This window comes from Schistocerca nitens, chromosome 2 (genome assembly GCF_023898315.1).
Source record: "Schistocerca nitens isolate TAMUIC-IGC-003100 chromosome 2, iqSchNite1.1, whole genome shotgun sequence".
In the NCBI taxonomy this organism is placed as follows: domain Eukaryota; kingdom Metazoa; phylum Arthropoda; class Insecta; order Orthoptera; family Acrididae; genus Schistocerca; species Schistocerca nitens.
This window is the reverse complement of record NC_064615.1, coordinates 1,199,373,774-1,199,445,862: the sequence shown is the minus strand read 5'-3', so window position 1 is coordinate 1,199,445,862 and position 72,089 is coordinate 1,199,373,774.

The following is a 72,089-nucleotide window of genomic DNA, read 5'->3' as shown; positions in this document are numbered from 1 at the left end:
CCATTGACGAAAAAACACAGAAATTGCATCGGAATTAAATATATGACACAATGCCGACTTAAGTTCAGGAAGACTGAGTATTCCTACTGTCTATGTTTTGATCGTTTCGTGTGTCACCAGTTTTACATTCCGATGCACCTCTGCAGGTATACTGTTTCCCTTCGACTTTCCCATTGACGATGAAACACAAAAATTGAATCGGAATTATATATAAGAGACACAATGCCTACTTAAGTACAGGAAGACAGAGTCTACCTACTGTCTATGTTTTGAGCGTTTCCTGTGTCATCAGTTTTACTTTCCGATGCACCTCTGCGGGTTTACTGTATCCATTGGACCTTCCCATTGACGATGAAACACAGAAATGGCATCGGAATTAAATATAAGCGACACAATGCCGACTTAAGGACAGGAAGGCTGAGTCTTCCTACTGTCTATGATTTGAGCGTTTCCTGTGTCACCAGTTTTACATTCCGATGCACATCTGCAGGATTAATGTATCCCTTGGATCTTCCCATTGACGATGAAATACAGAAATTTTATCGGAATTAAATATAAGAGACACAAAGCCGACTTAAGTACAGGAATATTGAGTCTTCCTCTTGTCTATGCTTTGAGCGTTTCGGGTGTCACCAGTTTTACATTCCGATGCACCTCTGCAGGTTTACTGTATCCATTGGACCTTTCCATTGACGATGAAACACAGAAATGACATCGGAATTAAATATAAGAGGCACAGCGCCAGACTTACGTACAAGAAAACTGAGTCTTCTTACGGTCTATGTTTTGAGCGTTTCCAGTGTCACCAGTGTTACATTCCGATGCACCTCTGCAGGTTTACTGTGTCCCTTGGACCTTCCCATTGGCGATGAAACACAGAAATTGACCCGCAATTAAATATAAGAGACACAATGACGTCTTAAGTAGAGGAAGACTGAGTCATCCTACTGTCTATGTTTTGAGCGTTTCCTGTGTCTCTAGTTTTACATTCCGATACACCTCTGCAGGTTTACTGTATCCCTTGGACCTTCACAGTGACGAAGAGACACAGAAATTGCGTCGGAATTAAATATAAGAGACAAAATGCCGACTTAAGTACAGGAAGACTGAGTCTTCCTACTGTCTATGTTGTGAGCGTCTCCTGTGTCACCAGTTTTACATTCCGGTGCACCTCTGCAGGGTTACTGTATCCCTTGGACCTTCCCATTGACGATGAAACACAGAAATTGCATCGGAATTAAATATAAGAGACACAATGCCGACTTAAGTACAGAAGGACTGAGTCTTCCTACTGTCTATGTTTTGAGCGTTTCCTGTGTCACCAGTTTTACATTCCGATGCATCTATGCAGGTCTATAGTATCCCTTGGACCTTCATAGTGACGATGAAACACAGAAATTGCATCGGAATTAAATATAAGAGACACAATGTCGACTTAAGTACAGAAAGACTGAGTCTTCCTACTCTCTATGTTTTGAGCGCTTCCTGTGTCACCAGTTTTACATTCCAATGCACCTCTGCTGGATTGCTGTATCCCTTGCACCTTCCCATTGACAATGAAACACAGAAATTGCATCGGATTTAAATATAAGATACACAAGGTCGACTTAAGTACAGGAAGAGTGTGTCTTTCTATTGTCTATGTTTCGAGCGTTTCGTGTGTCACCAGTTTTACATTCCGATGCACCTCTGCAGGTATACTGTTTCCCTTCGACTTTCCCATTGACGATGAAACACAGAAATTGAATCGGAATTATATATAAGAGACACAATGCCGACTTAAGTACAGGAAGACTGAGTCTTCCTACTGTCTATGTTTTGAGCGTTTCCTGTGTCATCAGTTTTGCATTCCGATGCACCTCTGCAGGTTTACTGTATCCATTGGACCTTCCCATTGACGATGAAACACAGAAATTGCATCGGAATTAAATAAAAAAGACACAATGCCGACTTAAGAACAGGAAGACTGAGTCTTCCTACTGTCTATGTTTTGAGCGTTTCCTGTGTCCCAAGTTTTACATTCCGATGCACCTCTGCAGGTTTACTGTATCCATTGGACCTTCACAGTGACGATGAAACACAGAAATTGCATCGGAATTAAATATAAGAGACACAATGTCGACATAAGTACAGGAAGACTGAGTCTTCCTACTGTCTATGTTTGAGCGTTTCCTGTGTCACCAGTTTTACATTCTGATGCCCTTCTGCAGGTTTACTGTATCCATTCTACCTTCCCATTGACGATGAAACACAAAAAATGCATAGTAATTAAATATAAGAGACACAATGCCGACTTAAGTACAGGAAAAATGAGTCTTCCTACTGACTATGTTTTGAGCGATTCCTCTGTCACCAGTTTTACATTCTGATCCACCTCTGCAGGTTTACTGTATCCATTGGACCTTCCCATTGACGATGAAACGCAACAATTGCATCGCAATTAAATATAAGAGACACAACGCCGACTTCAGTACAAGAAAACCGAGTCTTCATACGGTCTATGGTTTGAGCGTTTCCTGTGTCACCAGTTTTACATTCCAATGCCCCTCTGCAGGTTTACTGTATACCTTGACGAAAAAACACAGAAATTGCATCGGAATTAAGTATAAGAGTCACAATGCCGACTTAGGAACAGGAAGACTGAGTCTTCCTACTGTCTATGTTTTGAGCGTTTCCTGTGTCATCAGTTTTACATTTTGATGCACCTCTGCAAGTTTACTGTATCACTTGGACCTTCACAGTAACGATGAAACACAGAAATTGCATCTAAATTAAATATAAGAGACACAATGCCGACTTCAGTACAAGAAAACTGAGTCTTCTTAGCGTCTATGATTTGACCGCGTCTAGTGTCAGCAGTTTTACATTCCGATGCACCTCTGCAGGTTTACTGTATCCCTTGGACCTTCCCATTGACAACGAAACACAGAAATTGCATCGGATTTAAATATAAGAGACACAATGCCGACTTAAGTACAGGAAGACTGAGTATTCCTACTGTCTATGTTTTTTATCGTTTCCTGTGTCCGAGTTTTACATTCCGATGCACCTCTGCAGTTTTACTGTATCCATTGGACCTTCCCATTGACGATGAAACACAGAAATAGCATCGGAATTAAAAATAAGAGACACAATGCCGACTTAAGAACAGGAAGGCTGAATCTTCCTACTGTCTATGATTTGAGCGTTTCCTGTGTCCCCAGGTTTACATTCCGATTCACCTCTGCAGGTTTACTGTATCCCATGGATCTTCCCATTGACGATGAAACACAGAAATTGCATCGGAATTAATAATAAGAGTCACAATGCCGACTTAAGTACAGGAAGGTTTAGTCTTCCTACTGTCTATGCTTTGAGCGTTTCCTGTGTCACCAGTTTTACATTCCGATGCACCTCTGCAGGTATACTGTGTCCCTTGGACCTTCCCATTGCCGATGAAACACAGAAATTGCATCGGAATTAAATATAAGAGACACAACGCCGATTTAAATACATTAAATCTGAGTCTTCTTACTGTCTATGATTTGAGCGTTTCCTGTGTCACCAGTTTTACATTCCAATGCACCTCTGCACGTTTACTGTATCCCTTGGACCTTCCCATTGACGAAAAAACACAGAAATTGCATCGGAATTAAATATATGACACAATGCCGACTTAAGTTCAGGAAGACTGAGTATTCCTACTGTCTATGTTTTGATCGTTTCATGTGCCACCAGTTTTACATTCCGATTCACCTCTGCAGGTTTACTGTAGCCCATGGATCTTCCCATTGACGATGAAACACAGAAATTGGATCGGAATTAAATATAAGACACACAATGCCGACTTAAGTACAGGAAGGTTGAATCTTCCTACTGTCTATGTTTTGAGCGTTTCCAGTGTCACCAGTGTTACATTCCGATGCACCACTGCAGGTTTACTGTGTCCCTTGGACCTTCCCATTGGCGATGAAACACAGAAACTGCATCGGAATTAAATATAAGAAACACAAAGCCGACTTAAGTACACAAGGACTGAGTCTTCCTACTGTCTATGTTTTGAGCGTTTCCTGTGTCACCAGTTTTACATTCCGATGCACCTCTGAAGGATTGCTGTATACCTTGCACCTTCCTATTGACAATGAAACACAGAAATTGCATCGGATTTAAATATAAGAGACACAATGTCGACTTAAGTACAGGAAGAGTGTGTCTTTCTATTGTCTATGTTTTGAGCGTTTCGTGTGTCACCAGTTTTACATTCCGATGAACCTCTGCAGGTATACAGTTTCCCTTCGACTTTCCCATTGACGATGAAACACAAAAATTGAATCGGAATTATATATAAGAGACACAATGCCTACTTAAGTACAGGAAGACAGAGTCTACCTACTGTCTATGTTTTGAGCGTTTCCTGTGTCATCAGTTTTACATTCCGATGCACCTCTGCGGGTTTACTGTATCCATTGGACCTTCCCATTGACGATGAAACACAGAAATGGCATCGGAATTAAATATAAGCGACACAATGCCGACTTAAGGACAGGAAGGCTGAGTCTTCCTACTGTCTATGATTTGAGCGTTTCCTGTGTCACCAGTTTTACATTCCGATGCACATCTGCAGGATTAATGTATCCCTTGGATCTTCCCATTGACGATGAAATACAGAAATTTTATCGGAATTAAATATAAGAGACACAAAGCTGACTTAAGTACAGGAATATTGAGTCTTCCTATTGTCTATGTTTTGAGCGTTTCGGGTGTCACCAGTTTTACATTCCGATGCACCTCTGCAGGTTTACTGTATCCATTGGACCTTTCCATTGACGATGAAACACAGAAATGACATCGGAATTAAATATAAGAGGCACAGCGCCGACTTACGTACAAGAAAACTGAGTCTTCTTACGGTCTATGTTTTGAGCGTTTCCAGTGTCACCAGTGTTACATTCCGATGCACCTCTGCAGGTTTACTGTGTCCCTTGGACCTTCCCATTGGCGATGAAACACAGAAATTGACCCGCAATTAAATATAAGAGACACAATGACGTCTTAAGTAGAGGAAGACTGAGTCATCCTAGTGTCTATGTTTTGAGCGTTTCCTGTGTCTCTAGTTTTACATTCCGATACACCTCTGCAGGTTTACTGTATCCCTTGGACCTTCACAGTGACGAAGAGACACAGAAATTGCGTCGGAATTAAATATAAGAGACAAAATGCCGACTTAAGTACAGGAAGACTGAGTCTTCCTACTGTCTATGTTGTGAGCGTCTCCTGTGTCACCAGTTTTACATTCCGGTGCACCTCTGCAGGGTTACTGTATCCCTTGGACCTTCCCATTGACGATGAAACACAGAAATTGCATCGGAATTAAATATAAGAGACACAATGCCGACTTAAGTACAGAAGGACTGAGTCTTCCTACTGTCTATGTTTTGAGCGTTTCCTGTGTCACCAGTTTGACATTCCGATGCATCTATGCAGGTCCATAGTATCCCTTGGACCTTCATAGTGACGATGAAACACAGAAATTGCATCGGAATTAAATATAAGAGACACAATGTCGACTTAAGTACAGAAAGACTGAGTCTTCCTACTCTCTATGTTTTGAGCGTTTCCTGTGTCACCAGTTTTACATTCCAATGCACCTCTGCTGGATTGCTGTATCCCTTGCACCTTCCCATTGACAATGAAACACAGAAATTGCATCGGATTTAAATATAAGATACACAAGGTCGACTTAAGTACAGGAAGAGTGTGTCTTTCTGTTGTCTATGTTTTGAGCGTTTCGTGTGTCACCAGTTATACATTCCGATGCACCTCTGCAGGTATACTGTTTCCCTTCGACTTTCCCATTGACGATGAAACACAGAAATTGAATCGGAATTATATATAAGAGACACAATGCCGACTTAAGTACAGGAAGACTGAGTCTTCCTACTGTCTATGTTTTGAGCGTTTCCTGTGTCATCAGTTTTACATTCCGATGCACCTCTGCAGGTTTACTGTATCCATTGGACCTTCCCATTGACGATGAAACACAGAAATTGCATCGGAATTAAATAAAAAAGACACAATGCCGACTTAAGAACAGGAAGACTGAGTCTTCCTACTGTCTACGTTTTGAGCGTTTCCTGTGTCCCAAGTTTTACATTCCGATGCACCTCTGCAGGTTTACTGTATCCATTGGACCTTCACAGTGACGATGAAACACAGAAATTGCATCGGAATTAAATATAAGAGACACAATGTCGACATAAGTACAGGAAGACTGAGTCTTCCTACTGTCTATGTTTGAGCGTTTCCTGTGTCACCAGGTTTACATTCTGATGCCCTTCTGCAGGTTTACTGTATCCATTCTACCTTCCCATTGACGATGAAACACAAAAAATGCATAGGAATTAAATATAAGAGACACAATGCCGACTTAAGTACAGGAAAAATGAGTCTTCCTACTGTCTATGTTTTGAGCGATTCCTCTGTCACCAGTTTTACATTCTGATCCACCTCTGCAGGTTTACTGTATCCATTGGACCTTCCCATTGACGATGAAACGCAACAATTGCATCGCAATTAAATATAAGAGACACAACGCCGACTTCAGTACATGAAAACCGAGTGTTCATACGGTCTATGGTTTGAGCGTTTTCTGTGTCACCAGTTTTACATTCCAATGCCCCTCTGCAGGTTTACTGTATACCTTGACGAAAAAACACAGAAATTGCATCGGAATTAAGTATAAGAGTCACAATGCCGACTTAGGAACAGGAAGACTGAGTCTTCCTACTGTCTATGTTTTGAGCGTTTCCTGCGTCATCAGTTTTACATTTTGATGCACCTCTGCATGTTTACTGTATCACTTGGACCTTCACAGTAACGATGAAACAGAGAAATTGCATCTAAATTAAATATAAGAGACAAAATGCCGACTTCAGTACAAGAAAACTGAGTCTTCTTATCATCTATGTTTTGACCGCTTCTAGTGTCAGCAGTTTTACATTCCGATGCACCTCTGCAGGTTTACTGTATCCCTTGGACCTTCCCATTGACAACGAAACACAGAAATTGCATCGGATTTAAATATAAGAGACACAATGCCGACTTAAGTACAGGAAGACTGAGTATTCCTACTGTCTATGTTTTTTATCGTTTCCTGTGTCCGAGTTTTACATTCCGATGCACCTCTGCAGTTTTACTGTATCCATTGGACCTTCCCATTGACGATGAAACACAGAAATAGCATCGGAATTAAAAATAAGAGACACAATGCCGACTTAAGAACAGGAAGGCTGAATCTTCCTACTGTCTATGATTTGAGCGTTTCCTGTGTCCCCAGGTTTACATTCCGATTCACCTCTGCAGGTTTACTGTATCCCATGGATATTCCCATTGACGATGAAACACAGAAATTGCATCGGAATTAATAATAAGAGTCACAATGCCGACTTAAGTACAGGAAGGTTGAGTCTTCCTACTGTCTATGTTTTGAGCGTTTCCTGTGTCACCAGTTTTACATTCCGATGCACCTCTGCAGGTATACTGTTTCCCTTCGACTTTCCCATTGACGATGAAACACAAAAATTGAATCGGAATTATATATAAGAGACACAATGCCTACTTAAGTACAGGAAGACAGAGTCTTCCTACTGTCTATGTTTTGAGCGTTTCCTGTGTCATCAGTTTTACATTCCGATGCACCTCTGCGGGTTTACTGTATCCATTGGACCTTCCCATTAACGATGAAACACAGAAATTGCATCGGAATTAAATAAAAAAGACACAATGCCGACTTAAGAACAGGAAGACTGAGTCTTCCTACTGTCTATGTTTTGAGCGTTCCCTGTGTCCCAAGTTCTACATTCCGATGCACCTCTGCAGGTTTACTGTATCCATTGGACCTTCAGAGTGACGATGAAACACAGAAATTGCATCGGAATTAAATATAAGAGACACAATGCCGACTTAAGTACAGGAAAAATGAGTCTTCCTACTGTCTATGCTTTGAGCGATTCCTCTGTCACCAGTTTTACATTCCGATCCACCTCTGCAGGTTTACTGTATCCATTGGACCTTCCCATTGACGATGAAACGCAGAAATTGCATCGGAATTAAATATATGAGACACAACGCCGACTGAAGTACAAGAAAACCGAGTCTTCTTACGGTCTATGGTTTGAGCGTTTCCTGTGTCACCAGTTTTACATTCCAATGCCCCTCTGCAGGTTTACTGTATACCTTGACGAAAAAACACAGAAATTGAATCGGAATTAAGTATAAGAGTCACAATGCCGACTTAGGAACAGGAAGACTGAGTCATCCTACTGTCTATGTTTTGAGCGTTTCCTGTCTCATCAGTTTTACATTTTGATGCACCTCTGCAGGTTTACTGTATCACTTGGACCTTCACAGTAACGATGAAACAAAGAAATAGCATCGGAATTAAAAATAAGAGACACAATGCCGACTTAAGAACTGGAAGGCCGAATCTTCCTACTGTCTATGATTTGAGCGTTTCCTGTGTCACCAGGTTTACATTCCGATTCACCTCTGCAGGTTTACTGTATCCCATGGATCTTCCCATTGACGATGAAACACAGAAATTGCATCGGAATTAATAATAAGAATCACAATGCCGACTTAAGTACAGGAAGGTTGAGTCTTCCTACTGTCTATGTTTTAAGCGTTTCCTGTGTCACCAGTTTTACATTCCGATGCACTTCTGCAGGTATACTGTGTCCCTTGGACCTTCCCATTGGCGATGAAACACAGAAATTGCATCGGAATTAAATATAAGAGTCACAACGCCGACTTAAGTACATTAAAACTGAGTCTTCTTACTGTCTATGATTTGAGCGTTTCCTGTGTCACCAGTTTTACATTCCAATGCACCTCTGCAGGTTTACTTTATCCCTTGGACCTTCCCATTGACGACGAGACACAGAAATTGCAACGGATTTAAATATAAGAGACACAATGCCGACTTAAGTTCAGGAAGACTGAGTATTCCTACTGACTATGTTTTGATCGTTTCATGTGCCACCAGTTTTACATTCCGATTCACCTCTGCAGGTTTACTGTAGCCCATGGATCTTCCCATTGACGATGAAACACAGAAAGTGCATCGGAATTAAATATAAGACACACAATGCCGACTTAAGTACAAGAAGGTTGAGTCTTCCTACTGTCTATGTTTTGAGCGTTTCCTGTGTCATCAGTTTTACATTCCGATGCACCTATGCAGGTCTACAGTATCCCTTGGACCTTCATAGTGACGTTGAAACACAGAAATTGCATCGGAATTAAATATAAGAGACACAATGTCGACTTAAGTACAAGAAGAGTGTGTCTTTCTATTGTCTATGTTTTGAGCGTTTCGTGTGTCACCAGTTTTACATTCCGATGCACCTCTGCAGGTATACTGTCTTTCTTCGACTTTCCCATTGACGATGAAACACAAAAATTGAATCGGAATTATATATAAGAGACACAATGCCGACTTCAGTACAGGTAGACTGAGTCTTCCTACTGTCTATGCTTTGAGCGTTTCCTGTGTCATCAGTTTTACATTCCGATGCATCTCTGCAGGTTTACTGTATCCATTGGACCTTCCCATTGACGATGAAACACAGAAATTGCATCGGAATTAAATAAAAAAGACACAATGCCGACTCAAGAACAGGATGACTGAGTCTTCCTACTGTCTATGTTTTGAGCGTTTCCTGTGTCCCAAGTTTTACATTCCGATGCACCTCTGCAGGTTTACTGTATCCATTGGACCTTCACAGTGACGATGAAACACAGAAATTGCATCGGAATTAAATATAAGAGACACAATGTCGACTGAAGTACAGGAAGACTGAGTCTTCCTACTGTCTATGTTTGAGCGTTTCCTGTGTCACCTGTTTTACATTCTGATGCACCTCTGCAGGTTTACTGTATCCATTCTACCTTCCCATTGACGATGAAACACAGAATATGCGTAGGAGTTAAATATAAGAGACACAATGCCGATTCAAGTACAGGAAAAATGAGTCTTCCTACTGTCTATGTTTTGAGCGTTTCCTGTGTCTCCAGTTTTACATTCCGATCCACCTCTGCAGGTTTACTGTATCCATTGGACCTTCCCATTGACGATGAAACGCAGAAATTACATCGGAATTAAATATAAGAGACACAACACCGACTTAAGTACTAGAAAACCGAGTCTTCTTACGGTCTATGGTTTGAGCGTTTCCTGTGTCACCAGTTTTACATTCCAATGCACCTCTGCAGCTTTACTGTATACCTTGACGAAAAAACATAGAAATTGCATCGGAATTAAGTATAAGACTCACAATGCCGACTTAGGTACAGGAAGACTGAGTCTTGCTACTGTCTATGTTTTGAGCGTTTCCTGTGTCATCAGTTTTACATTTTGATGCACCTCTGCAAGTTTACTGTATCACTTGGACCTTCAAAGTGACGATGAAACACAGAAATTGCATCGGAATTAAATATAAGAGACACAATGCCGACTTAAGTACAGGAAGACTGAGTCTTCCTACTGTCTATGTTTTGAGCGTTACCTGTGTCACCAGTTTTACATTCCGATGCAGCTCTGCAGGTATACTGTTTCCCTTCGACTTTCCTATTGACGATGAAACACAGAAATTGCATCGGAATTAAATATAGGAGACACAATATCGACCTAAGTACAGGAAGACTGAGTCTTCCTACTGTCTATGTTTTGAGCGCCTCCTGTGTCATCGGTTCTACATTCCGATGCACCTCTGCAGGTTTACTGTATCTCTTGGACCCCCCCATTGACGATGAAACACAGAAATTGCATCGGAATTAATTATAAGAGACACAATGCCGACTTAAGTACAGGAAGACTGAGTCTTCCTATGTCTATGTTTTGAGCGTTTCCTGTGTCACCAGTTTTACATTCCGATGCAGCTCTGCAGAAATACTGTTTCCCTTCGACTTTCCTATTGACGATGAAACACAGAAATTGCATCGGAATGAAATAAAAGAGACACAATGTCGACTTAAGTACAGGAAGAGTGTTTCTTTCTATTGTCTATGCTTTGAGCGTTTCCTGTGTCGCCAGTTTTCCATTCCGATGCACCTCTGCAGGTTTACTGTATCCATTGGACCTTCCCACTGACGATGAAACACAGAAAATGCATCGGAATTATATATAAGAGACACAATGCCGACCTAAGTACAGGAAGACTGAGACTTCCTACTGTCTATGTTTTGAGCGTTTCCTGTGTCACCAGTTTTACATTCCGATCCACCTCTGCAGGTTTACTGTATCCATTGGACCTTCCCTTTGACGACGAAGCACAGACATTGCATCGGAATTAAATATAAGGGACACAATGCCGACTTAAGTACAAGAAAACTGAGTCTTCTCACGGTCTATGATTTGAGCGTTTCCTGTGTCACCATTTTTACATTCCAATGCACCTCTGCAGGCTTACTGTATCCCTTGGATCTTCCAATTGACGATGAAACACAGAAATTACATCGGAATTAAATATGAGACACAATGTCGACTTAAGTACAGGAAGATTGAGTCTTCCTACTGTCTATGTTTTAAGCGTTTCCTCTGTCACCAGTTTTACATTCCGATGCACCTTTGCAGGTTTACCGTGTCCCTTGCACCTTCCCATTTGCGATGAAACACAGAAATTGCATCGGAATTAAGTATAAGGGACTCAATGACGTCTTAAGTACAGGAAGACAGAGTCTTCCAACTGTCTATGTTTTGAGCGTTTCCTGTGTCTCCAGTTTTACATTCCGATGCACCTCTGCAGGTTTGCTGTATCCGTTGCACATTCCCATTGACAATGAAACACAGAAATTGCATCGGAATTAAATATAACAGACACAATGCCGACTTAAGAACAGGAAGACTGAGTCTTCCTACTGTCTATGTTTGAGCGTTTCCTGTGTCACCAGTTTTACATTCTGATGCACCTCTGCAGGTTTACTGTATCCATTCTACCTTCCCATTGACGATGAAACACAGAAAATGCGTAGGAGTTAAATATAAGAGACACAATGCCGATTTAAGTACAGGAAAAATGAGTCTTCCTACTGTCTATGATTTGAGCGTTTCCTGTGTCACCAGTTTTACATTCCGATGCACCTCTGCAGGTTTACTGTATCCATCGGACCTTCCCATTGTCGATGAAACACAGAAATGACATCGGAATTAAATATAAGAGACACAACGCCGACTTAAGTACAAGAAAACTGAGTCTTCTTACGGTCTACGTTTTGAGCGTTTCCAGTGTCACCAGTTTTACATTCCGATGCACCTCTGCAGGTTTAGTGTATCCATTGGACCTTCCCATTGACGATGAAACACAGATATTGAATCGGAATTAAATATAAAAGACACAATGCCGACCTAAGTACAGGAAGACTGAGTCTTCCTACTGTCTATGTTTTGAGCGTTGCCAGTGTCACCAGTTTTACATTCCGATGCACCTATGCAGGTCTACAGTATCCCTTGGACCTTCATAGTGACGATGAAACACAGAAATTGCATCGTAATGAAATAAAGGAGACACAATGTCGACTTAAGTACAGGAAGAGTGTGTCTTTTTATTGTCTATGCTTTGAGCGTTTCCTGTGTCACCAGTTTCACATTCCGATGCACCTCTGCAGGTTTGCTGTATCCCTTGCACCTTCCCATTGACAATGAAACACAGAAATTACATCGGAATTAAATATAACAGACACAATGCCGACTTAAGAACAGGAAGACTGAGTCTTCCTACTGTGTATGTTTGAGCGTTTCCTGTGTCACCAGTTTTACATTCTGATGCACCTCTGCAGGTTTACTGTATCCATTCTACCTTCCCATTGACGATGAAACACAGAAAATGCGTAGGAGTTAAATATAAGAGACACAATGCCGATTTAAGTACAGGAAAAATGAGTCTTCCTACTGTCTATGATTGGAGCGTTTCCTGTGTCACCAGTTTTACATTCCGATGCACCTCTGCAGGTTTACTGTATCCATCGGACCTTCCCATTGTCGATGAAACACAGAAATGACATCGGAATTAAATATAAGAGACACAACGCCGACTTAAGTACAAGAAAACTGAGTCTTCTTACGGTCTACGTTTTGAGCGTTTCCAGTGTCACCAGTTTTACATTCCGATGCACCTCTGCAGGTTTACTGTGTCCCTTGGACTTTCCGATTTGCGATTAAACACAGAAATTGCATCGGAATTAAATATAAGGGACACAATGACGTCTTAAGTACAGGAAGACAGAGTCTTCCAACTGTCTACGTTTTGAGCGTTTCCTGTGTCACCAGTTTTACATTCCCATGCACCTCTGCAGGTTTTCCTGTATCCCTTGGACCTTCAAAGTGACGATGAAACACAGAAATAGCATCGGAATTAAATATAAGAGACACAATGCCGACTTAAGTACAGGAAGGTTGAGTCTTCCTACTGTCTATGTTTTGAGCTTTTCCTGTGTCACCAGTTTTACATTCCGATGCAGCTCTGCAGGTATACTGTTTCCCTTCGACTTTCCTATTGACGATGAAACACAGAAATTGCATCGGAATTAAATATAAGAGACACAATGCCGACTTAAGTACAGGAAGTCTGAGTCTTCCTACTGTCTATGTTTCGAGCGTTTCCTGTGTCATCAGTTCCACATTCCGATGCACCTCTGCAGGTTTACTGTATCCATTGGACCCCCCCCTTGACGATGAAACACAGAAATTGCATGGGAATTAAATATAAAAGACACAATGCCGACTTAAGTACAGGAAGACTGAGTCTTTCTACTGTCTATGTTTTGAGCGTTTCCTGTGTCACCAGTTTTACATTCCGATGCACCTCTGCAGGTTTACTGTATCCATTGGACCATCACAGTGACGATGAAACACAGAAATTGCATCGGAATGAAATAAAAGAGACACAATGTCGACTTAAGTACAGGAAGACCGTGTCTTTCTATTGTCTATGCTTTGAGCGTTTCCTCTGTCACCAGTTTTACATTCCGATGCACCTATGCAGGTTTACTGTTTCCATTGGACCTTCCCATTGACGATGAAACACAGAAAATGCATCGGAATTAAATGTAAGAGACACAATGCCGACTTAAGTACAAGAAGACTGAGTATTCCTACTGTCTATGTTTTGATCGTTTCTTGTTCACCAGTTTTTCATTCCGTTGCACCTCTGCACGTTTACTGTATACATTGGACCTTCCCATTGACGATGAAACACAGAAATTGCATCGGAATTAAATATAAGAGGCACAATGCCGACATAAGAACAGGTATGCTGAGTCTTCCTACTGGCTATGTTTTGAGCATTTCCTGTGTCACCAGTTTTACATTCCGATGCACCTCTGCAGGTTTACTGTATCCCTTGGATCTTCCAATTGACGGTGAAACACAGAAATTGCATCGGAATTAAATATAAGAGACACAATGTCGACTTAAGTACAGGAAGATTGAGTCTTCCTACTGTCTATGTTTTGAGCGTTTCCTGTGTCATCAATTTTACATTCCGATGCACCGCTGGAGGTTTACTGTATCCATTGGACCTTCCCATTGACGATGAAAGACAGAAATAGCATCGGAATTAAATATAAGAGACACAATGCCGACTTAAGAACAGGAAGGCTGAGTCTTCCTACTGTCTATGTTTTGAGCGTTTCCTGTGTCACCAGTTTTACATTCCGATGCACCTCTGCAGGTTTACTGTATCCCTTGGATCTTCCCATTGACGATGAAACACAGAAATTTTATCGGAATTAGATATAAGAGACATATTGCCGACTTAAGTACAGGAACATTGAGTCTTCCTACTGTCTATGATTTGAGTGTTTCCTGCTTCACCAGTTTTACATTCCGAAGCACCTCTGCAGGTTTACTGTGTCTGTTGGACCTTCCCATTTGCGATGAAACACAGAAATTGCATCGGATTTAAATATAAGGGACACAATGACGTCTTAAGTACAGGAAGACAGAGTCTTCCAACTGTCTATGTTTTGAGCGTTTCCTGTGTCACCAATTTTACATTCCCATGCACCTCTGCAGGTTTTCCTGTATCCCTTGGACCTTCAAAGTGACGGTGAAACACAGAAATTGCATCGGAATTAAATATAAGAGACACAATGCCGACATAAGAACAGGAATGCTGAGTCTTCCTACTGTCTATGTTTTGAGCGTTTCCAGTGTCACCAGTTTTACATTCCGATGTACCTCTGCAGGTTTACTGTGTCCCTTGGACCATCCCATTGGCGATGAAACACACAAATTGCATCGGAATTAATTGTAAGAGATACAATGACGTCTTAAGTACAGGAAGACAGAGTCTTCCAACTGTCTATGGTTTGAGCGTTTCCTGTGTCATCAGTTTTACATTCCCATGCACCTCTGCAGGTTTTCCTGTATCCCTTGGAGCTTCAAAGTGACGATGAAACACAGAAATTGCATCAGAACTAAATATAAGAGACACAATGCGAACTTAAGTACAGGAAGACTGAGTCTTCCTACTGTCTTTGTTTTGAGCGTTTCCTGTGTCACCAGTATTACATTCCCATGCACCTCTGCAGGTATACTGTTTCCCTTCGACTTTCCCTTTGACGATGAAACACAGAAATAGCATCGGAATTAAATATAAGAGACACAATGCCGACTTAAGTACAGGAAGAGTGTGTCTTTCTATTGTCTATACTTTGAGCGTTTCCTGTGTCACCAGATTTACATTCCGATGCACCTATGCAGGTATACTGTATCCATTGGACCTTCCCATTGACGATGAAACACAGAAATTGCATCGGAATTAAATATAAGAGACTCAATGCCGACTTAAATACAGGAAGACTGAGTCTTCCTACTGTCAATGTTTGAGCGATTCCTGTGTCAACAGTTTTACATTCCGATGCACCTCTGTAGGTTTACTGTATCCATTGAACCTTCCCATTGACGATGAAACACAGAAAATGCATCGGAATTAAATATAAGAGACACAATGCCGACTTAAGTACAGGAAGACTGAGTCTTCGTACTGTCTATGTTTTGAGCGTTTCCTGTGTCTGCAGTTATACATTCCGATCCACCTCTGCAAGTTTACTGTATCCATTGAACCTTCCCTTTGACGACGAAGCACAGAAATTGCATCGGAATTAAATATAAGAGACACAACGCCGAGTTAAGTACAAGAAAACTGAGTCTTCTTATGGTCTATGATTTGAGCGTTTCCTGTGTCACCATTTTTACATTCCAATGCACCTCTGCAGGTTTACTATATACCTTGGACCTTCACATTGACGAAAAAACACAGAAATTGCTTCGGAATTAAATATAAGAGATGCAATGCCGACTTAGGTACATGAAGACTGAGTCTTCCTACTGTCTATGTTTTGAGCGTTTCCTATGTCATCAGTTTTACATTTTGATGCACCTCGGCAGGTTTACTGTATCCCTTGGACATTCACAGTGACGATGAAACACAGATATTGCATCTAAATTAAATATAAGCGGCACAATGCCGACTTCAGTACAATAAAACTGACTCTTCTTAGGGACTATGTTTTGACGGCTTCCTGTGTCACCAGTTCTACATTCCAATGCACCTCTGTTGGGTTTCTGTATCCATTGGACCTTCCCATTGACGATGAAACACAGAAATGGCATCGGATTTAAATATAAGAGACACAATGCCGACTTAAGGACAGGAAGGCTGAGTCTTCCTACTGTCTATGATTTGAGCGTTTCCTGTGTCACCAGTTTTACATTCCGATGCACATCTGCAGGATTAATGTATCCCTTGGATCTTCCCATTGACGATGAAACACAGAAATTTTATCGGAATTAAATATAAGAGACACAAAGCCGACTTAAGTACAGGAATATTGAGTCTTCCTACTGTCTTTGTTTTGAGCGTTTCCTGTGTCACCAGTTTTACATTCCGATGCACCTCTGCAGTTTTACTGTATCCATTGGACTTTTCAATTGACGATGAAGCACATACATGACATCGGAATTAAATATAAGAGACACAACGCCAACTTACGTACAAGAAAACTGAGTCTTCTCACGGTCTGTGTTTTGAGCGTTTCCAGTGTCACCAGTGTTACATTCCGATGCACCTCTGCAGGTTTACTGTGTCCCTTGGACCTTCCCATTGGCGATGAAACACAGAAATTGACCCGCAATGAAATATAAGAGACACAATGACGTCTTAAGTAGAGGAAGACTGAGTCTTCCTACTGTCTATGTTTTGAGCGTTTCTGTGTCTCTAGTTTTACATTCCGATACACCTCTGAAGGTTTACTGTATCCCTTGGACCTTCACAGTGACGAAGAGACACAGAAATTGCGTCGGAATTAAATGTAAGAGACAAAATGCCGACTTAAGTACAGGAAGACTGAGTCTTCCTACTGTCTATGTTGTGAGCGTCTCCTGTGTCACCAGTTTTACATTCCGGTGCACCTCTGCAGGGTTACTGTATCCCTTGGACCTTCCCATTGACGATGAAACACAGAAATTGCATCGGAATTAAATATAAGAGACACAATGCCGACTTAAGTACAGACGGACTGAGTCTTCCTACTGTCTATGTTTCGAGCGTTTCCTGTGTCACCAGTTTTACATTCCGATACATCTATGCAGGTCTATAGTATCCCTTGGACCTTCATAGTGACGATGAAACACAGAAATTGCATCGGAATTAAATATAAGAGACACAACGCCGACTTAAATACATTAAATCTGAGTCTTCTTACTGTCTATGATTTGAGCATTTCCTGTGTCACCAGTTTTACATTCCAATGCACCTCTGCAGGTTTACTGTATCCCTTGGACCTTCCCATTGACGAAAAAACACAGAAATTGCATCGGAATTAAATATATGACACAATGCCGACTTCAGTACAAGAAAACTGAGTTTTCTTACGGTCTATGTTTTGAGCGTTTCCTGTGTCACCAGTTTTACATTTTGATGCACCTCTGCAGGTTAACTGTATCCCTTGGACCTTCCCATTGACGACGAGACACAGAAATTGCATCGGATTTAAATATAAGAGACAAAATGCCGACTTAAGTTCAGGAAGACTGAGTATTCCTACTGTCTAAGTTTTGATCGTTTCATGTGCCACCAGTTTTACATTCCGATTTACCTCTGCAGGTTTACTGTAGCCCATGGATCGTCCCATTGACGATGAAACACAGACATTGCATCGGAATTAAATATAAGACACACAATGCCGACTTAAGTTCAGGAAGACTGTGTATTCCTACTGTCTATGTTTTGATCGTTTCATGTGCCACCAGTTTAACATTCCGATTCACCTCTGCAGGTTTACTGTAGCCCACTGATCTTCCCATTGACGATGAAACACAGAAATTGCATCGGAATTAAATATAAGACACACAATGCCGACTTAAGTACAGGAAGGTTGAGTCTTCCTACTGTCTATGTTTTGAGCGTTTCCAGTGTCACCAGTGTTACATACCGATGCACCTCTGCAGGTTTACTGTGTCCCTTGGACCTTCCCATTGACGATGAAACACAGAAATTGCATCGGAATTAAATATAAGAGACACAATGTCGACTTAAGTACAGAAAGACTGAGTCTTCCTACTCTCTATGATTTGAGCGTTTCCTGTGTCACCAGTTTTACATTCCGATGCACCTCTGCAGGTTTACTGTATCCATTGGACCTTCCCATTGACGATGAAACACAGAAATTGCATCGGAATTAAATAAAAAAGACACAATGCCGACTTAAGAACAGGAAGACTGAGACTTCCTACTGTCTATGTTTTGAGCGTTTCCTGTGTCCCAAGCTTTACATTCCGATGCACCTCTGCAGGTTTACTGTATCCATTGGACCTTCACAGTGACGATGAAACACAGAAATTGCATCGGTATTAAATATAAGAGACACAATGTCGACGTAAGTACAGGAAGACTGAGTCTTCCTACTGTCTATGTTTGAGCGTTTCCTGTGTCACCAGTTTTACATTCTGATGCACCTCTGCCGGTTTACTGTATCCATTCTACCTTCCCATTGACGATGAAACACAGAAAATGCATAGAAGTTAAATATAAGAGACACAATGCCGACTTAAGTACAGGAAAAATGAGTCTTCCTACTGTCTATGTTTTGAGCGTTTCCTGTGTCACTAGTTTTACATTCCGATCCACCTCTGCAGGTTTACTGTATCCATTGGACCTTCCCATTGAGGATGAAACGCAGAAATTGCATCGGAATTAAATATAAGAGACACAACGCCGACTTAAGTACTAGAAAACCGAGTCTTCTTACGGTCTATGGTTTGAGCGTTTCCTGTGTCACCAGTTTTACATTCCGATGCACCTCTGCAAGTTTACTGTATACCTTGACGAAAAAACACAGAAAATGCATCGGAATTAAGTATAAGAGACACAATGCCGACTTAGGTACAGGAAGACTGAGTCTTCCTACTGTCTATGTTTTGAGCGTTTCCTGTGTCATCAGTTTTACATTTTGATGCACCTCTGCAAGTTTACTGTATCACTTGGACCTTCACAGTAACGATGAAACACAGAAAGTGCATCAAAATAAATATAAGAGACACAATGCCGACTTCAGTACAAGAAAACTGAGACTTCTTAGCGTCTATGTTTTGACCGCTTCTATTGTCACCAGTTTTACAATCCGATGCACCTCTGCAGGTTTTCCTGTATCCCTTGGACCTTCAAAGTGACGATGAAACACAGAAATTGCTTCGGAATTAAATATAAGAGACACAGTGACGTCATAAGTACAGGAAGAGTGAGTCTTCCTACTGTCTATGTTTTGAGCGTTTCCTGTGTCCCAAGTTTTACATTCCGATGCACCTCTGCAGGTTTACTGTATCCATTTGACCTTCACAGTGACGATGAAACACAGAAATTGCATCGGAATTATATATATGAGACACAATGTCGACTTAAGTACAGGAAGACTGAGTCTTCCTACTGTCTATGTTTGAGCGTTTCCTGTGTCACCAGTTTTAAATTCCGATGCACCTCTGCAGGTTTACTGTATCCATTCTACCTTCCCATTGACGATGAAACACAGAAAATGCATAGGAGTTAAATATAAGAGACACAATGCCGACTTAAGTACAGGAAAAATGAGTCTTCCTACTGTCTATGTTTTGAGCGTTTCCTGTGTCACCAGTTTTACATTCCGATCCACCTCTGCAGGTTTACTGTATCCATTGGACCTTCCCATTGACGATGAAACGCAGAAATTGCATCGGAATTAAATATAAGAGACACAACGCCGACTTAAGTACTAGAAAACCGAGTCTTCTTACGGTCTATGGTTTGAGCGTTTCCTGTGTCACCAGTTTTACATTCCGATGCACCTCTGCAAGTTTACTGTATCACTTGGACCTTCACAGTATCGATGAAACACAGAAATTGCATCAAATTAAATATAAGAGACACAATGCCGACTTCAGTACAAGAAAACTGAGACTTCTTAGCGTCTATGCTTTGACCGCTTCTAGTGTCACCAGTTTTACATTCCGATGCACCTCTGCAGGTGATCCTTTATCCCTTGGACCTTCAAAGTGACGATGAAACACAGAAACTGCAGCGGAATTAAATATAAGAGACACAGTGACGTCATAAGTACAGGAAGACTGAGTCTTCCTACTGTCTATGTTTTGAGCGTTTCCTGTGTCACCAGTTTTACATTCCGATGCAGCTCTGCAGGTATACTGTTTCCCTTCGACTTTCCTATTGACGATGAAACACAGAAATTTCATCGGAATTAAATATAAGAGACACAATGCCGACCTAAGTACAGGAAGACTGAGTCTTCCTACTGTCTATGTTTTGAGCGTCTCCTGTGTCATCGGTTCTACATTCCGATGCACCTCTGCAGGTTTACTGTATCTCGTGGACCCCCCCATTGACGATGAAACACAGAAATTGCATCGGAATTAAATATAAGAGACACAATGCCGACTTAAGTACAGGAAGACTGAGACTTACTACTGTCTATGTTTTCAGCCTTTCCTGTGTCACCAGTTTTACATTCCGATGCAGCTCTGCAGGTATACTGCCTCCCTTCGACTTTCCTATTGACGATGAAACACAGAAATTGCATCGGAATGAAATAAGAGACACAATGTCGACTTAAGTACAGGAAGAGTGTTTCTTTCTATTTTCTATGCTTTGAGCGTTTCCTGTGTCACCAGTTTTACATTCCGATGCACCTCTGCAGGTTTACTGTATCCATTGGACCTTCCCATTGACGATGAAACACAGAAAATGCATCGGAATTATATATAAGAGACACAATGCCGACCTAAGTACAGGAAGACTGAGTCTTCCTACTGTCTATGTTTTGAGCGTTTCCTGTGTCACCAGTTTTACTTTCCGATCCACCTCTTCCCCTTCCCTTTGACGATGAAGCACAGAAATTACATCGGAATTAAATATAAGGGACACAATGCCGACTTAAGTACAAGAAAACTGAGTCTTCTCACGGTCTATGATTTGAGCGTTTCCTGTTTCACCATTTTTACATTCCAATGCACCTCTGCAGGTTTACTATATACCTTGGACCTTCCCATTGACGAAAAAACAAAGAAATTGCATCGAAATTAAATATAACAGATTCAATGCCGACTTAGGTACAGGAAGACTGAATCTCCCTACTGTCTATGTTTGAGCGTTTCCTGTGTCATCAGTTATACATTTTGATGCACCTCTGCAGGTTTACTGTATCCCTTGGACCTTCACATAGACGATGAAACACAGAAATTGCTTCTAAATTAAATATAAGAGACACAATGCCGACTTCATTACTAGAAAACTGAGTCTTCTTAGGGTCTATGTTCTGACCGCTTCCTGTGTCACCAGTTTTACATTCCGATGCAACTTTGCAGGTTTACTGTGTCCTTTGGACCTTCCCATTTGCGATGAAACACAGAAATTGCATAGGAATTAAGTATAAGGGACTCAATGACGTCTTAAGTACTGGAAGACAGAGTCTTCCAACTGTCTTTGTTTTGAGCGTTTCCTGTGTCACCAGTTTTACATTCCCATGCACCTCTGCAGGTTTTCCTGTATCCCTTGGACCTTCAAAGTGACGATGAAACACAGAAATTGCATCGGAATTAAATAATAGAGACACAATGCCGACTTAAGTACAGGAAGACAGAGTCTTCCTACTGTCTATGTTTTGAGCGTTCCCTGTGTCACCAGTTTTACATTCCGATGCACCTCTGCACGTATACTGTTTCCCTTCGACTTTCCAATTGACGATGAAACACAGAAATTGCATCGGAATTAAATATAAGAGACACAATGCCGACTTAAGTACAGGAAGACTGAGTATTCCTACTGTCTATGTTTTGAGCGTTTCCTGTGTCATCAGTTCTACATTCCGATGCACCTCTGCAGGTTTACTGTATCCCTTGGACCCCCCCTCCCCCCCCATTGACGATGAAACACAGAAATTGATTCGGAATTAAATATAAGAGACACAATGTCGACTTAAGTACAGAAAGATTGAGTCTTCCTACTCTCCATGTATTGAGCGTTTCCTGTGTCACCAGTTTTACGTTCCGATGCACCTCTGCAGGTTTGCTGTATCCCTTGCACATTCCCATTGACAATGAAACACCGAAATTACATCGGAATTAAATATAACAGACACAATGCCGACTTAAGTACAGGAAGTCTGAGTCTTACTACTGTCTATGTTTTGAGCGTTTCCAGTGTCACCAGTTTTACATTCCGAAGCACCTATGCAGGTCTACATTATCCCTTGGACCTTCATAGTGACGATGAAACACAGAAGTTGTATCGTAATGAAATAAAGGAGACACAATGTCGACTTAAGTACAGGAAGAGTGTGTCTTTCTATTGTCTATGCTTTGAGCGTTTCGTGTGTCACCACTTTTACATTCCGATGCACCTCTGCAGGTTTTCTGTATCCCTTGCACCTTCCCATTGACAATGAAACACAGAAATTACATCGGAATTAAATATAACAGACACAATGCCGACTTAAGTACAGGAAGACTGAGTCTTACTACTGTCTATGTTTTGAGCTTTTCCTGTGTCACCAGTTTTACATTCCGATGCACCTCTGCAGGTTTACTGTATCCATCGCACATTCCCATTGACGATGAAACACAGAAATTACATCGGAATTAAATATAAGAGACACAACGCCGACTTAAGTACAAGAAAACTGAGTCTTCTTACGGTCTACGTTTTGAGCGTTTTTAGTGTCACCAGTTTTACATTCCGATGCACCTCTGCAGGTTTACTGTAAGAGACACAATGCCGACTTAAGTACAGGAAGACTGAGTCTTCCTACTGTCTATGTTTTGAGCGTTTCCTGTGTCATCAGTTCTACATTCCGATTCACCTCTCCAGGTTTACTGTATCCATTGGACCCCCCCATTGACGATGAAACACAGAAATTGCATGGGAATTAAATATAAAAGCCACAATGCCGACTTAAGTACAGGAAGACTGAGTCTTTCTACTGTCTATGTTTTGAGCGTTTCCTGTGTCAACAGTTTTACATTCCGATGCACGTCTGCAGGTTTACTGTATCCATTGGACCTTCACAGTGACGATGAAACACAGAAATTGCATCGGAATGAAATAAAAGAGACACAATGTCGACTTAAGTGCAGGAAGAGTGTGTCATTCTATTGTCTATGCTTTGAGCGTTTCCTCTGTCACCAGTTTTACATTCCGATGCACCTCTGCAGCTTTACTGTATCCATTGGACCTTCCCATTGACGATGAAACACAGAAAATGCATCGGAATGAAATAAAAGAGACACAATGTCGACTTAAGTACAGGAAAAGTGTGTCTTTCTAATGTCTATGCTTTGAGCGTTTCCTCTGTCACCAGTTTTACATTCCGATGCACCTCTGCAGGTTTACTGTATCCATTGGACCTTCCCATTGACGATGAAACACAGAAAATGCATCGGAATTAAATGTAAGAGACACAATGCCGACATAAGTACATGAAGACTGAGTCTTCCTACTGTCTATGTTTTGAGCGTTCCCTGTGTCATCAGTTCTACATTCCGATGCACCTCTGCAGGTTTACTGTATCCATTGGACCCCCCCATTGACGATGAAACACAGAAATTGCATCGGAATTAAATATAAGAGACAAAATGCCGACTTAAGTACAGGAAGACTGAGTCTTCCTACTGTCTATGTTTTGAGCGTTCCCTGTGTCACCAGTTTTACATTCCGATGCACCTCTGCACGTATACTGTTTCCCTTCGACTTTCCCATTGACGATGAAACACAGAAATTGCATCGGAATTAAATATAAGAGACACAATGCCGACTTAAGTACAGGAATACTGAGTATTCCTACTGTCTATGTTTTGAGCGTTTCCTGTGTCATCAGTTCTACATTCCGATGCACCTCTGCAGGTTTACTGTATCCATTGGACCCCACCTCCCCACCATTGACGATGAAACACAGAAATTGCATCGGAATTAAATATAAGAGACACAATGTCGACTTAAGTACAGAAAGATTGAGTCTTCCTACTCTCCATGTATTGAGCGTTTCCTGTGTCACCAGTTCTACATTCCGATGCACCTCTGCAGGTTTGCTGTATCCCTTGCACATTCCCATTGACAATGAAACACCGAAATTACATCGGAATTAAATATAACAGTCACAATGCCGACTTAAGTACAGGAAGTCTGAGTCTTACTACTGTCTATCTTTTGAGCGTTTCCTGTGTCACCAGTTTTACATTCCGATGCACCTCTGCAGGTTTACTGTATCCCTTTGACCTTCCCATTGACGATGATTCACAGACATTGCGTCGGAATTAAATATAAGAGACACAATGCCGACTTAAGTGCAGGAAGATTGAGTCTTCCTACTGTATATTTTTTGAGCGTTTCCTGCGTCACCAGTTTTACATTCCCATGCCCTCTGCAGGTTTTCCTGTTTCCCATGGACCTTCCCATTGACGATGAAACACAGAAATTGAATCGGAATTAAATATAAGAGCTACAGTGCCGACTTAAGTACAGGAAGACTGAGTCTTCCTACTGTCTATGCTTTGAACGTTTCCAGTGTCACCAGTTTTACATTGCGATGCACCTATGCAGGTCTACAGTATCCCTTGGCCTTCATAGTGACGATGAAACACAGAAATTGCATCGTAATGAAATAAAGGAGACACAATGTCGACTTAAGTACAGAAAGAGTGTGTCTTTCTATTGTCTATGCTTTGAGCGTTTCGTGTGTCACCACTTTTACATTCCGATGCACCTCTACAGGTTTGCTGTATCCCTTGCACCTTCCCATTGACAATGAAACACAGAAATTACATCGGAATTAAATATAACAGACACAATGCCGACTTAAGTACAGGAAGACTGAGTCTTACTACTGTCTATGTTTTGAGCGTTTCCTGTGTCACCAGTTTTACATTCCGATGCACCTCTGCAGGTTTACTGTATCCATCGCACATTCCCATGACGATGAAACACAGAAATTACATCGGAATTAAATATAAGAGACACAATGCCGACTTAAGTACAAGACAACTGAGTCTTCTTACGGTCTACGTTTTGAGCGTTTCCAGTGTCACCAGTTTTACATTCCGATGCACCTCTGCAGGTTTACTGTGTCCCTTGGACCTTTCGATTTACGATGAAACACAGAAATTGCATCGGAATTAAATATAAGGGACACAATGACGTCTTAAGTACAGGAAGACAGAGTCTTACAACTGTCTATGTTTTGAGCGTTTCCTGTGTTTCCCGTCTTACATTCTCATGCACCTCTGCAGGTTTTCCTGTATCCCTTGGACCTTCAAAGTGACGATGAAACACAGAAATTGCATCGGAATTAAATATAAGAGACACAATGCCGACTTAAGTACAGGAAGACTGAGTCTTCCTACTGTCTATTTTTTGAGCTTTTCCTGTGTCACCAGTTTTACATTCCGATGCAGCTCTGCAGGTATACTGTTTCCCTTCGACTTTCCTATTGACGATGAAACACAGAAATTGCATCGGAATTAAATATAAGAGACACAATGCCGACTTAAGTACAGGAAGACTGAGTCTTCCTACTGCCTATGTTTTGAGCGTTTCCTGTGTCATCAGTTCTACATTCCGATGCACCTCTCCAGGTTTACTGTATCCATTGGACCCCCCCTTTGACGATGAAACACAGAAATTGCATGGGAATTAAATATAAAAGACACAATGCCGACTTAAGTACAGGAAGAGTGTGTCTTTCTATTGTCTATGCTTTGAGCGTTTCCTCTGTCACCAGTTTTACATTCCGATGCACCTCTGCAGCTTAACTGTATCCATTGGACCTTCCCATTGACGATGAAACACTGAAAATGCATCGGAATGAAATAAAAGAGACACAATGTCGACTTAAGTACAGGAAGAGTGTGTCTTTCTATTGTCTATGCTTTGAGCGTTTCCTCTGTCACCAGTTTTACATTCCGATGCACCTCTGCAGGTTTACTGTATCCATTGGTCCTTCCCATTGACGATGAAACACAGAAAATGCATCGGAATTAAATGTAAGAGACACAATGCCGACTTAAGTACATGAAGATTGAGTCTTCCTACTGTCTTTGTTTTGAGCTTTCCCTGTGTCATCAGTTCTACATTCCGATGAACCTCTGCAGGTTTACTGTGTCCATTGGACCCCCCCATTGACGATGAAACACAGATATTGCATCGGAATTAAATATAAGAGACACAATGCCGACTTAAGTACAGGAAGACAGAGTCTTCCTACTGTCTATGTTTTGAGCGTTCCCTGTGTCACCAGTTTTACATTCCGATGCACCTCTGCACGTATACTGTTTCCCTTCGACTTTCCCATTGACGATGAAACACAGAAATTGCATCGGAATTAGTTATAAGAGACACAATGCCGACTTAAGTACAGGAAGACTGAGTATTCCTACTGTGTATGTTTTGAGCGTCTCCTGTGTCACCAGTCTTACATTCCGATGCACCTCTGCAGGTTTACTGTATCCCTTGGACCTTCCCATTGACGATGAAACACAGAAATTGCATCGGAATTAAATATAAGAGACACAATGCCGACTTAAGTACAGAAGGACTGAGTCTTCCTACTGTCTATGATTTGAGCGTTTCCTGTGTCACCAGTTTTACATTCCGATGCACCTATGCAGGTCTACAGTATCCCATGGACCTTCATAGTGACGATGAAACACAGAAATTGCATCGGAATTAAATATAAGAGACACAATGTCGACTTAAGTACAGGAAGAGTGTGTCTTTCTATTGTATATGTTATGAGCGTTTCCTGTGTCACCAGTTTTACATTCCGATGCAGCTCTGCAGGTTTACTGTATCCATTGGACCTTCCCATTGACGATGAAACACAGAAATTGCATCGGAATTAAATATAAGAGACACAATGCCGACTTAAGTACAGGAACATTGAGTCTTCCTACTGTCGATGTTTTGGGCGTTTCCTGCGTCACCAGTTCTACATTCCGATGCACCTCTGCAGGTTTACAGTGACCCTTGGACCTTCCCATTTGCGATGAAACACAGAAATTGCATCGGAATTAATTTATAAGGGGAACAATGACGTCTTAAGTACAGGAAGACAGAGTCTTCCAACTGTCTATGTTTTGAGCGTTTCCTGTGTCGCCAATTTTACATTCCCATGCACCTCTGCAGGTTTTCTTGTATACCTTGGACTTCAAAGTGCCGGTGAAACACAGAAATTGCATCGGAATTAAATATAAGAGACACAATGCCGACTTAAGAACAGGAAGACTGAGTCTTCCTACTGTCTATGTTTTGAGCGTTTCCTGTGTCACCAATTTTACATTCCGATGCACCTCTGCAAGTTTACTGTATCCATTGGACCTTCACAGTGACGATGAAACACAGAAATTGCATCGGAATGAAATAAATGAGACACAATGTCGACTTAAGTACAGGAAGAGTGTGTCTTCCTATTGTCTATGCTTTGAGCGTTTCCTGTGTCACCAGTTTTACATTCCGATGCACCTCTGCACGTTTACTGTATCCATTGGACCTTCCCATTGACGATGAAACACAGAAATTGGATCGGAATTAAATATAAGAGACACAATGCCGACTTAAGTACAGGAAGACTGAGTCTTCCTACTGTCAATGTTTGAGCGTTTCCTGTGTCACCAGTTTTACATTCCGATCCACTTCTGCAGGTTTACTGTATCCATTGGACCTTCCCTTTGACGACGAAGCACAGAAATTGCATCAGAATTAAATATAAGAGACACAACGCCGACTTAAGTACAAGAAAACTGAGTCTTCTTACGGTCTGTGATTTGAGCGCTTCCTGTGTCACCATTTTTACATTCCAATGCACCTCTGCAGGTTTACTATATACCTTGCACCTTCCCATTGACGAAAAAACACAGAAATTGCATCGGAATTAAGTATAAGAGATACAATGCCGACTTAGGTACAGGAAGACTGAGTCTTCCTACTGTCTATGTTTTGAGCGTTTCTTGTGTCATCAGTTTTACATTTTGATGCACTTCTGCAGGTTTACTGTATCCCCTGGACCGTCGCAGTGAAGATGAAACACAGAAATAGCATCTAAATTAAATATAAGAGACACAATGCCGACTTCAGTACACGAAAACTGAGTCTTCTTATTGTCTATGATCTGACCGCTTCCTGTGTCACCAGTTTTACATTCCGAAGCACCTCTGCAGGTTTACTATATACCTTGGACCTTCCCATTGACGAAAAAACACAGAAATTGCATCGGAATTAACTATAAGAGATACAATGCCGATTTAGGTACAGGAAGACTAAGTCTTCCTACTGTCTATGTTTTTGATCGTTTCCTGTGTCACCAGTTTTTCATTCCGATGCACATCTGCACGTTTACTGTATCCATTGGATCTTCCCATTGACGATGAAACACAGAAATTACATCGGAATAAAATATAAGAGACACAATGTCAACTTAAGTACAGGAAGATTGAGTCTTCCTACTGTCTATGTTTTGAGCGTTCCCTGTGTCATCAGTTCTACATTCCGATGCACCTCTGCAGGTTTACTGTATCCATTGGACCCCCCCATTGACGATGAAACACAGAAATTGCATCGGAATTAAATATAAGAGACACAATGCCGACTTAAGTACAGGAAGACTGAGTCTTCCTACTGTCTATGTTTTGAGCGTTCCCTGTGTCACAAGTTTTACATTCCGATGCACCTCTGCACGTATACTGTTTCCCTTCGACTTTCCCATTGACGATGAAACACAGAAATTGCATCGGAATTAAATATAAGAGACACAATGCCGACTTAAGTACAGGAATACTGAGTATTCCTACTGTCTATGTTTTGAGCGTTTCCTGTGTCATCAGTTCTACATTCCGATGCACCTCTGCAGGTTTACTGTATCCATTGGACCCCACCTCCCCACCATTGACGATGAAACACAGAAATTGCATCGGAATTAAATATAAGAGACACAATGTCGACTTAAGTACAGAAAGATTGAGTCTTCCTACTCTCCATGTATTGAGCGTTTCCTGTGTCACCAGTTCTACATTCCGATGCACCTCTGCAGGTTTGCTGTATCCCTTGCACATTCCCATTGACAATGAAACACCGAAATTACATCGGAATTAAATATAACAGTCACAATGCCGACTTAAGTACAGGAAGTCTGAGTCTTACTACTGTCTATCTTTTGAGCGTTTCCTGTGTCACCAGTTTTACATTCCGATGCACCTCTGCAGGTTTACTGTATCCCTTTGACCTTCCCATTGACGATGATTCACAGACATTGCGTCGGAATTAAATATAAGAGACACAATGCCGACTTAAGTGCAGGAAGATTGAGTCTTCCTACTGTATATTTTTTGAGCGTTTCCTGCGTCACCAGTTTTACATTCCCATGCACTCTGCAGGTTTTCCTGTTTCCCATGGACCTTCCCATTGACGATGAAACACAGAAATTGAATCGGAATTAAATATAAGAGCCACAGTGCCGACTTAAGTACAGGAAGACTGAGTCTTCCTACTGTCTATGCTTTGAACGTTTCCAGTGTCACCAGTTTTACATTCCGATGCACCTATGCAGGTCTACAGTATCCCTTGGCCTTCATAGTGACGATGAAACACAGAAATTGCATCGTAATGAAATAAAGGAGACACAATGTCGACTTAAGTACAGAAAGAGTGTGTCTTTCTATTGTCTATGCTTTGAGCGTTTCGTGTGTCACCACTTTTACATTCCGATGCACCTCTGCAGGTTTGCTGTATCCCTTGCACCTTCCCATTGACAATGAAACACAGAAATTACATCGGAATTAAATATAACAGACACAATGCCGACTTAAGTACAGGAAGACTGAGTCTCACTACTGTCTATGTTTTGAGCGTTTCCTGTGTCACCAGTTTTACATTCCGATGCACCTCTGCAGGTTTACTGTATCCATCGCACATTCCCATGACGATGAAACACAGAAATTACATCGGAATTAAATATAAGAGACACAATGCCGACTTAAGTACAAGACAACTGAGTCTTCTTACGGTCTACGTTTTGAGCGTTTCCAGTGTCACCAGTTTTACATTCCGATGCACCTCTGCAGGTTTACTGTGTCCCTTGGACCTTTCGATTTACGATGAAACACAGAAATTGCATCGGAATTAAATATAAGGGACACAATGACGTCTTAAGTACAGGAAGACAGAGTCTTACAACTGTCTATGTTTTGAGCGTTTCCTGTGTTTCCCGTCTTACATTCTCATGCACCTCTGCAGGTTTTCCTGTATCCCTTGGACCTTCAAAGTGACGATGAAACACAGAAATTTCATCGGAATTAAATATAAGAGACACAATGCCGACTTAAGTACAGGAAGACTGAGTCTTCCTACTGTCTATTTTTTGAGCTTTTCCTGTGTCACCAGTTTTACATTCCGATGCAGCTCTGCAGGTATACTGTTTCCCTTCGACTTTCCTATTGACGATGAAACACAGAAATTGCATCGGAATTAAATATAAGAGACACAATGCCGACTTAAGTACAGGAAGACAGAGTCTTCCTACTGTCTATGTTTTGAGCGTTCCCTGTGTCACCAGTTTTACATTCCGATGCACCTCTGCACGTATACTGTTTCCCTTCGACTTTCCCATTGACGATGAAACACAGAAATTGCATCGGAATTAGTTATAACAGACACAATGCCGACTTAAGTACAGGAAGACTGAGTATTCCTACTGTGTATGTTTTGAGCGTCTCCTGTGTCACCAGTCTCACATTCCGATGCACCTCTGCAGGTTTACTGTATCCCTTGGACCTTCCCATTGACGATGAAACACAGAAATTGCATCGGATTTAAATATAAGAGACACAATGCCGACTTAAGTACAGAAGGACTGAGTCTTCCTACTGTCTATGATTTGAGCGTTTCCTGTGTCACCAGTTTTACATTCCGATGCACCTATGCAGGACTACAGTATCCCATGGACCTTCATAGTGACGATGAAACACAGAAATTGCATCGGAATTAAATATAAGAGACACAATGTCGACTTAAGTACAGGAAGAGTGTGTCTTTCTATTGTATATGTTATGAGCGTTTCCTGTGTCACCAGTTTTACATTCCGATGCAGCTCTGCAGGTTTACTGTATCCATTGGACCTTCCCATTGACGATGAAACACAGAAATTGCATCGGAATTAAATATAAGAGACACAATGCCGACTTAAGTACAGGAACATTGAGTCTTCCTACTGTCGATGTTTTGGGCGTTTACTGCGTCACCAGTTCTACATTCCGATGCACCTCTGCAGGTTTACAGTGACCCTTGGACCTTCCCATTTGCGATGAAACACAGAAATTGCATCGGAATTAATTTATAAGGGGAACAATGACGTCTTAAGTACAGGAAGACAGAGTCTTCCAACTGTCTATGTTTTGAGCGTTTCCTGTGTCGCCAATTTTACATTCCCATGCACCTCTGCAGGTTTTCTTGTATACCTTGGACCTTCAAAGTGCCGGTGAAACACAGAAATTGCATCGGAATTAAATATAAGAGACACAATGCCGACTTAAGAACAGGAAGACTGAGTCTTCCTACTGTCTATGTTTTGAGCGTTTCCTGTGTCACCAATTTTACATTCCGATGCACCTCTGCAAGTTTACTGTATCCATTGGACCTTCACAGTGACGATGAAACACAGAAATTGGATCGGAATTAAGTATAAGAGACACAATGCCGACTTAAGTACAGGAAGACTGAGTCTTCCTACTGTCAATGTTTGAGCGTTTCCTGTGTCACCAGTTTTACATTCCGATCCACTTCTGCAGGTTTACTGTATCCATTGGACCTTCCCTTTGACGACGAAGCACAGAAATTGCATCAGAATTAAATATAAGAGACACAACGCCGACTTAAGTACAAGAAAACTGAGTCTTCTTACGGTCTGTGATTTGAGCGCTTCCTGTGTCACCATTTTTACATTCCAATGCACCTCTGCAGGTTTACTATATACCTTGCACCTTCCCATTGACGAAAAAACACAGAAATTGCATCGGAATTAAGTATAAGAGATACAATGCCGACTTAGGTACAGGAAGACTGAGTCTTCCTACTGTCTATGTTTTGAGCGTTTCTTGTGTCATCAGTTTTACATTTTGATGCACTTCTGCAGGTTTACTGTATCCCCTGGACCGTCGCAGTGAAGATGAAACACAGAAATTGCATCTAAATTAAATATAAGAGACACAATGCCGACTTCAGTACACGAAAACTGAGTCTTCTTATTGTCTATGATCTGACCGCTTCCTGTGTCACCAGTTTTACATTCCGAAGCACCTCTGCAGGTTTACTATATACCTTGGACCTTCCCATTGACGAAAAAACACAGAAATTGCATCGGAATTAACTATAAGAGATACAATGCCGATTTAGGTACAGGAAGACTAAGTCTTCCTACTGTCTATGTTTTTGATCGTTTCCTGTGTCACCAGTTTTTCATTCCGATGCACATCTGCACGTTTACTGTATCCATTGGATCTTCCCATTGACGATGAAACACAGAAATTACATCGGAATAAAATATAAGAGACACAATGTCAACTTAAGTACAGGAAGATTGAGTCTTCCTACTGTCTGTGTTTTGAGCGTTTCCTGCGTCACCAATTTTACATTCCGATGCACCTCTGCAGGTTTACTGTGTCCCTTGGACCCTCCAATTGGCGATGAAACACAGAAATTGCACCGCAATTAAATATAAGAGACACAAAGACGTCTTAAGTGGAGGAAGACTGAGTCTTACTACTGTCTATGCTTTGAGCGTTTCCTGTGTCTCCAGTTTTACATTCCGATGCGCCTCTGCAGGTTTACTGTATCCCATGGACCTTCACAGTGACGAAGAAACACAGAAATTGCATCGGAATTAAATATAAGAGACACAATGCCGACTTAAGTACAGGAAGACTGAGTCTCCCTACTGTGTATGTTTTGAGCGTCTCCTGTGTCACCACTTTTACATTCCGATGCACCTCTGCAGGTTTGCTGTATCCCTTGCACCTTCCCACTGACAATGAGACACAGAAATTACATCGGAATTAAATATAACAGACACAATGCCAACTTAATTACAGGAAGACTGAGTCTTACTACTGTCTATGTTTTGAGCGTTTCCTGTGTCACCAGTTTTACATTCCGATGCACCTCTGCAGGTTTACTGTATCCATCGCACATTCCCATTGACGATGAAACATAGAAATTACATCGGAATTAAATATAAGAGACACAACGCCGACTTAAGTACAAGAAAACTGAGTCTTCTTACGGTCTACGTTTTTAGCGTTTCCAGTGTCACCAGTTTTACATTCCGATGCACCTCTGCAGGTTTACTGTGTCCCTTGGACCTTTCGATTTGCGATGAAACACAGAAATTGCATCGGAATTAAATATAAGGGACACAATGCCGACTTAAGTACAGGAAGACTGAGTCTCCCAACTGTGTATGTTTTGAGTATTTCCTGTGTCACCAGTTTTACATTCCGATGCACCTCTGCAGGTTTACTGTATCCCTTGGGTCTTCCAATTGACGATGAAACACAGAAATTACATCGGAATAAAATATAAGAGACACAATGTCAACTTAAGTACAGGAAGATTGAGTCTTCCTACTCTCTATGTTTTGAGCGTTTCCTGTGTCACTAGTTTTACATTCCGATGCACCTCTGCAGGTTTACTGTATCCATTGGACCTTCCCAATGACGATGAAACACCGAAATTGCATGGGAATTAAATATAAAAGACACAATGCCGACTTAAGTACAGGAAGACTGAGTCTTTCTACTGTCTATGATTTGAGCGTTTCCTGCGTCACCACTTTTACATTCCGATGCACCTCTGCAGGTTTACTGTATCCATTGGACCTTCCCAATGACGAAGAAACACAGAAATTGCATCGGAATTAAATATAACAGACACAATGTCGACTTAAGTACAGGAAGAGTGTGTCTTTCTATTGTATATGTTATGAGCGTTTCCTGTGTCACCAGTTTTACATTCCGATGCAGCTCTGCAGGTTTACTGTATCCATTGGACCTTCCCTTTGACGACGAAGCACAGAAATTGCATCAGAATTAAATATAAGAGACACAACGCCGACTTAAGTACAAGAAAACTGAGTCTTCTTACGGTCTGTGATTTGAGCGCTTCCTGTGTCACCATTTTTACATTCCAATGCACCTCTGCAGGTTTACTATATACCTTGGACCTTCCCATTGACGAAAAAACACAGAAATTGCATCGGAACTAAGTATAAGAGATACAATGCCGACTTAGGTACAGGAAGACTGAGTCTTCCTACTGTCTATGTTTTGAGCGTTTCTTGTGTCATCAGTTTTACATTTTGATGCACTTCTGCAGGTTTACTGTATCCCCTGGACCTTCGCAGTGAAGTTGAAACACAGAAATTGCATCTAAATTAAATATAAGAGACACAATGCCGACTTCAGTACAAGAAAACTGAGTCTTCTCATTGTCTATGATTTGACCGCTTCCTGTGTCACCAGTTTTACATTCCGATGCACCTCTGCAGGTTTACTATATACCTTGGACCTTCCCATTGACGAAAAAACACAGAAATTGCATCGGAATTAACTATAAGAGATACAATGCCGATTTAGGTACAGGAAGACTAAGTCTTGCTACTGTCTATGTTTTGAGTATTTCCTGTGTCACCAGTTTTACATTCCGATGCACCTCTGCAGGTTTACTGTATCCCTTGGATCTTCCAATTGACGATGAAACACAGAAATTACATCGGAATAAAATATAAGAGACACAATGTCAACTTAAGTACAGGAAGATTGAGTCTTCCTACTGTCTGTGTTTTGAGCGTTTCCTGCGTCACCAATTTTACATTCCGATGCACCTCTGCAGGTTTACTGTATCCATTGTACCCTCCCATTGACGATGAAACACAGAAATAGCATCGGAATGAAATATAAGAGACACAATGCCGACTTAAGAACCGGAAGGCTGGGTCTTCCTACTGTCTATGTATTGAGCGTTTCCTGTGTCACCAGTTTTACATTCCGATGCACCTCTGCATGTTTACTGTATCCCTTGGATCTTCCCATTGACGATGAAACACAGAAATTTTATCGGAATTAAATATAAGAGACACAATGCCGACTTAAGTACAGGAACATTGAGTCTTCCTACTGTCTATGTTTGAGCGTTTCCTGCGTCACCAGTTTTCCATTCCGATGCACCTCTGCAGGTTTACTGTATCCCTTGGACCTTCACAGTGACGAAGAAACACAGAAATTGCATCGGAATTAAATATAAGAGACACAATGCCGACTTAAGTGCAGAAAGACTGAGTCTTCCTACTGTCCATGTTTTGAGCGTCTCCTGTGTCACCAGTCTTACATTCCGATGCACCTCTGCAGGTTTACTGTATCCATTGGACCTTCCCAATGACGATGAAACACCGAAATTGCATCGGAATTAAATATAAAAGACACAATGCCGACTTAAGTACAGGAAGACTGAGTCTTTCTACTGTCTATGTTTTGAGCGTTTCCTGCGTCACCACTTTTACATTCCGATGCACCTCTGCAGGTTTACTGTATCCATTGGACCTTCCCAATGACGATGAAACACAGAAATTGCATCGGAATTAAATATAAGAGACACAATGTCGACTTAAGTACAGGAAGACTGAGTCTTCCTACTGTATATGTTTTGAGCGTTTCCTGTGTCATCGGTTCTACATTTTGATGCACCTCTGCAGGTTTACTGTATCCATTGGACCCCCACATTGACGATGAAACACAGAAATTGCATCGGAATTAAATATAAAAGACACAATGCCGACTTAAGTACAGGAAGACTGAGTCTTTCTACTGTCTATGATTTGAGCGTTTCCTGCGTCACCACTTTTACATTCCGATGCACCTCTGCAGGTTTACTGTATCCATTGGACCTTCACAGTGACGATGAAACACAGAAATTGCATCGGAATGAAATAAAAGAGACACAATGTCGCCTTAAGTACAGGAAGAGTGTGTCCTTATATTGTCTATCCTTTGAGCGTTTCCTGTGTCACCAGTTTTACATTCCAATGCACCTCTGCAGGTTTACTGTATACCTTGACGAAAAAACACAGAAATTGCATCGGAATTAAGTATAAGAGTCACAATGCCGACTTAGGTACAGGAAGACTGAGTCTTCCTACTGTCTATGTTTTGAGGGTATCCTGTGTCTCCAGTTTTACATTCCGATGCACCTCTGCAGGTTTACTGTATCCCTTGGACCTTCATTGTGACGATGAAACACAGAAATTGCATCGGAATTAAATATAAGAGACACAATGTCGACTTAAGTACAGAAAGACTGAGTCTTCCTTCTCTCTATGTTTTGAGCGTTTCCTGTGTCACCAGTTTTACATTCCGATACACCTCTGCAGGTTTGCTGTATCCCTTACACCTTCCCATTGACAATGAAACACAGAAATTACATCGGAATTAAATATAACAGACACAATGCCGATTTAAGTACAGGAAGACTGAGTCTTACTACTGTCTATGTTTTGAGCGTTTCCTGTGTCACCAGTTTTACATTCCGATGCACCTCTGCAGGTTTTCTGTATCCCTTTGACCTTCCCATTGACGATGAATCACAGAAATTGCACCGGAATTAAATATAAGAGACACAATGCCGACTTAAATAATGGAAGATTGAGTCTTCCTACTGTCTATTTTTTTGAGCGTTTCCTGCGTCACCAGTTTTACATTCCGATGCACCTCTGCAGGTTTACTGTATCCATCGGACCTTCCCATTGACGATGAAACACAGAAATTACATCGGAATTAAATATAAGAGACACAACGCCGACTTAAGTACAGGAAGACTGAGTCTTCCTACTCTCTACGTTTTGAGCGTTTACTGTGTCATCAGTTCTACATTCCGATGCACCTCTGCAGGTTTACTGTATCCATTGAACCCCCCCATTGACGATGAAACACAGAAATTGCATCGGAATTAAATATAAAAGACACAATGCCGACTTAAGTACAGGAAGACTGAGTCTTTCTACTGTCTACGTTTTGAGCGTTTCCTGTGTCACCAGTTTAACATTCCGATGCACCTCTGCAGGTATACTGTTTCCGTTCGACTTTCCCATTGACGATGAAACACAGAAATTGCACCGCAATTAAATATAAGAGACACAATGACGTTTTAAGTAGAGGAAGACTGAGTTTTCCCACTGTCTATGTTTTGAGCGTTTCCTGTGTCTCCAGTTCTACATTCCGATGCACCTCTGCAGGTTTACTGTATCCATTGGACCCCCCCCCCCTTTGACGATGAAACACAGAAATTGCATCGGAATTAAATATAAAAGACACAATGCCGACTTACGTAGAGGAAGACTGAGTCTTACTCCTGTCTATGCTTTGAGCGTTTCCTGTGTCACCAGTTTTACATTCCGATGCACCTCTGCAGGTTTGCTGTATCCCTTTGACCTTCCCATTGACGATGAATCACAGAAATAGCACCGGAATTAAATATAAGAGACACAATGCCGACTTAAGTACAGGAAGTATGAGTCTTCCTACTGTCTATTTCTTGAGCGTTTCCGGCGTCACCAGTTTTACATTCCGATGCACCTCTGCAGGTTTACTGTAGCCATTGGACCTTCCCATTGACGATGAAACACAGAAATTACATCGGAATTAAATATAAGAGACACAACGCCGACTTAAGTACAGGAAGACTGAGTCTTCCTCCTCTCTACGTTTTGAGCGATTCCTGTGCTATCAGTTCTACATTCCGATGCACCTCTGCAGGTTTACTGTATCCATTGAACCCCCCCATTGACGATGAAACACAGAAATTGCATCGGAATTAAATATAAAAGACACAATGCCGACTTAAGTACAGGAAGACTGAATCTTTCTACTGTCTATGTTTTGAGCGTTTCCTGTGTCACCAGTTTTACATTCTGATGCACCTCTGCAGGTTTACTGTATCCACTGGACCTTCACAGTGGCGATGAAACACAGAAATTGCATCGGAATGAAATATAAGAGACACAATGTCGACTTAAGTACAGGAAGAGTGTGTCTTTCTATTGTATATGTTTTGAGCGTTTCCTGTGTCACCAGTTTTACATTCCGATGCACCTCTGCAGGTTTACTGTATCCATCGGACCTTCCCATTGTCGATGAAACACAGAAATTACATCGGAATTAAATATAAGAGACACAAAGCCGACTGAAGTACATGAAAACTGAGTCTTCTTACGGTCTACGTTTTGAGCGTTTCCAGTGTCACCAGTTTTACATTCCGATGCACCTCTGCAGGTTTACTGTGTCCCTTGGACCTTCCCATTTGCGATGAAACACAGAAATTGCATCGGAATTAAATATAAGAGACACAATGCCGACTTAAGTACAGGAAGACTGAGTCTTCCTACTGTCAATGTTTGAGCGTTTCCTGTGTCAACAGTTTTACATTCCGATGCACCTCTGCAGGTTTACTGTATCAATTGGACCTTCCGATTGACGATGAAACAAAGAAAATGCATCGGAATTAAATGTAAGAGACACAATGCCGACTTAAGTACAGGAAGACTGAGTCTTCCTACTGTCAATGTTTGAGCGCTTCCTGTGTCAACAGTTTTATATTCCGATGCACCTCTGCAGGTTTATGTATCCATTCGACCTTCCCATTGACGATGAAACACAGAAATTGCGTCGGAATTAAATATAAGAGACACAATGCCGACTTAAGTACAGTAACATTGAGTCTTCCTACTGTCTATACTTTGAGCGTTTCCTGCGTCACCAGTTTTACATTCCGATGCACCTCTGCAGGTTTACTGTATCCATTGGACCTTCCCATTGACGATGAATCACAGAAATTGCATCGGAATTAAATATAAGAGACACAACGCCGACATAAGTACAATAAAACTGAGTCTTCTTACGGTCTACGTTTTGAGCGTTTCCAGTGTCACCAGTTTTACATTCCGATGCACCTCTGCAGGTTTACTGTGTCCCTTGGACCATCCCATTGGCGATGAAACACAGAAATTGCATCGGAATTAAATATAAGAGACACAATGACGTCTTAAGTACAGGAAGACAGAGTCTTCCAACTGTCTATGTTTTGAGCGTTTCCTGTGTCACCAGTTTTACATTCCCATGCACCTCTGCAGGTTTTCCTGTATCCCTTGGACCTTCAAAGTGACGATGAAACACAGATATTGCATCGGAATTAAATATAAGAGACACAATGCCGACTTAAGTACAGAAGGACTGAGTCTTCCTACTCTCTACGTTTTGAGCGTTTCCTGTGTCACCAGTTTTACGTTCCGATCCACCTATGCAGGTCTACAGTATCCCTTGGACCTTCATAGTGACGATGAAACACAGAAATTGCATCGGAATTAAATATAAAGGACACAATGACGACTTAAGTACAGGAAGACTGAGTCTTTCTACTGTCTATGATTTGAGCGTTTCCTGTGTCACCAGTTTTACATTCCGATGCACCTTTGCAGGTTAACTGTATCCACTGGACCTTCCCAATGACGATGAAACACAAAAAATGCATCAGAATTAAATATAAGAGACACAATGCCGAATTAAGTACAGTAAGACTGAGTCTTCCTACTGTCAATGTTTGAGCGTTTCCTGTGTCAACAGTTTTACTTTCCGATGCACCTCTGCAGGTTTACTGTATCCATCGCACATTCCCATTGACGATGAAACACAGAAATTACATCGGAATTAAATATAAGAGACACAAAGCCGACTTAAGTACATGAAAACTGAGTCTTCTTACGGTCTACGTTTTGAGCGTTTCCAGTGTCACCAGTTTTACATTCCAATGCACCTCTGCAGGATTACTGTGTCCCTTGGACCTTCCTATTTGCGATGAAACACAGAAATTGCATCGGAATTAAATATAAGAGACACAATGCCGACTTAAGTACAGGAAGATTGAGTCTTCCTACTGTCTATTTTTTGAGCGTTTCCTGCGTCACCAGTTTTACATTCCGATGCACCTCTGCAGGTTTACTGTATCCATCGGTCATACCCATTGACGATGAAACACTGAAATTGCATCGGAATTAAATATAAGAGACACAACGCTGACTTAAGTACAGGAAGATTGAGTCTTCCTACTGACAATTTTTTGAGCGTTTCCTGCGTCACCAGTTTTACATTCCGGTGCACCTCTGCCGGTTTACTGTATCCATCGGACATACCCATTGAAGATGAAACACGGAAATTACATCGGAATTAAATATTAGAGGCACAACGCCGACATAAGTACAATAAAACTGAGTCTTCTTACGGTCTACGTTTTGAGCGTTTCCAGTGTCACCAGTTTTACATTCCGATGCACCTCTGCAGGTTTACTGTGTCCCTTGGACCATCCCATTGGCGATGAAACACAAAAATTGCATCGGAATTAAATATAAGAGACACAATGACGGATTAAGTACAGGAAGACCGAGTCTTCCAACTGTCTATGTTTTGAGCGTTTCCTGTGTCACCAGTTTTACATTCCCATGCACTTCTGCAGGTTTTCCTGTATCCCTTGGACCTTCAAAGTGACGATGAAACACAGATATTGCATCGGAATTAAATATAAGAGACACATTGCCGACTTAAGTACAGAAGGACTGAGTCTTCCTACTCTCTATGTTTTGAGCGTTTCCTGTGTCACCAGTTTTACGTTCCGATCCACCTATGCAGGTCTACAGTATCCCTTGGACCTTCATAGTGACGATTAAACACAGAAATTGCATCGGAATTAAATATAAAAGACACAATGACGACTTAAGTACAGGATGACTGAGTCTTTCTACTGTCTATGATTTGAGCGTTTCCTGTGTCACCAGTTTTACATTCCGATGCACCTTTGCAGGTTAACTGTATCCACTGGACCTTCCCAATGACGATGAAACACAAAAAATGCATCAGAATTAAATATAAGAGACACAATGCCGAATTAAGTACAGTAAGACTGAGTCTTCCTACTGTCAATGTTTGAGCGTTTCCTGTGTCAACAGTTTTACTTTCCGATGCACCTCTGCAGGTTTACTGTATCCATCGGACCTTTCCATTGACGATGAAACACAGAAATTACATCGGAAATAAATATAAGAGACACAAAGCCGACTTAAGTACATGAAAACTGAGTCTTCTTACGGTCTACGTTTTGAGCGTTTCCAGTGTCACCAGTTTTACATTCCAATGCACCTCTGCAGGATTACTGTGTCCCTTGGACCTTCCTATTTGCGATGAAACACAGAAATTGCATCGGAATTAAATATAAGAGACACAATGCCGACTTAAGTACAGGAAGACTGAGTCTCCAACTGTCTATGTTTTGAGCGTTTCCTGTGTCACAAGTTTTACAATCCCATGCACCTCTGCAGGTTTTCCTGAATCCCTTGGACCTTCAAAGTGACGATGAAACACAGAAATTGCATCGGAATTAAATAAAAGAGACACAATGCCCACTTAAGTACAGGAAGACAGAGTCTTCCTACTGTCAATGTTTGAGCGTTTCCTGTGTCAACAGTTTTACATTCCGATGCACCTCTGCAGGTTTACTGTATCAATTGGACCTTCCGATTGACGATGAAACAAAGAAAATGCATTGGAATTAAATATAAGAGACACAATGCCGACTTAAGTACAGGAAGACTGAGTCTTCCTACTGTCAATGTTTGAGCGTTTCCTGTGTCAACAGTTTTACATTCCGATGCACCTCTGCAGGTTTATGTATCCATTGGACCTTCCCATTGACGATGAAACACAGAAATTGCATCGGAATTAAATATAAGAGACACAATGCTGACTTAAGTACAGGAACATTGAGTCTTCCTACTGTCTATACTTTGAGCGTTTCCTGCGTCACCAGTTTTACATTCCTATGCACCTCCGCAGGTTTACTGTATCCATTGGACCTTCCCATTGACAATGAATCACAGAAATTGCATTGGAATTAAATAAAAGAGACGCAATGCCGACTTAAGTACAGGAAGATTGAGTCTTCTTACTGTCTATTTTTTGAGCGTTTCCTGCGTCACCAGTTTTACATTCCGATGCACCTCTGCAGGTTTACTGTATCCATCGGGCATACCCATTGACGATGAAACACTGAAATTACATCGGAATTAAGTATAAGAGACACAACGCCGACTTCAGTACAGGAAGATTGAGTCTTCCTACTGTCTATTTTTTGAGCGTTTCCTGCGTCACCAGTTTTACATTCCGGTGCACCTCTGCAGGTTTACTGTATCCATCGGACATACCCATTGACGATGAAACACAGAAATTACATCGGAATTAAATATAAGAGGCACAACGCCGACTTAACTACAATAAAACTGAGTCTTCTTACGGTCTACGTTTTGAGCGTTTCCAGTGTCACCAGTTTTACATTCCGATGCACCTCTGCAGGTTTACTGTGTCCCTTGGACCATCCCATTGGCGATGAAACACAGAAATTGCATCGGAATTAAATATAAGAGACACAAGCCGACTCATGTACAGGAAGACTGAGACATCCTACTGTCTATGTTTTGAGCGTCTCCTGTGTCACCAGTTTTACATTCCGATGCACCTCTGCAGGTTTACTATATCCCTTGGACCTTCCCATTGACAATGAAACACAGAAATTACATCGGAATTAAAGATAACAGACACAATGCCGATTTAAGTACAGGAAGACTGAGTCTTACTGGTGTCTATGTTTTGAGCGTTTCCTGTGTCACCAGTTTTAAATTCCGATGCACCTCTGCAGGTTTACTGTATCCATTGGACCTTCCCATTGACGATGAAACACAGAAATTGCATCGGAATTAAATATAAGAGACACAATGCCAACTTAGGTACAGGAAGACTGAGTCTTCCTACTGTCTATGTTTTGAGCGTTTGCTGTGTCATCAGTTTTCCATTTTGATGCACCTCTGCAGGTTAACTGTATCCATTGGACCTTCCCATTGACGATGAAACACAGAAATTGCATCGGAATTAAATATAAGAGACACAATGCAGACTTAGGTACAGGAAGACTGAGTCTTCCTACTGTCTATGTTTTGAGCGTTTCCTGTGTCATCAGTTTTCCATTTTGATGCACCTCTGCAGGTTTACTGTATCCATTGGACCTTCACAGTGACGATGAAACACAGAAATTGCAACGGAATTCAATATAAGAGACACAATGCCGACTTAAGAACAGGAAGGCTGAGTCTTCCTACTGTCTATGTTTTGAGCGTTTCCTGTGTCACCAGATTTACATTCCGATGCACCTCTGCAGGTTTACTGTATCCCTTGGATCTTCCCATTGACGATGAAACACAGAAATTGTATCGGAATGAAATATAAGAGACACAATGTCGACTTAAGTACAGGAAGAGTGTGTCTTTCTATTGCATATGTTTCGAGCGTTTCCTGTGTCACCAGTTTTACATTCCGATTCACCTCTGCAGGTTTACTGTATCCATTGGACCTTCCCATTGACGATGAAACACAGAAATTGCATCGGAATTAAATATAAGAGACACAATGCAGACTTAGGTACAGGAAGACTGAGTCTTCCTACTGTCTATGTTTTAGCGTTTCCTGTGTCATCAGTTTTCCATTTTGATGCACCTCTGCAGGTTTACTGTATCCATTGGACCTTCACAGTGACGATGAAACACAGAAATTGCAACGGAATTCAATATAAGAGACGCAATGCCGACTTAAGAACAGGAAGGCTGAGTCTTCCTACTGTCTATGTTTTGAGCGTTTCCTGTGTCACCAGATTTACATTCCGATGCACCTCTGCAGGTTTACTGTATCCCTTGCATCTTCCCATTGACGATGAAACACAGAAATTGCATCGTAATTAAATATAAGAGACACAATGCCGACTTAAGTACAGGAACATTGAGTCTTCCTACTGCCTATACTTTCAGCGTTTCCTGCGTCACCAGTTTTACATTCCGATGCACCTCTGCAGGTTTGCTGTATCCATTGGACTTTCCCATTGACGATGAATCACAGAAATTGCATCGGAATTAAATATTAAAGACACAATGACGACTTAAGTACAGGAGGACTGAGTCTTTCTACTGTCTATGATTTGCGCGTTTCCAGTGTCACCAGTTTTATATTCCGATGCACCTTTAAGGGCTAACTGTATCCACTGGACCTTCCCATTGACGATGAAATACAAAAAAATGCATCAGAATTAAATGTAAGAGACACAATGACGTCTTAAGTACAGGAAGACAGAGTCTTCCAACTGTCTATGTTTTGAGCGTTTCCTGTGTCACAAGTTTTACATTCCCATGCACCTCTGCATGTTTTCCTGTATCCCTAGGACCTTCAAAGTGACGATGGAACACAGAAATTGCATCGGAATTAAATATAAGAGACACAATGCCAACTTAAGTATAGGAAGACTGAGTCTTACTACTGTGTATGTTTTGAGCGTTTCCTGTGTCACCAGTTTTACATTCCGATGCACCTCTGCAGGTTTACTGTATCCCTTTGACCTTCCCATTGACGATGAATCACAGAAATTGCCCCGGAATTAAATATAAGAGACACAATTCCGACTTAAGTACACGAAGATTGAGTCTTCCTACTGTCTATTTTTTGAGCGTTTCCTGCGTCACCAGTTTTACATTCCGATGCACCTGTGCAGGTTTACTGTATCCATCGGACCTTCCCATTGACGATGAAACACAGAAATTACATCGGAATTAAATATAAGAGACACAACGCCGAATTAAGTACATGAAAACTGAGTCCTCTTACGGTCTACGTTATGAGCGTTTCCAGTGTCACCAGTTTTACATTCCGATGCACCTCTGCAGGTTTACTGTGTCCCTTGGACCTTCCCATTTGCGATGAAACACAGAAATTGCATCGGAATTAAATATAAGAGACACAATGACGTCTTAAGTACAGGAAGACAGAGTCTTCCAACTGTCTATGTTTTGAGCGTTTCCTGTGTCACAAGTTTTACATTCCCATGCACCTCTGCAGGTTTTCCTGTATCCCTTGGACCTTCAAAGTGACGATGAAACACAGAAATTGCATCGGAATTAAATATAAGAGACACAATGCCGACTTAAGTACAGGAAGACTGAGTCTTCCTACTGTCAATGTTTGAGCGTTTCCTGTGTCAACAGTTTTACATTCCGATGCACCTCTGCAGGTTTACTGTATCCATTGGACCTTCCGATTGACGATGAAACAAAGAAAATGCATCGGAATTAAATATAAGAGACACAATGCCGACTTAAGTACAGGAAGACTGAGTCTTCCTACTGTCAATGTTTGAGCGTTTCCTGTGTGACCAGTTTTACATTCCGATGCACCTCTGCTAGTTTACTGTATCCATCGGACCTTCTCATTGATGATGAAACACAGAAATTACATCGGAATTAAATATAAGAGACACAATGCCGACTTAAGTACAGAAGGACTGAGTCTTCCTACTCTCTATGTTTTGAGCGTTTCCTGTGTAACCAGTTTTACATTCCGATGCACCTCTGCAGGTTTACTGTATCCCTTTGACCTTCCCATTGACGATGAATCACAGAAATTGCACCGGAATTAAATATAAGAGACACAATGCCGACTTAAGTACAGGAAGATCGAGTCTTCCTACTGTCTATTTTTTGAGCGTTTCCTGCGTCACCAGTTTTACATTCCGATGCACCTCTGCTAGTTTACTGTATCCATCGGACCTTCCCATTGACGATGAAACACAGAAATTACATCGGAATTAAATATAAGAGACACAACTCCGAATTAAGTACATGAAAACTGAGTCCTCTTACGGTCTACGTTTTGAGCGTTTCCAGTGTCACCAGTTTTACATTCCGATGCACCTCTGCAGGTTTACTGTGTCCCTTGGACCTTCCCATTTGCGATGAAACACAGAAATTGCATCGGAATTAAATATAAGAGACACAATGCCGATTTAAGTACAGGAAGACTGAGTCTTCCTACTGTCAATGTTTGAGCGTTTCCTGTGTCAACAGTTTTACATTCCGATGCACCTCTGCAGGTTTACTGTATCCATTGGACCTTCCGATTGACGATGAAACAAAGAAAATGCATCGGAATTAAATATAAGAGACACAATGCCGACTTAAGTACAGGAAGACTGAGTCTTCCTACTGTCAATGTTTGAGCGTTTCCTGTGTGAACAGTTTTACATTCCGATGCACCTCTGCAGGTTTACTGTATCCATAGGACCTTCCCATTGACGATGAAACACAGAAATTGCACCGGAATTAAATATAAGAGACACAATGCCGACTTAAGTACAGGAAGATTGAGTCTTCCTACTGTCTATTTTTTGAGCGTTTCCTGCGTCACCAGTTTTACATTCCGATGCACCTCTGCTAGTTTACTGTATCCATCGGACCTTCCCATTGATGATGAAACACAGAAATTACATCGGAATTAAATATAAAAGACACAATGCCGACTTAAGTACAGAAGGACTGAGTCTTCCTACTCTCTATGTTTTGAGCGTTTCCTGTGTAACCAGTTTTACATTCCAATGCACCTATGCAGGTCTACAGTATCGCTTGGACCTTCATAGTGACGATGAAACACAGAAATTGCATCGGAATTAAATATAAAAGACACAATGACGACTTAAGTACAGGAAGACTGAGTCTTTCTACTGTCTATGATTTGAGCGTTTCCTGTGTCACCAGTTTTACATTCCGATGCACCTTTGCAGGTTAACTGTATCCACTGGACCTTCCCATTGACGATGAAACACAAAAAAAGCATCAGAATTAAATATAAGAGACACAATGCCGACTTAAGTACAGGAAGACTGAGTCTTCCTACTGTCAATGTTTGAGCGTTTTCTGTGTCAACAGTTTTACTTTCCGATGCACCTCTGCAGGGTTACTGTATCCATCGGACCTTCCCATTGACGATGAAACACAGAAATTACATCGGAATTAAATATAAGAGACACAACGCCGACTTAAGTACATGAAAACTGAGTCTTCTTACGGTCTACGTTTTGAGCGTTTCCAGTGTCACCAGTTTTACATTCCGATGCACCTCTGCAGGTTTACTGTGTCCCTTGGACCTTCCCATTTGCGATGAAACACAGAAATTGCATCGGAATTAAATATAAGAGACACAATGACGTCTTAAGTACAGGAAGACAGAGTCTTCCAACTGTCTATGTTTTGAGCGTGTCCTGTGTCACCAGTTTTACATTCCCATGCACCTCCGCATATTTTCCTGTATCACTTGGACCTTCAAAGTGACGATGAAACACAGAAATTGCATCGGAATTAAATATAAGAGACACAATGCCGACTTAAGTACAGGAAGACTGAGTCTTCCTACTGTCAATGTTTGATCGTTTCCTGTGTCAACAGTTTTACAATCCGATGCACCTCTGCAGGTTTACTGTATCCATTGGACCTTCCGATTGACGATGAAACAAGGAAAATGCCTCGGAATTAAATATAAGAGACACAATGCGGACTTAGGTACAGGAAGACTGAGTCTTCCTACTGTCAATGTTTGAGCGTTTCCTGTGTCAACAGTTTTACATTCCGATGCACCTCTGCAGGTTTACTGTATCCATTGCACCTTCCGATTGACGATGAAACAAAGAAAATGCATCGGAATTAAATATAAGAAGCACAATGCCGACTTAAGTACAGGAAGTCCTTTGCTGTCTCTGGTAGAATTACAATGTCATCGGCGAGCCTTAAAGTTTATTCATATTAAAAGTGGGTAAAGTCTACAGACACACAAGTACATGGATATCTTTGTGACGTCATAAGCGAGTGGCTGCGTGTGAGATCGCTCTCTAAGTTTTCATATATTTTTAGGTTCCAGATACATATTTTAACGGTTTTTGTGATAATATTTACTATATAAGTGACGTATTAGTGGTTTCTTCATTCAGCTCTGCCTTTCTTCTGTTGTGACGTGATATTTGTGAGTGTTCCGTATCGAGCAACTTAACCTCTTGCCTGTGTTTACATTCCGCGCTGACCAGTTGCAGCTGTAGCGGCGCATCGAAAGCTAAGTACTGATTAATTGTTTGTGCATAGTGATTTATTTAGGAACTTTAGTAGTCTTCAACCGGTGTTCGTGGTGTTTTCTGGTGAAATAATTTCAGAAGAACCTGTTGGGAACTGTTTACAGCGTGTTACTGTGTGATTAGACGTTTGATTCTCTTTCTGTATTAGTCTTTTGCTATATTCACATTTGTTGTTTATTAATACTGTTAATAATAGTAGTTACTTCCCTTGTAGAGTAAGTTTATGATTATTGTAGTCAGGTTTTTAGCATCTTCTTATTGTAGTAGCGGAACTTAGAAAAAGTAAAATTTTACCATGAGTGAGTAGTGTGGGCTTTGCCGTAGGTTCGTGAGTAGTGGATTGCGGTGTGACACTTGTTCGAAGTATTTTCACTGGGGGGAATGCAGTGGGGAAGCCAGTGGGCATTCTGGTGAGATCCTCTCCTGGAACTGCAGGTTATGTAGCAAGAGTAAACTGATAGAGGAGCAGGAGCGTAAGATCTGTGCCCTTCAGGTGCAGTTGAAAAACGCACAGGAGGAGCTAGATAGGATGAGGAGGGAGAAGGGGGTTGGGGAATGGGAGCTGGCTGTTGGCAAGAGATCTGTTAGGAGAAGAAGATTTTCAGATAGTTTTACTATTGGTGTTTACAATAGATATGACCAACTGTCAGAGTCTAGTGGAGAGGAATCTCTAGTAGCTGTAGATGTAGGAAGTATGCAGCAGACCTCAGTAGTTACTGTGCCTAGAACAGTTGCAAAGTCGAAGAGGAAGAAGAAGGTTCTGCTGTTAGGTAGTTCACATGGCAGAGGTGTAGGCCAGCAGTTGCAGTAAGTGCTGGGAAGTGAGTACCAGGTCACCAGCATTGTGAAGCCTAATGCAGGGTTGGCTCAGGTGACTGTTAACATAGGGGGGTTATGTAGGGATTTTACTAAAGAGGATCAGATAGTGATTGTGGGTGGGGCTGGTAATAGTATTGGTAGGGATGGGGAGTATAACATAGATGGTGACCTGGAAAAGATAGCCACTCAGACTGGCAACACGAATGTGCATTTCGTGGAACTGTTTCAGCGTCACGATCGGCCTCATCTTAATACAGCCGTCAGGCGTAATAACATGAGACTTGGGGGTGCGCTGATGACAGAAAGCATGGGTCACATTTCAGTGGTGTCGGTGGAGTCTATCAGCAGGACGGGTTTCACTAGACACGGCCTGCACCTCAACAGGTATGGGAATGGGAGGTTGGCAAAGCTTATAGGTGACAGCATAGGTGGGGTTGGTGGGATCACTCATGGGAAAATTCCTGCAGTAGTGTGTGTTAGAGCTGCACCTTTTTTAGATTGAAGTCAGCTGATAGGTATTCCTGCTTAAGGGAAGTCTCTCTAACAAGGGAATCACTTTTGACAAAGCTTAGGTATCCGAGTAATGAGGGAATTAGTATATTTCATCAAAATATACAAGGTATTAGGGATAAAGTTAGTGAACTGCTTATAGATGTTGACTCTGAAATTATTGGTATATCTGAACACTTCTTAAATAAGGAGATAATTCAGAGGCTTCCTTTACCAGGATACAGGTTGGCTGGCTGCTTTTCGAGGAGCTCTTTGCGGTGTGGGGGAGTAGCCATGTATGTGAAAAACGGCATCGCATTTGAGTCAATTGATGTTTCAAAGTACTGCACTGAAAAGGTGTTTGAATGTTGTGCAGGTGTGGTTAAATTTAACGGAGTTAAACTTGTAACTGTTGTTATTTATAGATCCCCAGACTCCGATTTCACAGCATTTTTGCTAAAGCTAGAGGAGGTTCTTGGTTCACTTTATAGGAAATACAAAAAGTTAGTTATATGTGGTGACTTCAATATTAATTGTATAAGTGATTGTGCAAGGAAGAGGATGCTGGTAGACCTCTTTAATTCATATAATCTTATGCAAACCGTATTCTTTCCAACGAGAGTGCAAGGGAACAGTAGAACAACCATAGACAACATTTTTGTTCATTCCTCATTACTAGAAGGGCATTCTGTTAGAAAAAAGGTGAATGGCCTTTCAGATCATGATGCGCAAATTTTAACTTTAAAAGATTTTTATGCTGCAACTCGTGTTAAATATAGTCATCAGCTGTTCAGGAAAGCTGATCCGGTTGCTGTAGAGACCTTTGTAAACCTTATAAAGGAACAAGAGTGGCAAGATGTTTATAGCGCTGAGACAGTAAACGATAAATATAATGCTTTTCTAAAGACCTTTCTCATGCTCTTTGAAAGTTGCTTTCCGTTACAACGTTTAAAACAGGGTACTAGCACAAACAGGCAGCCTGGGTGGCTGACTAGAGGGATAAGAATATCTTGTAGAACAAAGTGGCAATTATATCAAAACGTTAGAAACAGTCAAAATCTAAATGCAGCAGCCCATTACAAACAGTATTGTAAGGTGTTTAAAAATGTTATTAGGAAGGCAAAAAGTATGTGGTATGCAGATAGAATAGCTAAGTCTCAGGATAAAATTAAAACCATATGGTCAGTCGTAAAGGAAGTTGCTGGTCTGCAGAGACAGGTCGAGGATATAGAATCAGTGCGTAGTGGGAATGTCCGTGTTACTGATAAGTCGCATATATGTACAGTATTTAATAATCACTTTCTGAATATAGCAGGTGAACTAAATAGAAACCTAATTCCAACAGGGAATCATATAGCGCTCTTAGAAAAAAGTGTTCCGAGACTGTTACCTGAAATGCTCCTCCATGATACTGACAAGAGGGAGATTGAGTTAATAATCAAATCACTAAAGACCAAGAACTCTCATGGATATGACGGGGTATCTAGCAGAATACTGAAGTATTGTTCTATGTATGTTAGCCCAGTACTTAGCCATATCTGTAACTTTTCCTTTAGGAGTGGTCGGTTTCCTGATCGATTAAAATACTCGGTAGTGAAGCCACTTTATAAAAAGGGAGACATTGATAATGTTGACAATTTTAGACCTATTTCTATGCCATCGGTGTTTGCTAAAGTTATCGAGAAGGTTGTATATACGAGGTTACTGGAGCATTTAAATTCACATAATTTGCTGTCAAATGTTCAGTTTGGTTTTAGAAATGGTTTAACAACTGAAAATGCTATATTCTCTTTTCTCTGTGAGGTTTTCGACGGATTAAATAAAAGGTTGCGAACGCTAGGTGTTTTCTTTGATTTAACGAAGGCTTTTGACTGTGTTGACCACAAAATATTACTGCAGAAGTTGGACCATTATGGAGTAAGGGGAGTAGCTTACAATTGGTTCGCCTCTTACTTTAAGAACAGAAAGCAGAGGGTAATTATCCGCAATATTGAGAGTGGTAGTGCTGTTCAGTCCCAATGGGGCACTGTTAAGTGGGGCGTTCCCCAAGGGTCGGTGCTGGGGCCACTGCTGTTTCTTATTTATATAAATGATATGCCTTCTAGTATTACAGGTGATTCAAAAATATTTCTGTTTGCTGATGACACCAGCTTGATAGTGAAGGATCTTGTGTGTAATATTGAAACAGTAACAAATAATTTAGTTCATGAATTAAGTTCGTGGCTTGTGGAAAATAATTTGATGCTAAATCACAGTAAGACTCAGTTTTTACAGTTTCTAACTCACAATTCAACAAGAACTGACATTTTAATCAGACAGAATTGGCATGTTATAAGCGAGACGGAACAGTTCAAGTTCCTAGGCGTACGGATAGATAGTAAGCTGTTGTGGAAAGCCCAAGTTCAGGATCTTGTTCAGAAACTAAATGCTGCTTTATTTACCATTAGAACAGTATCTGAAATAAGTGACACTTCAACACGAAAAGTAGTCTACTTCGCATATTTTCATACGCTTATGTCGTATGGTATTATTTTTTGGGGTAATTCTTCTGATTCAAAAAGGGTATTTTTGGCTCAAAAACGGGCTGTTCGAGCTATATGTGGTGTAAGTTAGAGAACCTCTTGTCGACCCCTATTCAAAAATCTGGGAATTCTGACATTGCCCTCACAGTATATATTTTCTTTAATGTCGTTTGTTGTTAGCAATATTAGCCTATTCCCAAGAGTTAGCAGCTTTCACTCAGTTAATACTAGGCAGAAATCAAATCTGCATGTAGAATGCAGTTCCTTGACTCTTGTGCAGAAAGGAGTGCAGTATTCTGCTGCATCCATTTTCAATAAGCTACCACAAGAACTCAAAAATCTTAGCAGTAGCCCAAACTCTTTTAAGTCTAAACTGAAGAGTTTCCTCATGGCTCACTCCTTCTATTCTGTCGAGGAGCTCCTGGAAGAGCTAAAAAATTAAGCAAATTCCAGTGTTACATTGTTGATTGTCTTCATTTAAACTTATGACTTGTCACCTGAATATGTTTTTTTTTCTATATTTCATTTTACCTGTTTCTAATATCGTGTTATAATTTCATGTATTGACTCGTTCCATGACCATGGAGATTTCTCCTTAATTTGGTCCCACGGAACAATAAATAAATAAATAAATAAAAAATAAATAAAAGAAGACTGAGTCTTCCTACTGTCAATGTTTGAGCGTTTCCTGTGTCAACAGTTTTACATTCCGATGCACCTCTGCAGGTTAACTGTATCCATAGGACCTTCCCATTGACGATGAAACACAGAAAATGCATCGGAATTATATATAAGTGACACAATGCCGACTTAAGTACAGGAAGACTGAGTCTTCCTACTGTGTATGCTTTGAGCGTTTCCTGTATCACCAGTTTTACATTCCGATGCACCTCTGCAGGTTTACTGTATCCATTGGACCTTCCCTTTGACGACGAAGCACAGAAATTGCATCGGAAGTAAATATAAGAGACACAACGCCGACTTAAGTACAAGAAAACTGAGTCTTCTTACGGTCTATGATTTGAGCGTTTCCTGTGACACCATTTTTACATTCCAATGTACCTCAGCAGGTTTACTATCTACCTTGGACCTTCCCATTCCGAAAAAACACAGAAATTGCATCGGAAATAAATATAAGAGATACAATGCCGACTTAGGTACAGGAAGACTAAGTCTTCCTACTGTCTATGTTTTCAGCGTTTCCTATGTCATCAGTTTTAAATTTTGATGCACCTCTGCAGGTTTACTGTATCCCTTGGACCTTCACAGTGACGATGAACACAGAAATTGCTTCTAAATTAAGTATAAGAGACACAATGCCGACTTCAGTACAAGAAAACTGAGTCTTCTTAGGGTCTATGTTTTGACCGCTTCCTGTGTCACCAGTTTTACATTCCGATGCACCTCTGCAGGTTTACTGTATCCCTTTGACCTTCCCATTGACGATGAATCACAGAAATTGCACCGCAAATAAATATAAGAGACACAATGCCGACTTAAGTACAGGGAGATTGAGTCTTCCTACTGTCTATTTTTTGAGCGTTTCCTGCGCCACCAGTTTTACATTCCGATGCACCTCTGCTGGTTTACTGTATCCATCGGACCTTCCCATTGACGATGAAACACAGAAATTACATCGGAATTAAATATAAGAGACACAATGCCGACATAAGTACAGAAGGACTGAGTCTTCCTACTCTCTATGTTTTGAGCGTTTCCTGTGTCACCAGTTTTACATTCCAATGCACCTATGCAGGTCTACAGTATCCCTTGGACCTTCATAGTGACGATGAAACACAGAAATTGCATCGGAATTAAATATAAAAGACACAATGACGACTTAAGTACAGGAAGACTGAGTCTTTCTACTGTCTATGATTTGAGCGTTTCCTGTGTCACCAGTTTTACATATCGATGCACCTTTTTAGGTTAACTGTATCCACTGGACCTTCCCATTGACGATGAAACACAAAAAATGCATCAGAATTAAATATAAGAGACACAATGCCAACTTAAGTACAGGAAGACTGAGTCTTCCTACTGTCAATGTTTGAGCGTTATCTGTGTCAACAGTTTTACATTCCGATGCACCTATTCAGGTCTACAGTATCCCTTGGACCTTCATAGTGACAATTAAACACAGAAATTACATCGGAATTAAATATAAGATACACATTGCCGACTTAAGTACAGAAAGACTGAGTCTTACTACTGTGTATGTTTTGAGCGTTTCCTGTGTCACCAGTTTTACATTCCGATGCACCTCTGCAGGTTTACTGTATCCCTCTGACCTTCCCATTGACGATGAATCACAGAAATTGCACCGGAATTAAATATAAGAGACACAATGCCGACTAAAGTACAGGAAGATTGAGACTTCCTACTGTCTATTTTTTGAGCGTTTCCTGCGTCACCAGTTTTACATTCCGATGTACCTCTGCAGGATTACTGTATCCATCGGACCTTCCCATTGACGATGAAACACAGAAATTACATTGGAATTAAATATAAGAGACACAATGCCGACTTAAGTACAGAAGGATTGAGTCTTCCTACTCTCTATGTTTTGAGCGTTTCCTGTGTCACCAGTTTTACATTCCAATGCACCTATGCAGGTCTACAGTATCCCTTGGACCTTCATAGTGACGATGAAACACAGAAATTGCATCGGAATTAAATATAAAAGACACAATGACGACTTAAGTACAGGAAGACTGAGTCTTTCTACTGTCTATGATTTGAGCGTTTCCTGTGTCACCAGTTTTACATTCTGATGCACCTTTGCAGGTTAACTGTATCCACTGGACCTTCCCATTGACGATGAAACACAAAAAATGCATCAGAATTAAATATAAGAGACACAATGCCGACTTAAGTACAGGAAGACTGAGTCTTCCTACTGTCAATGTTTGAGCATTTCCTGTGTCAACAGTTTTACATTCCGATTCACCTTTACAGGTTTACTGTATCCATAGGACCTTCCCATTGACGATGAAACACAGAAAATGCATCGGAATTAAATATAAGAGACACAATGCCGACTTAAGTACAGGATGACTGAGTCTTCCAACTGTCTATTTTTTGAGCGTTTCCTGCGTCACCAGTTTTACATTCCGATGCACCTATTCAGGTCTACAGTATTCCTTGGACCTTCATAGTGACAATGAAACACAGAAATTACATCGGAATTAAATATAAGATACACAATGCCGACTTAAGTACAGAAAGACTGAGTCTTACTACTGTGTATGTTTTGAGCGTTTCCTGTGTCAGCAGTTTTACATTCCGATGCACCTCTGCAAGTATACTGTCTCCCTTGGACCTTCCCATTGACGATGTAACACAGAAATTGCATCGGAATTAAATATAAGAAACACAATGCCGACTTCAGTACAGAAGGACTGAGTCTTCCTACTGTCTCTGCTTTGAGCGTTTCCTGTGTCACCAGTTTTACATTCCGATGCACCTCTGCAGGTTTACTGTGTCCCTTGGACCATCCCATTGGCGATGAAACACAGAAATTGCATCGGAATTAAATATAAGAGACACAATGACGTCTTAAGTACAGGAAGACAGACTCTTCCAACAGTCTATGTTTTGAGCGTTTTCTGTGTCACCAGTTTTACATTCCCATGCACCTCTGCAGGTTTTCCTGTATCCCTTGGACCTTCAAAGTGACGATGAAACACAGAAGACTGAGTCTCCCTACTGTCTATGTTTTGAGCGTTTCCTGCGTCACCAGTTTTACATTCTCATGCACCTCTGCAGGTATACTGTTTCCCGTCGACTTTCCCATTGACGATGAAACACAGAAATTGCATCGGAATTAAATATAAGAGACACAATGCCGACTTAAGTACAGGAAGACTGAGTCTTCCTACTGTCTATGTTTTGAGCGTTTCCTGTGTCATATGTTCTACATTCCAAACCCCCTCCCCCCCATTGACGATGAAACACAGAAATTCCATCGGTATTAAATGTAAAAGACCCAATGCCGACTTAAGTACAGGAAGACTGAGTCTTCCTACTGTCTATACTTTGAGCGTTTCCTGCGTCACCAGTTTTACATTCCGATGCACCTCTGCAGGTTTACTGTATCCATTGGACTTTCCCATTGACGATGAATCACAGAAATTGCATCGGAATTAAATATAAGAGACCCAATGCCGACTTAAGTACAGGAAGACTGAGTCGTCCTACTGTCTATTCTTTGAGCGTTTCCTGCGTCACCAGCTTTACATTCCGATGCACCTCTGCAGGTTTACTGTATCCATGGGACCTTCCCATTGACGATGAAACACAGAAATTACATTGGAATTAAATATAAGAGACACAACGCCGACGTAAGTACAAGAAAACTGAGCCTTCTTACGGTCTATGTTTTGAGCGTTTCCAGTGTCACCAGTGTTACATTCCGATGCACCTCTGCAGGTTTACTGTGTCCCTTGGACCTTCCCATTAGCAATGAAACAGAGAAATTGCACCGCAATTAAATATAAGAGACACAATGACGTCTTAAGTAGAGGAAGACTGAGTCCGCCTAATGTCTATGTTTTGAGCGTTTCCTGTGTCACCAGTTTTACATTCCAATGCACCTATGCAGGTCTACAGTATCCCTTGGACCCTCATAGTGACGATGAAACACAGAAATTGCATCGGAATTAAATATAAAAGACACAATGACGACTTACGTACAGGAAGACTGAGTCTTTCTACTGTCTATGAATTGAGCGTTTCCTGTGTCAGCAGTTTTACATACCGATGCACCTTTGCAGGTTAACTGTATCCACCGGACCTTCCCATTGACGATGAAACACAAAAAATGCATCAGAATTAAATATAAGAGACACAATGCCGACTTAAGTACAGGAAGACTGAGTCTTCCTACTGTCAATGTTTGATCGTTTTCTGTGTCAACAGTTTTACTTTCCGATCCACCTCTGCAGGTTTACTGTATCCATCGGACCTTCCCATTGACGATGAAACACAGAAATTACATCGGAATTAAATATAAGAGACACAACGCCGACTTAAGTACAAGAAAACTGAGTCTTCTTACGGTCTATGTTTTGAGCGTTTCCAGTGTCACCAGTTTTACATTCCGATGCACCTCTGCAGGTTTACTGTGTCCCTTGGACCTTCCCATTTGCGATGACACACAGAAATTGCATCGGAATTAAATATAAGAGACACAATGCCGACTTAAGTACAGGAAGACTGAGTCTTCCTACTGTCAATGTTTGAGCGTTTCCTGTGTCAACAGTTTTATTCCGATGCACCTCTGCAGGTTTAATGTATCCATTGGACCTTCCGATTGACGATGAAACAAAGAAAATGCATCGGAATTAAATATAAGAGACACAATGCCGACTTAAGTACAGGAAGACTGAGTCTTCCTACTGTCAATGTTTGAGCGTTTCCTGTGTCAACAGTTTTACATTCCGATGCACCTCTGCAGGTCTACTGTATCCATAGGACCTTCCCATTGACGATGAAACACAGAAAATGCATCGGAATAAAATATAAGAGACACAATTCCGACTTAAGTACAGGAAGACTGAGTCTTCCAACTGTCTATTTTTTGGGCGTTTCCTGCGTCACCAGTTTTACATTGCGATGCACCTATTCAGCTCTACAGTATCCCTTGGACCTTCATAGTGACAATGAAACACAGAAATTACATCGGAATTAAATATAAGATACACAATGCAGACGTGAGTGCAGAAAGACTGAGTCTTACTACTGTGTATGTTTTGAGCGTTTCCTGTGTCACCAGTTTTACATTCCGATGGACCTCTGCAGGATTACAGTATCCATCGGACCTTCCCATTGACGATGAAACACAGAAATTACATCGGAATTAAATATAAGAGACACAATGCCGACTTAAGTACAGAAGGACTGAGTCTTCCTACTCTCTATGTTTTGAGCGTTTCCTGTGTCACCAGTTTTACATTCCAATGCACCTATGCAGGTCTACAGTATCCCTTGGACCTTCATAGTGACGATGAAACACACAAATTGCTTCGGAATTAAATATAAAAGACACAATGACGACTTAAGTACAGGAAGACTGAGTCTTTCTACTGTCTATGATTTGAGCGTTTCCTGTGTCACCAGTTTTACATTCCGATGCACCTTTGCAGGTTAACTGTATCCACTGGACCTTCCCATTGACGATGAAACACAAAAAGTGCATCAGAATTAAATATAAGAGACACAATGACGTCTTAAGTACAGGAAGACAGAGTCTTCCAACAGTCTATGTTTTGAGCGTTTTCTGTGTCACCAGTTTTACATTCCCATGCACCTCTGCAGGTTTTCCTGTATCCCTTGGACCTTCAAAGTGACGATGAAACACAGAAGACTGAGTCTTCCTACTGTCTATGTTTTGAGCGTTTCCTGTGTCACCAGTTTTACATTCCCATGCACCTCTGCAGGTATACTGTTTCCCTTCGACTTTCCCATTGACGATGAAACACAGAAATTGCATCGGAATTAAATATAAGAGACACAATGCCGACTTAAGTACAGGAAGACTGAGTCTTTCTACTGTCTATGCTTTTGAGCGTTTCCTGCGTCACCAGTTTTACATTCCGATGCACCTCTGCAGGTTTACTGTATCCATTGGACTTTCCCATTGACGATAAATCACAGAAATTGCATCGGAATTAAATATAAGAGACCCAATGCCGACTTAAGTACAGGAAGATTGAGTCGTCCTACTGTCTATTCTTTGAGCGTTTCCTGCGTCACCAGCTTTACATTCCGATGCACCTCTGCAGGTTTACTGTATCCATCGGACCTTCCCATTGACGATGAAACACAGAAATTACATCGGAATTAAATATAAGAGACACAACGCCGACTTAAGTACAAGAAAACTGAGTCTTCTTACGGTCTATGTTTTGAGCGTTTCCTGTGTCACCAGTTTTACATTCCGATGCACATCTGCAGGTTTACTGCATCCCTTTGACCTTCCCATTGACGATGAATCACAGAATTTGCACCGGAATTAAACATAAGAGACACAATGCCGACTTAAGTACAGGAAGATTGAGTCTTCCTACTGTCTATTTTTTGAGCGTTTTCTGTGTCACCAGTTTTAAATTCCGATGCACCTCTGCAGGTTTACTGTATCTATCGGACCTTTCCATTGACGATGAAACACAGAAATTACATCGGAATTAAATATAAGAGACACAACGCCGACTTAAGTACAGGAAGACTGAGTCTTCCAACTCTCTACGTTTTGAGCGTTTCCTGTGTCATAAGTTCTACATTCCCATGCACCTCTGCAGGTATACTGTTTCCCTTCGACTTTCCCATTGACGATGAAACACAGAAATTGCATCGGAATTAAATATAAGAGACACAATGCCGACTTAAGTACAGGAAGACTGAGTCTTTCTACTGTCTATGCTTTTGAGCGTTTCCTGCGTCACCAGTTTTACATTCCGATGCACCTCTGCAGGTTTACTGTATCCATTGGACTTTCCCATTGACGATAAATCACAGAAATTGCATCGGAATTAAATATAAGAGACCCAATGCCGACTTAAGTACAAGAAGATTGAGTCGTCCTACTGTCTATTCTTTGAGCGTTTCCTGCGTCACCAGCTTTACATTCCGATGCACCTCTGCAGGTTTACTGTATCCATCGGACCTTCCCATTGACGATGAAACACAGAAATTACATCGGAATTAAATATAAGAGACACAACGCCGACTTAAGTACAAGAAAACTGAGTCTTCTTACGGTCTATGTTTTGAGCGTTTCCTGTGTCACCAGTTTTACATTCCGATGCACATCTGCAGGTTTACTGCATCCCTTTGACCTTCCCATTGACGATGAATCACAGAATTTGCACCGGAATTAAACATAAGAGACACAATGCCGACTTAAGTACAGGAAGATTGAGTCTTCCTACTGTCTATTTTTTGAGCGTTTTCTGTGTCACCAGTTTTAAATTACGATGCACCTCTGCAGGTTTACTGTACCTATCGGACCTTTCCATTGACGATGAAACACAGAAATTGCATCGCAATGAAATATAAGAGACACAATGTCGACTTGAGTACAGAAAGAGTGTGTCTTTCTATTGCATATGTTTTGAGCGTTTCCTGTGTCACCAGTTTTACATTCTGATGCACCTCTGCAGGTTTACTGTATCCATTGGACCTCCCCATTGACGATGAAACACAGAAATTGCATCGGAATTAAATATAAGAGACACAATGCCGACTTAGGTACAGGAAGACTGAGTCTTCCTACTGTCTATGTTTTGAGCGTTTCCTGTGTCATCAGTTTTACATTCCGATGCACCTCTGCAGGTTTACTGTATCCATTGGACCTTCACAGTGACGATGAAACACAGAAATTGCATCGGAATTCAATTTAAGAGACACAATGCCGACTTAAGAACAGGAAGGCTGAGTCTTCCTACTGTCTATACTTTGAGCGTTTCCTGCGTCACCAGTTTTACATTCCGATGCACCTCTGCAGGTTTACTGTATCCATTGGACTTTCCCATTGACGATGAATCACAGAAATTGCATCGGAATTAAATATAAGAGACCCAATGCCGACTTAAGTACAGGAAGACTGAGTCTTCCTACTGTCTATTCTTTGAGCGTTTCCTGCGTCACCAGCTTTACATTCCGATGCACCTCTGCAGGTTTACTGTATCCATGGGACCTTCCCATTGACGATGAAACACAGAAATTACATTGGAATTAAATATAAGAGACACAACGCCGACTTAAGTTCAAGAAAACTGAGCCTTCTTACGGTCTATGTTTTGAGCGTTTCCAGTGTCACCAGTGTTACATTCCGATGCACCTCTGCAGGTTTACTGTGTCCCTTGGACCTTCCCATTAGCAATGAAACAGAGAAATTGCACCGCAATTAAATATAAGAGACACAATGACGTCTTAAGTAGAGGAAGACTGAGTCCGCCTAATGTCTATGTTTTGAGCGTTTCCTGTGTCACCAGTTTTACATTCCAATGCACCTATGCAGGTCTACAGTATCCCTTGGACCCTCATAGTGACGATGAAACACAGAAATTGCATCGGAATTAAATATAAAAGACACAATGACGACTTACGTACAGGAAGACTGAGTCTTTCTACTGTCTATGAATTGAGCGTTTCCTGTGTCAGCAGTTTTACATACCGATGCACCTTTGCAGGTTAACTGTATCCACCGGACCTTCCCATTGACGATGAAACACAAAAAATGCATCAGAATTAAATATAAGAGACACAATGCCGACTTAAGTACAGGAAGACTGAGTCTTCCTACTGTCAATGTTTGATCGTTTCCTGTGTCAACAGTTTTACTTTCCGATCCACCTCTGCAGGTTTACTGTATCCATCGGACCTTCCCATTGACGATGAAACACAGAAATTACATCGGAATTAAATATAAGAGACACAACGCCGACTTAAGTACAAGAAAACTGAGTCTTCTTACGGTCTATGTTTTGAGCGTTTCCAGTGTCACCAGTTTTACATTCCGATGCACCTCTGCAGGTTTACTGTGTCCCTTGGACCTTCCCATTTGCGATGACACACAGAAATTGCATCGGAATTAAATATAAGAGACACAATGCCGACTTAAGTACAGGAAGACTGAGTCTTCCTACTGTCAATGTTTGAGCGTTTCCTGTGTCAACAGTTTTATTCCGATGCACCTCTGCAGGTTTAATGTATCCATTGGACCTTCCGATTGACGATGAAACAAAGAAAATGCATCGGAATTAAATATAAGAGACACAATGCCGACTTAAGTACAGGAAGACTGAGTCTTCCTACTGTCAATGTTTGAGCGTTTCCTGTGTCAACAGTTTTACATTCCGATGCACCTCTGCAGGTCTACTGTATCCATAGGACCTTCCCATTGACGATGAAACACAGAAAATGCATCGGAATAAAATATAAGAGACACAATTCCGACTTAAGTACAGGAAGACTGAGTCTTCCAACTGTCTATTTTTTGAGCGTTTCCTGCGTCACCAGTTTTACATTGCGATGCACCTATTCAGCTCTACAGTATCCCTTGGACCTTCATAGTGACAATGAAACACAGAAATTACATCGGAATTAAATATAAGATACACAATGCAGACGTGAGTGCAGAAAGACTGAGTCTTACTACTGTGTATGTTTTGAGCGTTTCCTGTGTCACCAGTTTTACATTCCGATGGACCTCTGCAGGATTACAGTATCCATCGGACCTTCCCATTGACGATGAAACACAGAAATTACATCGGAATTAAATATAAGAGACACAATGCCGACTTAAGTACAGAAGGACTGAGTCTTCCTACTCTCTATGTTTTGAGCGTTTCCTGTGTCACCAGTTTTACATTCCAATGCACCTATGCAGGTCTACAGTATCCCTTGGACCTTCATAGTGACGATGAAACACACAAATTGCATCGGAATTAAATATAAAAGACACAATGACGACTTAAGTACAGGAAGACTGAGTCTTTCTACTGTCTATGATTTGAGCGTTTCCTGTGTCACCAGTTTTACATTCCGATGCACCTTTGCAGGTTAACTGTATCCACTGGACCTTCCCATTGACGATGAAACACAAAAAGTGCATCAGAATTAAATATAAGAGACACAATGACGTCTTAAGTACAGGAAGACAGAGTCTTCCTACTGTCTATGTTTTGAGCGTTTCCTGTGTCATCAGTTTTACATTCCGATGCACCTCTGCAGGTTTACTGTATCCATTGGACCTTCACAGTGACGATGAAACACAGAAATTGCATCGGAATTCAATTTAAGAGACACAATGCCGACTTAAGAACAGGAAGGCTGAGTCTTCCTACTGTCTATACTTTGAGCGTTTCCTGCGTCACCAGTTTTACATTCCGATGCACCTCTGCAGGTTTACTGTATCCATTGGACTTTCCCATTGACGATGAATCACAGAAATTGCATCGGAATTAAATATAAGAGACCCAATGCCGACTTAAGTACAGGAAGACTGAGTCTTCCTACTGTCTATTCTTTGAGCGTTTCCTGCGTCACCAGCTTTACATTCCGATGCACCTCTGCAGGTTTACTGTATCCATGGGACCTTCCCATTGACGATGAAACACAGAAATTACATTGGAATTAAATATAAGAGACACAACGCCGACTTAAGTTCAAGAAAACTGAGCCTTCTTACGGTCTATGTTTTGAGCGTTTCCAGTGTCACCAGTGTTACATTCCGATGCACCTCTGCAGGTTTACTGTGTCCCTTGGACCTTCCCATTAGCAATGAAACAGAGAAATTGCACCGCAATTAAATATAAGAGACACAATGACGTCTTAAGTAGAGGAAGACTGAGTCCGCCTAATGTCTATGTTTTGAGCGTTTCCTGTGTCACCAGTTTTACATTCCAATGCACCTATGCAGGTCTACAGTATCCCTTGGACCCTCATAGTGACGATGAAACACAGAAATTGCATCGGAATTAAATATAAAAGACACAATGACGACTTACGTACAGGAAGACTGAGTCTTTCTACTGTCTATGAATTGAGCGTTTCCTGTGTCAGCAGTTTTACATACCGATGCACCTTTGCAGGTTAACTGTATCCACCGGACCTTCCCATTGACGATGAAACACAAAAAATGCATCAGAATTAAATATAAGAGACACAATGCCGACTTAAGTACAGGAAGACTGAGTCTTCCTACTGTCAATGTTTGATCGTTTTCTGTGTCAACAGTTTTACTTTCCGATCCACCTCTGCAGGTTTACTGTATCCATCGGACCTTCCCATTGACGATGAAACACAGAAATTACATCGGAATTAAATATAAGAGACACAACGCCGACTTAAGTACAAGAAAACTGAGTCTTCTTACGGTCTATGTTTTGAGCGTTTCCAGTGTCACCAGTTTTACATTCCGATGCACCTCTGCAGGTTTACTGTGTCCCTTGGACCTTCCCATTTGCGATGACACACAGAAATTGCATCGGAATTAAATATAAGAGACACAATGCCGACTTAAGTACAGGAAGACTGAGTCTTCCTACTGTCAATGTTTGAGCGTTTCCTGTGTCAACAGTTTTATTCCGATGCACCTCTGCAGGTTTAATGTATCCATTGGACCTTCCGATTGACGATGAAACAAAGAAAATGCATCGGAATTAAATATAAGAGACACAATGCCGACTTAAGTACAGGAAGACTGAGTCTTCCTACTGTCAATGTTTGAGCGTTTCCTGTGTCAACAGTTTTACATTCCGATGCACCTCTGCAGGTCTACTGTATCCATAGGACCTTCCCATTGACGATGAAACACAGAAAATGCATCGGAATAAAATATAAGAGACACAATTCCGACTTAAGTACAGGAAGACTGAGTCTTCCAACTGTCTATTTTTTGAGCGTTTCCTGCGTCACCAGTTTTACATTGCGATGCACCTATTCAGCTCTACAGTATCCCTTGGACCTTCATAGTGACAATGAAACACAGAAATTACATCGGAATTAAATATAAGATACACAATGCAGACGTGAGTGCAGAAAGACTGAGTCTTACTACTGTGTATGTTTTGAGCGTTTCCTGTGTCACCAGTTTTACATTCCGATGGACCTCTGCAGGATTACAGTATCCATCGGACCTTCCCATTGACGATGAAACACAGAAATTACATCGGAATTAAATATAAGAGACACAATGCCGACTTAAGTACAGAAGGACTGAGTCTTCCTACTCTCTATGTTTTGAGCGTTTCCTGTGTCACCAGTTTTACATTCCAATGCACCTATGCAGGTCTACAGTATCCCTTGGACCTTCATAGTGACGATGAAACACACAAATTGCATCGGAATTAAATATAAAAGACACAATGACGACTTAAGTACAGGAAGACTGAGTCTTTCTACTGTCTATGATTTGAGCGTTTCCTGTGTCACCAGTTTTACATTCCGATGCACCTTTGCAGGTTAACTTTATCCACTGGACCTTCCCATTGACGATGAAACACAAAAAGTTCATCAGAATTAAATATAAGAGACACAATGACGTCTTAAGTACAGGAAGACAGAGTCTTCCAACAGTCTATGTTTTGAGCGTTTTCTGTGTCACCAGTTTTACATTCCCATGCACCTCTGCAGGTTTTCCTGTATCCCTTGGACCTTCAAAGTGACGATGAAACACAGAAGACTGAGTCTTCCTACTGTCTATGTTTTGAGCGTTTCCTGTGTCACCAGTTTTACATTCCCATGCACCTCTGCAGGTATACTGTTTCCCTTCGACTTTCCCATTGACGATGAAACACAGAAATTGCATCGGAATTAAATATAAGAGACACAATGCCGACTTAAGTACAGGAAGACTGAGTCTTTCTACTGTCTATGCTTTTGAGCGTTTCCTGCGTCACCAGTTTTACATTCCGATGCACCTCTGCAGGTTTACTGTATCCATTGGACTTTCCCATTGACGATAAATCACAGAAATTGCATCGGAATTAAATATAAGAGACCCAATGCCGACTTAAGTACAGGAAGATTGAGTCGTCCTACTGTCTATTCTTTGAGCGTTTCCTGCGTCACCAGCTTTACATTCCGATGCACCTCTGCAGGTTTACTGTATCCATCGGACCTTCCCATTGACGATGAAACACAGAAATTACATCGGAATTAAATATAAGAGACACAACGCCGACTTAAGTACAAGAAAACTGAGTCTTCTTACGGTCTATGTTTTGAGCGTTTCCTGTGTCACCAGTTTTACATTCCGATGCACATCTGCAGGTTTACTGCATCCCTTTGACCTTCCCATTGACGATGAATCACAGAATTTGCACCGGAATTAAACATAAGAGACACAATGCCGACTTAAGTACAGGAAGATTGAGTCTTCCTACTGTCTATTTTTTGAGCGTTTTCTGTGTCACCAGTTTTAAATTCCGATGCACCTCTGCAGGTTTACTGTATCTATCGGACCTTTCCATTGACGATGAAACACAGAAATTACATCGGAATTAAATATAAGAGACACAACGCCGACTTAAGTACAGGAAGACTGAGTCTTCCAACTCTCTACGTTTTGAGCGTTTCCTGTGTCATAAGTTCTACATTCCCATGCACCTCTGCAGGTATACTGTTTCCCTTCGACTTTCCCATTGACGATGAAACACAGAAATTGCATCGGAATTAAATATAAGAGACACAATGCCGACTTAAGTACAGGAAGACTGAGTCTTTCTACTGTCTATGCTTTTGAGCGTTTCCTGCGTCACCAGTTTTACATTCCGATGCACCTCTGCAGGTTTACTGTATCCATTGGACTTTCCCATTGACGATAAATCACATAAAATTGCATCGGAATTAAATATAAGAGACCCAATGCCGACTTAAGTACAAGAAGATTGAGTCGTCCTACTGTCTATTCTTTGAGCGTTTCCTGCGTCACCAGCTTTACATTCCGATGCACCTCTGCAGGTTTACTGTATCCATCGGACCTTCCCATTGACGATGAAACACAGAAATTACATCGGAAATAAATATAAGAGACACAACGCCGACTTAAGTACAAGAAAACTGAGTCTTCTTACGGTCTATGTTTTGAGCGTTTCCTGTGTCACCAGTTTTACATTCCGATGCACATCTGCAGGTTTACTGCATCCCTTTGACCTTCCCATTGACGATGAATCACAGAATTTGCACCGGAATTAAACATAAGAGACACAATGCCGACTTAAGTACAGGAAGATTGAGTCTTCCTACTGTCTATTTTTTGAGCGTTTTCTGTGTCACCAGTTTTAAATTCCGATGCACCTCTGCAGGTTTACTGTACCTATCGGACCTTTCCATTGACGATGAAACACAGAAATTGCATCGCAATGAAATATAAGAGACACAATGTCGACTTGAGTACAGAAAGAGTGTGTCTTTCTATTGCATATGTTTTGAGCGTTTCCTGTGTCACCAGTTTTACATTCTGATGCACCTCTGCAGGTTTACTGTATCCATTGGACCTCCCCATTGACGATGAAACACAGAAATTGCATCGGAATTAAATATAAGAGACACAATGCCGACTTAGGTACAGGAAGACTGAGTCTTCCTACTGTCTATGTTTTGAGCGTTTCCTGTGTCATCAGTTTTACATTCCGATGCACCTCTGCAGGTTTACTGTATCCATTGGACCTTCACAGTGACGATGAAACACAGAAATTGCATCGGAATTCAATATAAGAGACACAATGCCGACTTAAGAACAGGAAGGCTGAGTCTTCCTACTGACTATGCTTTGAGCGTTTCCTGTGTCACCAGTTTTACATTCCGATGCACCTCTGCAGGTTTACTGTATCCATTGGACTTTCCCATTGACGATGAAACACAGAAATTGCATCGGAATTAAATGTAAAAGACCCAATGCCGACTTAAGTACATTAAGACTGAGTCTTTCTACTGTCTATGTTTTGAGCGTTTCCTGTGTCACCAGTTTTACATTCCGATGCACCTCTGCAGGTTTACTGTATCCATTGGAGCTTCACAGTGACGATGAAACACAGAAATTGCATCGGAATTCAATATAAGAGACACATTGCCGACTTAAGTACAGGAACATTGAGTCTTCCTACTGTCTATACTTTGAGCGTTTCCTGTGTCACCAGTTTTACATTCCGATGCACCTCTGCATGTTTACTGTATCCATTGGACCTTCCCATTGACGATGAATCACAGAAATTGCATCGGAATTAAATATAAGAGACACAATGCCGACTTAAGTACAGGAAGATTGAGTCTTCCTACTGTCTATTTTTTGAGCGTTTCCTGCGTCACCAGTTTTACATTCCGATGCACCTCTGCAGGTTTACTGTATCCATCGGACATACCCATTGACGATGAAACACTGAAAGTACATCGGAAATAAATATAAGAGACACAAGACCGACTTAAGTACAAGAAAACTGAGTCTTCTTACGGTCTACGTTTTGAGCGTTTCCAGTGTCACCAGTTTTACATTGCGATGCACCTCTGCAGGTTTGCTGTATCCCTTGCACCTTCCCATTGACAATGAAACACAGAAATTACATCGGAATTAAATATAACAGACACAATGCCGATTTAAGTACAGGAAGACTGAGTCTTACTACTGTCTATGTTTTGAGCGTTTCCTGTGCCACCAGTTTTACATTCCGATGCACCTCTGCAGGTTTACTGTATCCCTTTGACCTTCCCATTGACGATGAATCACAGAAATTGCACCGGAATTAAATATAAGAGACACAATGCCGACTTAATTACAGGAAGACTGAGTCTTCCTACTCTCTAAGTTTTGAGCGTTTCCAGTGTCATCAGTTCTACATTCCGATGCACCTCTGCAGGTTTACTGTATCCATTGAATCCCCCCATTGACGATGAAACACAGAAATTGCATCGGAATTAAATATAAAAGACACAATGCCGACTTAAGTACAGGAAGACTGAGTCTTACTATTGTCTATGTTTTGAGCGTTTCCTGTGTCATCAGTTTTCCATTTTGATGCACCTCTGCAGGTTTACTGTATCCACTGGACCTTCACAGTGACGATGAAACACAGAAATTGCTTCGGAATGAAATATACGAGACACAATGCCGACTTAAGAACAGGAAGGCCGAGTCTTCCTACTGTCTATGTTTTGAGCGTTTCCTGTGTCACCAGTTTTACATTCCGATGCACCTCTGCAGGTTTACTGTATCCATTGGACCTTCACAGTGACGATGAAACACAGAAATTGCATCGGAATTCAATATAAGAGACACAATGCCGACTTAAGTACAGGAACATTGAGTCTTCCTACTGTCTATACTTTGAGCTTTTCCTGCGTCACCAGTTTTACATTCCGTTGCACCTCTGTAGGTTTACTGTATCCATTGGACTTTCCCATTGACGATGAATCACAGAAATTGCATCGGAATTAAATATAAGAGACCCAATGCCGACTTAAGTACAGGAAGATTGAGTCGTCCTACTGTCTATTCTTTAAGCGTTTCCTGCGTCACCAGCTTTACATTCCGATGCACCTCTGCAGGTTTACTGTATCCATCGGACCTTTCCATTGACGATGAAACACAGAAATTACATCGGAATTAAATATAAGAGACACAACGCCGACTTAAGTACAAGAAAACTGAGTCTTCTTACGGTCTATGTTTTGAGCGTTTCCAGTGGCCCCAGTGTTACATTCCGATGCACCTCTGCAGGTTTACTGTGTCCCTTGGACCTTCCCATTGGCGATGAAACAGAGAAATTGCACCGCAATTAAATATAAGAGACACAATGACGTCTTAAGTAGAGGAAGACTGAGTCGTCCTACTGTCTATGCTTTGAGCGTTTCCTGTGTCACCAGTTTTACATTCCGATGCACCTATGCAGGTCTACAGTATCCCTTGGACCTTCATAGTGACGATGAAACACAGAAATTGCTTCGGAATTAAATATAAGAGACACAATGTCGACTTAAGTACAGAAAGATTGAGTCTTCCTACTCTCTATGTTTTGAGCGTTTCCTGTGTCAACAGTTATACATTCCGATGCATCTCTGCAGGTTTGCTGTATCCCTTGCACCTTCCCATTCACAATGAAACACAGAAATTACATCGGAATTAAATATAACAGACACAATGCCGATTTAAGTACAGGAAGACTGAGTCTTACTACTGTCTATGCTTTGAGCGTTTCCTGTGTCACCAGTTTTACATTCCGATACACATCTGCAGGTTTACTGCATCCCTTTGACCTTCCCATTGACGATGAATCACAGAATTTGCACCGGAATTAAATATAAGAGACACAATGCCGACTTAAGTACAGGAAGATTGAGTCTTCCTACTGTCTATTTTTTGAGCGTTTTCTGTGTCACCAGTTTTAAATTCCGATGCACCTCTGCAGGTTTACTGTATCCATCGGACCTTCCCATTGACGATGAAACACAGAAATTACATCGGAATTAAATATAAGAGACACAACGCTGACTTAAGTACAGGAAGACTGAGTCTTCCTACTCTCTACGTTTTGAGCGTTTCCTGTGTCATAAGTTCTACATTCCGATGCACCTCTGCAGGTTTACTGGATCCATTGAACCCCCCATTGACGATGGAACACAGAAATTGCATCGGAATTAAATATAAAAGACACAATGCCGACTAAAGTACAGGAAGACTGAGTCTTTCTACTGTCTATGTTTTGAGCATTTCCTGTGTCACCAGTTTTACATTCCGATGCACCTCCGCAGGTTTACTGTATCCACTGGACCTTCACAGTGACGATGAAACACAGAAATTGCATCGGAATGAAATATAAGAGGCACAATGTCGACTTAAGTACAGAAAGAGTGTGTCTTCCTATTGCATATGTTTTGAGCGTTTCCTGTGTCACCAGTTTTACATTCCGATGCACCTCTGCAGGTTTACTGTATCCATTGGACCTTCCCCTTGACGATGAAACACAGAAATTGCATCGGAATTAAATATAAGAGACACAATGCCGACTTAGGTACAGGAAGACAGAGTCTTCCTACTGTCTATGTTTTGAGCGTTTCCTGTGTCATCAGTTTTCCATTTTGATGCACCTCTGCAGGTTTACTGTATCCATTGGTCCTTCACAGAGACGATGAAACACAGAAATTGCATCGGAATTCAATATAAGAGACACAATGCCGACTTAAGAACAGGAAGGCTGAGTCCTCCTACTGTCTATGCTTTGAGCGTTTCCTGTGTCACCAGTTTTACATTCTGATGCACCTCTGCAGGTTTACTGTATCCATTGGACTTTCCCATTGACGATGAATCACAGAAATTGCATCGGAATTAAATATAAGATACACAATGCCGACTTAAGTACAGGAAGATTGAGTCGTCCTACTGTCTATTCTTTGAGCGTTTCCTGCGTCACCAGTTTTACATTCCGATGCACCTCTGCAGGTTTACTGTATCCATCGGACCTTCCCATTGACGATGAGACACAGAAATTACATCTGAATTAAATATAAGAGACACAAAGCCGACTTAAGTACAGGAAGACTGAGTCTTCCTACTCTCTACGTTTTGAGCGTTTCCAGTGTCATCAGTTCTACATTCCGATGCACCTCTGCAGGTTTACTGTATCCATTGAATCCCCCCATTGACGATGAAACACAGAAATTGCGTCGGAATTAAATATAAAGGACACAATGCCGACTTAAGTACAGGAAGACTGAGTCTTCCTATTGTCTATGTTTTGAGCGTTTCCTGTGTCATCAGTTTTCCATTTTGATGCACCTCTGCAGGTTTACTGTATCCACTGGACCTTCACAGTGACGATGAAGCACAGAAATGGCTTCGGAATGAAATATACGAGACACAATGCCGACTTAAGAACAGGAAGGCTGAGTCTTCCTACTGTCTATGTTTTGAGCGTTTCCTGTGTCACCAGTTTTACATTCCGATGCACCTCTGCAGGTTTACTGTTCCCATTGGACCTTCACAGTGACGATGAAACACAGAAATTGCATCGGAATTCAATATAAGAGAAACAATGCCGACTTAAGTACAGGAACATTGAGTCTTCCTACTGTCTATACTTTGAGCGTTTCCTGCGTCACCAGTTTTACGTTCCGATGCACCTCT